This window comes from Symsagittifera roscoffensis, chromosome 1 (assembly GCF_963678635.1).
Source record: "Symsagittifera roscoffensis chromosome 1, txSymRosc1.1, whole genome shotgun sequence".
Classification (NCBI taxonomy): Eukaryota; Metazoa; Xenacoelomorpha; order Acoela; family Convolutidae; genus Symsagittifera; species Symsagittifera roscoffensis.
The window spans coordinates 11,590,943-11,660,779 of record NC_087062.1 but is presented as its reverse complement, the minus strand read 5'-3'; the positions used below and the strand labels follow the sequence as shown (position 1 = coordinate 11,660,779).

The window sequence follows — 69,837 nt, the reverse complement described above, 5'->3', positions numbered from 1 at the left end:
GATGAATTTGGACTAAAGGTAAAAATAAACGCTTAGTGCAGCATTAAATCTTCAATTGGCGGTGAAGCTCACTCGAATTGCAAGAACACAAAAATTCAAAAAAAGTTTATCGTTTTGTTTTCAAAGCCGTCATTATTTTACTGAGTTGTGAAGTGGTCCGTCGTTGCTTTTTAGCCTTGAAAATTGATTTTAAAAAAATTAATTATATATATATCTTATATTATTAAAGCGAAGTGTGTATAATGTAGCATTTTAATGTCATGCGTAGGTGTACAAATTCTTCAAGGAGCGAATCGAGGAGCAATACCCCCTCGAGGAAATAGAGATGGACCAGTACTCACACCAGAACGAGATGCACACCTCCTTCATGGAGAACAGGGCCGCCTCCATCATCGGCAGAGGAAACATCCTGAAGGCAGTGGACGACTTCATCACGGAGGGTACCGCAACAGCGCCCTTCGTCATTCTGGGAGGTCCTGGACTGGGGAAGTCGTCAGTGATGGCGAAGATAGCGGAGGTGTACCATGGGAAGTCAATGAGAGGAGAGCTCCCGAGGTTAGTAGTTAAGTCTCTTGATTAAGAGTAATGAACGTAGTGAAAATAATGATGCACTTAGGTATATATGCACTTTTTGAGTTCAATTAAAAGTCAGCTGCTGAAAGTGACGTAAATAGCACTCTCCAAATACGAACGTGGAATTGGCGCGAAAAAACGTGAACGATTTCTAGTTTCGAAAGTGGAATTTAATTTGTAGATTTCCAGCGGAATAAAAACATTACCTATTGATCCAGTTTTCTCTAGTTGTGTTCATGTTATCCAAAAAGCGCCAGTCATAGACTGTTCTAGATAATCAAAGAGCTTAAAGCGCATCTATTTTTTTTCTTTGAAAATCGAAAGTTGTTTTACAAGAAAGTCTTGCGGTTTTTTCAAGAAAGTCTTCAAGAAAAAAAGCGTTTTTTTTTAATGTTTTCTTGCGTACATCACTTTTTTCCAATCTTCGATTGGCTATGTTAGTGAATACATTTTAATTCACTTTTTAGTGTTTAAGTCTCTTGATATTGAAGACATTTTAATTCACTTTTGGGTGTTTAAGTCTCTTTTCATAAATAAACTTTCATTTTTTACGGGTACTTCAAATCGAAGAAAATTCTGATGAGACGAAAACTGTGATTACAAATTTCTTTCTTCAATGTTTTAGGCTAATGTGTATTTTAGTCACTTCGACCAGCCCTGCAACGTGTTCTATCACTTTGTGGGAGCAACTCCAGGATCCACAGATGCTCAGTTGATGTTGAAACGACTTCTTAAGGAGATGAAAGTGTGCAACGTAAGCGAATATATATATATATATATGCCATCCATGTTTCTCAATCATTCTATCAAAAATAAATCTGACTGCTGTAGTTGTGGCATGGAAACTGTTTTCTTAAGTCCGCGTTGTCAAGTCTTAGATACTGCTAATTACTGGTTAAAAGGGTGACTGAGATTTCATTTGTGGACTGTTGTTTTTTAGATCGAATCCCTGCGTGACGCGATACCACATGGCTTGTTTGCAAGTATTCGATATTGCCCATTTTAAAAAACAAAACTGGAATTATCTTGTGCATTAGAATGTTTTATCACGCAACAAGAGATCGGCAAATACACTGAAATTATTTTCTCATTTTTTGATATCATACAGTTTGTGCAAGAAAGTCTGCAACGTTTTTATTTGGGCTCTTTACCAATAAATTCTTGCCCCAAGCTACTTACGAACAACGTAGATCTCCCAAGCGGCAAGTTTTTAAGAGTCGAGGAATGTAATTCAGACTCTTATACAGGTCGCGATGATTTTTTTTCTCGTTTTTTTTTTCAGGAAAATTTGCTCAGGGTCAACTTTACTTTTTCGCGGTTTAACTCTTGATTTCTTTTCAAGTTGAGTTCATTTCCTTTCTCAAAAGGAAGACTATCTCCACTATCGAACAGCAAAAGTCACGAAAAACGTGATCGGCTTCTAGTTTCGAAAGCTGAATTTAGTTATCGATTTTCCCAGCGAAATAAAAATTTAATCTATTGATCCCGTTTAGTCAAACTGGGTTAGTTTTATCAAAAAAGTGGCAATCATAAATTGTTCCAGAACTTAAAAGAGCGTTAAGACCATCTATTTTTTCTAGGAAATTCGAAAGTTAAGATTATTTCAAAAAACAAGTCAGTATTTTTTTTCTGTTTACTTGCGTTCATTGACTCTTTTCCAAATGTCTGTCGGCTATGTTTTTATTTTCGGGGAAGTGTGTCTTTAATTCGCTCCGGGTTGTCTTCCGAAATGCGCTCATTTGCTGTACAATGGCTGATTTGCATTTAATTGAACAGGACGAGAATATGCCTGTCGGCTGGGACTTGATATCACAGACTGTGTTCTCTGCCTTCGACAACGAGAACACCGCACCCTGTATCTTAGTAATAGATGCAGTGAACCAGCTGGACAATGCAGACTCACAGTCGGTCCTCGCCTGGCTCCCGTTCCAACACAAACCCCAGATCAAGGTATGCCATTCCGCACAATTAGGGAAAACTGAAAAGTATGAAGTGAATGTACTTATGTAGGAGTTTACACTTGCGGACTTAAGCGAGCGTAGTCTAATAGGACGATTATTCTTTTTCAACCTAAGTAGCAAATATGGGACTGGAAATATTGTGATTTACGGTGATTAGTATTAAGTTATCACAGTTACTGCATTGGTAATTGATCAAATGAACCGAAAAAAGCTATTTGTTTCAAACCACAGTACAATAATAAAGATTTGATTCTGAGAAATTTTTGAGATCAATATATCTCGCAATTTTTTTGAAATGCATAATTTATTACCCTTGCTATAAGCAAAGGTATTGCAATTGGGTGCTAGGCTTTTTTCCCGTAAATAACTTTGTTCACAGGACTCATCTGGACTCGTGGTACCTTGGTTCATAATGAATCCAATTTTCTTAGTGTCTCCTGCACACTTAGCCTGCAGGTAACGAATACGCCTGGTACGGCAAAGTTCTTGGGTTCGAATGTTACTAGGGCCTGTTTTTTTTTCAAACGGTAAATATTCCGGTTCTAAAAAATTTCTCCCTATTATTTGTCTGCTCATGTTTTGTCAGCTTAGTTGCAACATGTAAGAATCGTTTTTTCCTGTAAACAGTTTTCCCTGTAGTTGCTTTAAGTGTTTTGGCATTTCAAAAAGCCGACCGAATCGAAATTTGTTTTTTTTTTACCTTGGCTGTAATTTTACAACTCAATTTTTCAAAATTTCTTTTTGTTTCTTTTGTCTTTGTTATCGGCTAAATAAGTTTCAGCCTAATTTAAATCGACTTAGTGGCCTTTTATTGCGTCGCTTGGGAAGCGAAAAAAGTTTTTGTGTGCGTACGTGTGCTCTGATGGCAAAAGAGACATGAAATTTTTTTATTAGCTTAGAAATTTTTTTGGCGTGAAAGGTTTCTGCTCAGGTATTTTTGCCTTTGTTCAACTATAAATTCAATCAATCATCCGGCGCATCTGGCCTAAAACTGCTTGAAACCCCTAAGGATTGCGGTTCGAATCCGGCCGGGACCTGTTTTTGTTGCAAATAGATTATTTTCGGCTAATTTAGATTCTTGTCGGTCTGTTTATTTTCGTCAGCTTAGTTCCGCAGAATTGATTTTTTTGAAAATTTGTTTTTTAAGCTCTTTGTCAAGTGTCTAATGAGTGTCTAATTTTGTTTCGGATACTTGGTCTTTATTTAAAATTTTTCGTTGACAAAAACGATTTTTTGATTTTTATTTCAATTTTTTTTGCGTTTGATTTTAATCAGAGTCATTCATATTTGTATCGCAAGTTTTGCCCAGCTTTGCCTATATGTGAATCATTTGATATAAAAAAGCTTAACATATGCACTTGTTTAAGCTTTTTTATAGTCAGAGCAAACTTTAGGTGATAATGTCGATGATCAACGAGAGTTCGCCTCACAAGGTGCTGCAGAAGCGAATGAACAATGTGACCGAGTACCCAGTGCCTCCTCTGGACAAGACTGTCAGGCGTCAGATAGTAACAGAACTGTTCGAGAAGTACAACAAGATTCTGGTGGATGAACACATGGAGATGTTGTTGGCAAAGGAGTCCAGCGAGAATCCTCTGTGGTTAAGTGTGGCTTGCGAGGAGTTGAGAGTGTTTGGTCAGTTCCAGAAGATCGCAGAGAAGATAAAGAGCATCGAAGACGATTTGCTAGGGTGAGAAAAGGATTTATTTAAAAGTTAAGCAGCCAGAGAGCCTAAGGAGGCTAACTATTAACTATGTAAGCTTATCTAAGAACCTTAAAAGAAGTCACCTTGCAAGTCGCAACTCACATGTGATTTCGAACACGCTATCATAAAATCACTAGTCAAGTATCACTTCCAATACACTAACATCGGCACCAAATTTTAAAAAATATTCATCGAATTAGTGATTACGAAAATCTTTCAATTTTGTTGGGTTTCAATGAAAATTAGTAGTTGACTATATATTCTCTGATGATTTTGATGCTTTTTATGAGTTTTAATTCATTATTTACTGGTCTTTGAAGTTTTTTGGATTCAAATCGATGCTTTCGAGCAGCATTGAAGAACTTCAATTGCTTTAAGTTCAGCGAAATCATTGACGCCAATAAACCCACATTATATGATGAACCTGGCTGAAAAAATAATCTGATCTTCTAATTGACTCGAATAAAAAAGATGGTTTGTCAGAACTGACTTGTCTATGTTTTGATTTGCAGCCTACTTGGCCAAGTTTTGAAGCGGTTCGAGGTTGAAATCGGAGGGAGGCTTCTAGTGGCCACTCTCTGTCTCATAGAGTGCTCCAGACACGGTCTGCTGGAGTCTGAGTTGTTGCAGCTGCTGGCCGATGAAGACAACCTGTTCCCTGAAGAGTATGCACAGAGGTTCAAAGATGACACTATTGATGACTACGTTGAAAGTGTAGGCAAGTTGATGTTCAGTTCAAAAAGTTTTAATGAATTTTTTAAATTATTTTAATGAACGAGCTAAGTTGCTCTTAAGTTTACTAAGTTTGCTAAATGAGCTGAAAGAAAAAATAAGTCTTGTCTATACAGAAGCCAAATGAAAAGGGAAGGCAACTGATTTTGTCAATATAATGAAAGGCAGATAAGCTTTTGATTATTTCGAGAGGGATAATTTAGTTGTGTGTAATTATTTAGAAGATGCAGACCCGGATGACCATGTGATCTCGTCTGAAGCAACGAAAGGGGGAGACAGACTGCCTTATATTAAGTGGTCCAAAGTGTACCACGCCCTCAGGACATATTTGAGGCCATTTGGGGAGTCGGGTGAGGGCAGATTGGACTTCTACCACAGGTCACTCAGCAAGACTGTGCGCAGAGCGTAAGTTATCTTGGCCTTGTTTGCGACAAAATGTTAAAGTTCGGATAAAAAACTGACATAAAGACTGATTTTTGATTTTTGCATTCATTCGAAATAAGACATTGTAATCAGAACACATAAAAATGTATTGGATAGTTCATAGAGCCAGAAATCATATTTATTCGTTGCCTGTTGAGAAATTGTGTCATAATGAAGATGTAAATAACTGAATGTTTCAGATACTTCAAAACTGAGACAGGCGAGGACAACACCAAAATGTACAACTGGTGGTACCTCAAACTTGCTAACTTCTTCGAAAAGTCTTCCAACATCGCCCGAAAGGTCGAAGAGTATCCGTATCAGCTACGTAACATCGAGGACAAAGAGCGGCTCAAAGAGGCTCTTCTGGACTGGGATGTCACCGACCGAATGTTCAACGAGGAGTACAGCAGTGAGTTGCTGTCCTATTGGAGATTCGCAGTGCCTTCTTTCGAAGAGATAAAAGACGCGTACAAGAAGAAACTCGAGAGTCTGATCAAGTCTTTAGATGATAGTCCGGAAGCTAGGGAGATCATTGCTCTCAGGAACGAGAACGTCGGTAGGATTCTGATTCAGGCAGGGAAATACGCAGACGCTTTGCAGCTAATAGAGACAGCCATGCATTATGAGAAAGAAGAGCTAGGTTCGAGACCCGAGCGAATGGCAGCGTTGCATGAATCGCTAGTTATGGTCTGGGATGGCATTACCAAACTGCATGGATACTACAATCGTGACCAAATTTACGAAGTACGCCCCTTGATCGAAAATGCCAGAGCTGCTATTAAGATTCGTAAAAAGCTCACTGGCAGAGCCAATCAGTATAAACTGGGTTTCGATTACATAACCTTGGCCTTTCACATGAAAGGCTGGACTTATTTGGGCGGAACTACATGGTTATCTCGAGGAGCTGCTGAACAAGAAGCGAAGGCACTGATCAAACAAGGCGTGCAAGTATTCAAAGATCTAAACGATGCTGGAAAGCTGGCCGAGGCTATAATGACTGACGCGGTGATTATGAACTCAGGTAATATGCAGATCGAGAGATACAAGGAAGCCGAACATCTCTGTGCACACGCTTTGGGCGAGAAGAGTTTCTTGATGACGAGGATCTGCAACAACATAGGAATTTCTTACGAAGAGTCAAGACAGACTGACAAGGCCTATGACTATTTCAGGAAGTGGTACTTCAACTGCGTCGATGTAAGTGAAATTTTCGAAGATCAATTAGTTTATGGATCTCTGTTATTAAGAGTTAATAAACGTAGTTCAGACTCATATATAGATCGCGGTGATTTTTTTGTTTTTTCAGAAAAAGTTTTCAGGCTCAAACATTTTTTCGCGGTTTGACTTTTGATCCCTTGTTAAAATGAAGGCAAACTCAGCTATCGAACACTGAAAGTGTTAAGGTCACGAAAAACGTGATCGACTTTTATTTTGAAAGTGGAATTTTCTTTTTAAGAGGAATAAACGTAGTGAGTACTCTTAAATAGGTCTTGGTGTTTTTTATGTTTCAGGAAAAAGTCTTTAAATTTTTAAATTTGTTCACGCACAATTTTGATTTTTCGCGGTTTTTTTTTGAAGTTCAGTGCATTTCCATTTTTAAAAGAAAGAAAAACTTCTTTATCGAACAGCAAAAGGTTAAAGGTCACGAAAAACGTGATCGACTTCTAATTTCGAAAATGGAAACTAATTATCAGATTTCCCAGCGAAATAAAATTTTTACCTATTGATCCAATTTTCTCAAGTTGGGTTAGTTTTAACAAAAAAGGGTATACCATAAATTGTTATACAAATTCTAAGAGTTTTAAGGCCATCTGTTTTTTTCTTTGAAATTCAAAAGTTGAAGGTTTTCGGAAAAACAAGTCAGTTGGCTATGATCAGATTTCCAGTTGAAAGAAAATTACCTTTTAATCCAGTTTTCTCTAATTGGGTTCGTTTTGTCAAAAAGGTGCCTATCATAAATTATTCAGGTAATTCAAAGAACTTAACGGCATCTTTTTTCTTTGGTTCGAAAGTGAGATTTTTTCTAAAAACAATTCAGTAATTGTTCTGTTGCTTGCTTTCATTGACTTTTTTCCTACTGTTGGCTAATTTCTGTTTTTTGTAATCATTGCGTTAAAACCTCTTCGATGATGTTATTTTGAACAACATTTTAATTTTACAGGTGTTTGGGGCGACACATCCAAAAACCAAGAAAGCGTATGATGTATTACATGAGCCGATGTATAAGCGAATTGCCTCTCAAAGAGGCGATGAAGTTCCAGAGTAAGTATACCTTAAGCGTGTGTGATTTTATGATCTTAAAATCTTTTTAATATTTTGCGATGCTTTGAGAAAATGTTCAGGGTGCGTTTTTACGTTACGTGCTTCGGTTGTAGGTATGCCTTTGAGAATGACGTGGACGAGATTCCGACTGTTAACAACAATCAGAATAACCAGCAGGTGACACAGCAGCCGGAGCCCGAGGAAGACTCGGACTCGGAAGATGACGAAAGTGAGTATTCAGACCAAGAGGAGGAGGAAGAGGAAGAAGCAGAACCTGATTACGAGGATGATGAAAACGGGGAACCTGAACCAGAAGAGGCAGAGGAGTCGGTAGCAATATCGCCTGGGACTGAACAAGAAAGTCCGTCGCCTAATGAGCAGGAACAGCAGAACATAACTGCTGCGATTGAGAATGTAATCCTGGAAGATGCTGAGGATCCCAATATCCAATTCAACTCTCAAATGGATTCAGAAGAGGCGGAGGATGCAAGTGATAACGTCGATGAAAACGAAGAGGAAGCGTAAAACGCAATTCGTTAAAGAACCCACAAAACATCTTGACACTTTCCTAGGCGCTAATTAAAGAATCCAATACCCCATATCATTCGATAATCAGTTGTTACTGAATACTGATTTTTTTTCTGTAACACGATTGCACTAATAGTTGAACTCTTCTGAACTTATGTCATTGACACGAGATTCTGATTTGCAGTTTGTCTTCTCGGTTTCTATTTCTCAGTGTGTAACACGACTGCCGCCAATTCCTCAAAGGTTCTGTAAATTTTTGTACCAAGTGCAAAATTTTCCGGATTTAATCGTCACATTTTTGCTATGAGTTTGAATTGTAAAAAGATAGTTTCTTGATCCCAATAGATACTAATTATCAGTTGAAATTTACTTAGTTTCATGCTACATGTACATATTTAGCCAAATCTAGAAGAATTCTGTGATTGCAATTTGCTGTTTTCCAAGATAGTGTCAGGCCTCATTGTAAAAGAAGTAGAAATATTCGGTAAAGTTTCCGCAGTGAAGGTAGAAAATGTCTGCTTGAAAGCGATTTGATTTTTGGTGAGCCATTGATCAACTGAAGCTTAGCAGCTTTTTTTTCCTGTAAGCTTGTCTAATAAAATCACTGAATCATTTGTTAGCTTGTCATTTAGAGAAAAGGTAATGTCTTTGCTTTGGACAGCAAATATCGGGGGTCGGATATGGTCAGGACCTTTTTTGCAAACTTACTTTTTCTTCTTCGAAAAAAGTTGAGAACTATTGCTTTCCTGCTTCGGTCGGATCGGTAGGGTTTTCTTTAAGATAATATACGATAGTTATCTATGATTACAAATAAACTTGTGTTAATGAACGATGTTTTTCTCACATATTAAGGACATGCTTTTCTTTCAGGAGAATTCCTAAAACTTGCTCACGCTCTTTGATATTTCCTGATTGATTGATTTTTGATTTCCTCAATTCAATGTGAATTCATTTGCGGATGGAAGCCTAATCAATTTGTTCAATAACGCGATTGACTTTTGGTTCGAAATGGATTTCAGTTTTTACACAAGCGAAGCGTAGTTTCATATTATGAAATCCTTTTTTTAAGCCAAACCGAAGATAAAAAAGCTCATTTGATAGACTTAAGCAGCAGAAGCTTTTTATCCAATTTAATTGTGCAGAATTAGCATTTATTTCAGCTGTTTTAATTTTGTTGCATTAGCATTATATATCTTTGTATCTTGCTTTTTAGTGGCTAGTGCTTGATACTTATCAAGCGCCCATGAAAAGTTGAATAAATGATGAATCTTCTTGAGCATCAGATGGTCAATTACGTTACGACGCACGTATATTAAGTTTCAAGTTTGATGTGCTGCATTTAAAAGTTTTTACAAGCGTGTAACGCACCTCCGGGACTCTTACAGAGTAATAAACGTGAAAACTGCTTTTGATTACACTAACAAGCAGCGTAGTGTATTAGTACGAACCTTCTTCTTTTCCTAACCTTACTCGCAAATGAAAGTGTTCTTTTTCATAAAATGACGATATGTAGCATTGGAATTTTTATAGCATCTGTTCTCTTCTTTATTTGTGGCTAGTGTTTCTGATTTATAAGGCGTCTTTGGTTAGTGCATGAGACTCATAATCTCTTGGTCGGAAATCGAATCCGAGACTTGGCCAATTTTTCAGTTCGAGGCTTATTTCTACTTTTTCTTGTTGTACTTTATAGAGCTGCTTTTTGTCGTGTTCTCGCTAGTGTTTGCGAAGAGAATTTCGCCTCTGTGTAAATTATGTGGAAAAACAATGCAAGATATGCAATTGTAACAATAGGCGGGGCATCCAATAACGCTTTTGAGTTCAAAAATTGAACGATAAACAAATTTAAAAATTAAAAGTTTTTCGTTTAAACTAAAATGGCCAAGTCTTCAAAAATAATGTGTTTCAGATCTTCGTATTTTGAACTTCGTAATGGCCATAAACAGCATACAGCTGCACTTTCTGTATATAACAATTTCATTGGCAAAACCACTGAGTTCATGAATGAAACTCTTGTTGAACCTAGTCCTTTTTTTTCATCACCCCGTACTTATATCATTTGCTTTCATCAATAGATAAGTCCGGCGTAGTTAATCTAAAGCTATCAGTTTTTCTTCTTGGGTTAATTTTTAACTGCTGGTTGTAAACTGCTGCAACTGCAGGTTGCAACCTGGGCTCAACCCAACAATGCGTCGGCAATTTCAAAATTTGCTTAATTTTTTTTTCTAAATATAACACTTTTGAAATGTTTTGATACATAAAAACGTCATATCTAGTTAAGTTAAGCACTCCTGAGAGTGCTTTCACAGCATACCACTATAGTGTTGAAAATTTCAAATTTTGTTTAGTTTATTAGATTAAGTTTTTTGAAGAGTTTCATGAAATAGTAAAAAATGGTTTATCTTGAAAACTAAGATGATCTGAGCAGTTAAAAAGGGACGATTAAATTGCGATGTCTGAGAGTATTCTGAGATCACCCCAAAAAGTGGTGGGAATTGAAGATTTCGTGTAGCTTTTTTAATGTTTTTTTTTGAAAAATTTCTACAAAATACTGCAGAAACCTCGTCTCGGAAATTAAAAGCATTTGAGCAGTCATATTTGGAGACAAGAATTGCAATCCTTGAGGGTAGCCTGGCAGCACCCAACCACGGGGGTGAGAATTTCCAGTTTTTGAAATTTTGAAAACCCAAGGTTTTTGAAATTTTTGGGAAAAACGTCACATATCGGAAACCAAAAGCATTTGGCCAGTCTCATTTGGACGCAAGATTTTCAGCCTGTGATATTACTCTCACAATACCCAATAACAATGATGGAAATAACAATTTAAAAAAATTTAATTTAATTTTTCTGAAAGTTTTGGAAAAAATCTTTATAAACGTCTTTTCTCGAAAACTACCACGATTTGGAGGCTAGATTCACAACCCGTGAGAGTAACTTGAAAGCGTCTCGCTATAGAGATGGGAATTTTGTGAAATTTTTTCTGAAGGATTTTTTATGTCTTAGTTCTTTGAAAAATATAAAAAAAGCCACATCCCGAAACTAAAAGCTTTTCAGCAGTTGCACTTGGACTTAAGATTATTTAGTTGAACATGCAAAAAAAATGCGTTGGAAAGGCTTAAACATGGCGAAACAGTGGAGCGGCATTTAAATATATAATAGAATATAAAGTAATAGAAACGAAGTAACGAAGTAAAGTGTCACTGATATAGATTGGCGGTTTTTTTTCAGGCAAAAAGTTTATGCAGACATTATATTTCAGCGGTTTCACTACTGATTTTTTGTCAAGTTCACTTGAAAATTAATGCGTTTAAATCACAACCGGTTATGCTCTACAATAACAAGAGTGCAGTTGACACAAAAATGTTGTTTTTGTTCCGACTTTCGAAGAAAGTGAGGAATATTTGCGCTCGTGATGGTTTTTCCTCCATACCTTTTTCGGTTTCTCAATTCACTTGGGATGGTGCGCAGGGAGAAGTTTCAACAATAATAAAGCATTATTCAATTTTTTCTTTTTTGCATTGAAAGTTTTCTCAATTGTTGTTTGAAGAAAGTGAGGAATATTTGTGCTCGTGGTGGTTTTTCGAAGAAAGTGAGGAATATTTGTGCTCGTGGTGGTTTTTCCTCCATACCTTTTTCGGTTTTTCAATTCACTTGGGATGGTGCGCAGGGAGAAGTTTCAACAATGATAAAGCATTATTCAATTTTTTCTTTTTTGCATTGAAAGTTTTCTCAATTGTTGTTTTGCGGGCTTCAGGGAGCGTAGTGTAATAGAATGATAATTCTTTTTTTTAAACCTAGTTCGCAATTATTGGTTTCACTTAGGTGGCACCTTTACGGCTTATTTTTGATAGCATGAGTTTGACATTCGATTAGTAATAAGTTAACACAGTTGAAGCATTTTTAATTAATCAAGTGAACCGAAAAAAGTCTATTTGTTTAAAGGATACTTGAAAAGTCTAAAGGATACTTAAAATTCAGAAGCTTCTGAGTTATAACAGTGAAGCTTGTGTTATAATGCCATCTTTTCCAAAAAAATGAACATATAATTGTAAAGTTTCTCGGTAATTGTAAGCATAATGTATTCGACTAATTGAAGTGCTCTCATGCTGCTTTTTATAAACGTTGTTCAGATTCTTATATAGCTCGTGATGATTTTTTTAGTTGGTTTTTTTAAAGAGGCCTATAAGTTAGTTTTTTAAAAAGGCCTAGCTTTAAAGAGGCCTATTTTTTCTTTGAAAATAGAAATTTGTGCTTTTTTATAAAAAGTCATTTTTTTTCTGTTTACTTGCGTTCATTGAATCTTTTTCAACTGTCTGTTGGCTATGTTTATGCACACTTATCTGCCTAGCTAGCGGTAGTTGTGGCCCAGTAAATATAGCAAGTGGTAGTTGAACGTTTATTTAAGTCATTCATTTCTCTTTTTTGCTGCATTTTGTTTACGCGGTTGGAGCGTGAGCGTCGAGCATCTGTTTAGTGGTTTGTGGTAATACGAAATTGAAACAGATATTGCGCTGTCTTGTCCAGAAGTGGACGCGCCTAAATTTTCATGCCCAATGCTTGAGTGTTAATGGACAAAGTGCGTTTCTATTTGCGTTGGTCTTATATTTTTGAATGAACTTTGATTGTTAGCGCAGTATCTCAAACATTTTAAAACCTTTAAGTTTGGTTTTTCATGATCAATATTCAAATCCAAAGTCCAAGCATAGCTCATCATGCTTTTAAATTTTCTAAATTTATATGAAAAAAAATCCGAAGTCGCATTGTAAAGTTATGTGCAGTAAGGGCATTTGAAGACGGATGACGGACTGATTGGTGTTAGTTAATTAAATTACACTTGCGAGAGCAAGTATATTGCAATCATATACTTGACTTTTTCGCGGTAACAAGTTCGTGGAGGCCTCGGTTTCGGCCTACGTTGCATCGGCTGAGTAGCCTCCTATTGCGTCATCTGTTGGGCAGAAAAAATATGTTAATTCTGTTAGGGCCGGACTTCTGAACTTCGAATATTATTTTTTTTGTGCTCAGGTAATTAGATTTTTGTTTTCGGCGCAACGGTTATCTACCATGGTATTATCGGCTAAGTATCCGCTTTGTTAATTTTCTGCTAATGCTAGCTAGCTTAAGTCCGACAGTTGTTCTGCCTGACATGTTTCTTCTAAATTGAATTTCCTTCACAACTTTTTGTTTTTTGTTTCAGCTAAGATCTTGATTTCTGCTTTCCTACAGCAAATATGTTAACGGAGCCAAAAGTGCTGTTTGACGCGATTTGTAATTGTGTAATAGGATTAGATCTTTCTGTTGTTTGTTCCAACCTAAATCCCAGTTTTGATGGCAGGACTATTTGCCCCCACGACTAATAACCCTATACTAGTTTGCCCTGCTTGATAAATTGTCCTTTGCCATTTTGCCTCACATGACAACTTGTCATATGCCAGTTTACCACTAATTATTTGGTAATTGAACGCAAATTGTTCACCATAATGCGGAGTTAGCGCCATTAACGGAACGAAGCACTGTAATAAATTTTCTTATGCGTCATTGCTTGAAAATTTTTGCGCAAACACTTGACATTAATTATTAGCATGAGTCAAATTACGTGGGGAATTTCAACAAAATTAACGAACGCATTTTATTGACGCACGCGATTTTACAAAAAAAAGCGAACTACAAAAGCTACCTATTATATGGAATTTCAAGTTCTTTGCAAATGTTATATTTAGTGTCGTGTTTGTGAATTGAAGTTTAGCCTCTTTGTTCAGTTTTCCAAATCTCCAGTCGTATAAAATAACAGATTTTGATCGGCTGAATCTCGAATGTGGTTTGATTTTTTTTTTCACTTTTTTTTTGTTGCGATGGTTAGCTTTTCCTTAATTTTTTAATGTATTTTTTAGTTCGTTTGCTAAAAGTGGGCCATTAACATTGGGTTGGTTTCGCTCTTATTATGCTATTTGTCACTTTCAGATTATGAGCTCTAGAAGATATTTCACTAGATCTCCAAATCAGTCGGAGCGACCCAGAGCCAGACCTCTGCCCTACTATCCCCCCAGTCCCAGCCGCAGTTCACACAGTAGCAGTCATAGATATTACAGCAGACATCGCAGTAGTGGAGCTGTGAATGGACACTCAAGCAGTCACTCTTCGTCACATAGTTCCAGGAGCTGGAGTAGCAGGTAGGTAGAAAAGTTAGAATAGACTCCAATTTTTCTTCAAAAAAATCTAGTCGATCAAAAAGTGTGGGAGAAATATACGCAACAAGAGAAGTGACTTGCTTTCATTTTGACAAAGTTAAATGGGAAATGTTTGATGTGTGAATTCAAATTAGTAATTAAAGCACGGTAAAAACAGAATGGAATAATGCAGCCAATGTTAACGAATTAAGTTTGCTTTTTGTAGGCCTCCGGAACCACTGGTTCAAGAAAGGCGAGAAGTGTCCAGTCTCCTATCTCTCAATGAGTTACCAGCAAGAGAAAAACTTTTGGTGCCTGAGGTTCTAGACGCAGAGGAAACTCAGGTTGTGGAGAAAACGATTGATGCGTTCAAGTCCAGAGGACACTTCGATGATTTTAGGAAGGAGTTTTTAGATGGAATCGAAAAATTAGTGAGTAAACATTGGACAAACGTTACTAGACTAGTTTTTGCAATTTGAAAAATTAGTTTGAAGAAAATAGTTTTTTTTCTGTATGATAACCCTTGCTATTAGCAAGGGTATTGTAACCGCATGGTATTTGACTTATTCCTAGAGGTAATGCTCATGTTTGCGAAGGTTCTGGGATTTCATTTTCAGACGTCTGCTTTTTTTCGTAGGCTTACTGTTTTGAATTTGTGAACATTCTTTGTTACTTACTTTCCAAAGATAGACTTTTTCTGATTTAAGCAGTCTTTAATTTTCCTATATTTGATTCATTTTGATTCATTCACGTGGTTTGTTAGTTTACCTCCTTTGATGAATCATTTTGATTCATTCACGTGGTTTGTTATTTACCTCCTATGATTTTGTATAATTTGTTTTTTATTTTTTCGCTTAGATCCTTTTGTCGGCTTAAATGGTTCCGCCTTGAGTTTTTTGAGGTTTAGTGGTCTCATAATACGTCGTTTGATCTAAAAATGTATCTTTTTTTTTAGCCCAGCTACAAGAGCTTGAGATACAAAGTGATGTCAACTGTTTCGAAATACATTGCGAGACAAGGTCCCTTCCACCCTGGAATGCGCAAGAACAAAATGCGCGATGGGCTCAAAGATGAACTCAATAGGGAGTAAGTATATCAGAGATTCGTTTTTGATCTCCCAAGTTTTCGTGTACTTATAAAAGCAAGAGAAGTGGCTCTGCCTGCCACAAAATACCTAAGTTGTTTGAACAGTTTCGATTTCTCAGATACAATGGACTGTCTTCATGGATCAATGACTTAGTCGACGACCTGATCGGACCGAACGTAGAGCGCCGCATACGATCAGTAGTCAAGGACACACTCGAAGATTATATACCCGATGAGAAAATAGAAGTGGCATCTTTCTTGAACCAAGACAACCAGGAGCACCTTGCTATGGGTATCCCGATGACGTCTGGAAATGCGAGTCACAGACCAGAAAGATTGCCAACGCCTCCGCCACTGGAAAAGTATTACTCAGAACAACTGACAATGGCTAAGCTTGAGAGGGAACGACAAGAAGCAGCTAGAGCTCCAGGTCTGATGATAAGTAGTTGAATTACCACAGACGGAAATGTCCATAAGCGCCATATGGTATTGAAATTGTGACTCGTACTTCAAATGGATTGTGATTGGTCCATTTCTAGGTCTAATGAGAGAGTATTTTGAATTTTCTGGGACATGTGAAATCTGCAGCAAAGTATTCGAAAACGTACCGAGATTTTTTTGCAAGAATGGTATGAAACACCTAATTCTCGATGTCACACGACAAACTGATGCTTTTTTCTTACTTTTTTAAGCCGAACTAAATTGTAAACGTACAATTTCACACAATGCTTGGAAAGTAAATTGTAGATTCTGGGTTTAAAATATATTTTTTGAGCGCCTAGGTATGCATGGCTGTTTAGAAATGGCTTTAACGAGTGGTGATGCTGGAAATTATGGACAGTTCGAAGATGGGGGTCCTGCGTCTCCGGTGGCGCCGGTTCCCGTCGACGAAGACACGGGAGATGAAAATGAAAACAAGACTTCTGCTGTGCTGCCGCAATTATTGTTCAACCAATTGGCTCATTTTTCCAGTTAGTTATATTTCATATCCTATAAAGGCTTTATTCACTGAAACCTCAAATTAAGGCTTTATTCACTGAATTTGATTTATATTTGATCTCGTTATATAATTGCTCTGTAATTCCTTTAACTCGGAAGATGAAACATTTTACTGATTTTTCCAGTTAGTTGTTTCATCTGGTATAACATAAACTGTAAGACTTTTCAAACGTTTTTCTAAATATTGATATGAATGTTTCTTGGCAATGAAATGACCAGACCGCACATAACGAAAACATATTGAAGCGGACGGGTTATAGGCAACGGGCATGTCTGTGGGCATGTTTTCAAAAAAAAATTCTTGCGCGATTTAAAGATAATTTTCGGTTTGACCTAATGCAACAGTATATTTATTAGATAATATATTATTTTCTTTTCTAGTGTACCCTCAAGATGCGCCACCTGAGCTGAGAGAAGCATTGCTGAACAGCCAGGCTGCCAATATGCCCCCTGTATCTTCAGCCCAGATTGGGGATATCTCGGTGATGGTGGATGAGTCCCCAACTGGCGTAGAGGACATTATATCGCCAGAAATGATGGATATTGAGGATGGTCATTCGCCAGATCCCACTGCAAACACTGAAATATGGTGAGCCTTTCATCTCAAAGATTTGAATTTTGAAATAAAAAATGTGGTTGGACGTTAATTCTTAAAAGACTACGATTCATATACGGCAATTATTTGTCATTATAATATTAAACTAGTCTTTTATTTATATTTTGCCTTTTCTCCGTTTGCTAAGTAGACAGCAAAAATTTGTTCCGCCATTTTTGGCGTAATTGATGCTCATTTCGAATCGTCGATCATTACGAATTCTCCACCTTAGAAAAGTTAAGCCTGCCACGAAATGCGTTTCACGATGACTCCCTAAATATGATCTCCTGACGAGCAAAATTTATTTTTGTTTTCCCGGGTACGGCTAAAAAATTTGTAAGAGCAATTTCATGGTGCTAAGCTCCTTTTTGCTTGCAAGAGTTTATTCAAGTCATTATGCTATCCATATGTCATAGGTCTGCCGATGAAAGTGTGACTACGGCAGATTCAGTTGACAACGATAACCGAGTCAGCACTGATCTAGCATCGTTGACTCCATCTCGCTCTAGTTCAAATCAAGCTAACCCTTCTGACGATGCGAATCAATTAGTCCCTGGAAGCGCAAAGAACCCTTCCCAAGGCAGGTCAACTCTGGGGTCTCTTCTGCTTGAAAAGAGGAAACTTAAGATGAGGTCAGCAGTTGTCAGCAAGCCAACACCAATCAGAAAGCAATCGAACTCAGACATCGAATCGGTAGGCATCATGACTTGCTCGTAATTTTTAAACTGAGACTTGTGGAGTATTCTTATGGGCAAACTTAATAAAATGAATGATGATTTTTGGTTTCTGTGGTTAACCTATTTAGACTTGGTTTTAGATTTCGTCAGAGAGCGACTTCGACTCAACGAGTAGTAGTAGCAGTGGAAGTAGCAGCAGCGATGAAGAAAGATTAATTCCAAACATGGACACAATTACTAGGCACCAGAAGCTCAGTAGCAGTGCGGCAGTCTCTCCAAATAAACTCCGGACACCGGGATCAATTGGGGATTCCTTCGGTTCCTCCCGAGAGTCGAGAAGAGACAGTCGAGGGAGTCCGCATCATTCGAGAGAATCAGATCGAGAACATGTGTCGAGGTATGGTAGAAAAGGAAGACAACCGAGCCGATACTCTCCAGATTCCGAGAAAAAGAAGTCCACTCCAATGTCGGAATCTCCCTCAAAACGAGACCGATCCACACCAAAAAAGCATTCCAAGTCCACTCCAAAGCGTTTCTATCCCGGAAACTCACCAAGTATGCTATTGAAGAGAAAACGAAGTCCTTCGCCGCCGAAAGAAGATGTAGTTTCCCCGAAAAAGAAGGAGAAAGCGCCACCCATAGAAGGTAATTTTTGCTTCAATGTCAAATATTTGATGTGTTATATTTGATCATAATCATATCAGTTTTATTCATGATGGTTTTAGACGAGAGACCCGAAAGCAGGCAAATGACTCCCCCCGTAGAAAAAACTCGCGATGAAGTATCATCGACTATTGAACGGGTTAGGGTTTCTTCTTCGAGAAGTGAGGCGAAGTCGAGAACGACCGAAGAACGATCTAGAAAGAAAGATATGCCACAAGTCCATTTGTCCAGTAGACGAAGTCGAAGAGAAACTACTCCCTCGGTTGACACGAATAGAAGCGATGCAGAATCAAGTGGATCTCGATCAAGAGTAGAAAGAGATTCTCAATCGGAAAAACGAAGTGCTTCTCGGAATTTTAGTGATCATTCCGACCGGGACAATGATCGAAAAAGTTCGAGAAAATACGAAAGGCGACAAGAAAAGGAAGATGTATCTCGCAACATGGACGAAAGAGACAAAGAAACAAAACTCAAACCTATCAGCGTCGCAGAAAGCTCAAAGGGCTCCTCACCTATTGATAAGAAACAATCGAGTTCTGATGAACGTCCTGTAGATAAAGAGGCTAAAGAAACCACAGAGGAGATGAAAGAGTCCGCTGAAATTACAGTGAGTGTTACAAAGGAAGAACTCGAAGTAAAAGACGAACCTACTGCGAGTCCTAAAAAGGAGAAAGTTCGAACGGAAAACGAGGAAGTAGAAGAAGGTGAAATAACCGACGATGAAGAAGATGAACAAACTGAGAACCCCAACGATCAAGAAATTGCTCCATCAGTTGTGCAATCAAAGTCTTTCGATAGAGAGACATCGCCTCCATTAAGAGCTACTAAACTTCATCCACATATATCGGCCAGTCGATCCGATAAATTGATTGAGTTCCCACCGGCACCTCCGCCTTTACCACCGCTCAGAAAAAAGAAGTCGAAGCGAAAACGAAATGTATCGACCAGCTCTGAATCGGATGAAAGTAGTGACGATAGTCTAATGGAACGCTTGGCTAAGAAGGACATCAAAAATAGGACGAATAGAGTCGTCCCTCCGACCATGCCGCCGTTTCAGACTGAGTTCGTTGTCGGAGATCAGTTTGCCCGAACACCCTTCAGAGGCCCGGGACCGGTTGAGGATCCCTATATCCCGAAGAGTTTTGTGGTTGACGAGTCGTTGAGAGAGGACAGAAAAAGAGCAGCTCCAATGTCGAGTAAAATTGTGGTCGAGAAAGATTTGACTAAGCAGCGGTTGCCACATACATCAGTTCGCAATAAAGACTCATGGGTAAGTGCGTTTATGAATATATTATTTGACTGTTTATACAAGAATTTCCTCCTTTCTTATTATTTAGCAAATAACTTTTAATTTATTTTTAAATCACAATTTTTGTTGCGTTTAAATAAAATACTGTGAGTTTGTTCCAATTTATATATGATTTGAGACATAATTGAACTGTTTCGTATTTGAGTATTCAAAAAAAAAATGATTTTGGTGAAAATGATAAAAATGAACTTCATAATGGGTATTGATGATGCTGATTTATTAGTTTGCCTCGTCCAGACACGCTAGTAGCGTTGGTAAGAGAGAAGCGCAGAGATGTCACTTGTCTCTAGCCAGCAGGTATAGATCCGGCTCGCGATCTCCCACGCGGCAAAAACGCCGGCGAAACAGCCGAAGTCGAAGCAGCAGTAGTCGGCTGGATAAAAAAGGAACCGATAAGGTTCCTCGACAATATAAAGATGATGAGAAAGTAAGGTTCCAGATGGAGTTAATGATTGATGCGATATTTACGCATCGTAATAGCGAGCGTTTGAGTACATCGGTCACTTAGCAGGCATTACAGACGGCCGAATTGAGCTTAAGGGACAAGCTTCTTACCGTATTATGCATGCACATGAATCGTGCAGTTTTGTGAAAATCATTGTTAAGAAAATCAACACGCTGCTAAAGTTTCCGACATACTGAAAGCTATGCTTTGAGTTTTACTCTATTTGATATTCTCGCTTTCTTGTGGTTTACGAAGCAAAAGTTTCAATTCGAAGAATGAACGATCAGGTTTTTTTACGATGACTGGAAAAGTATTGAGAGGTTGAAGCTTTTATCTCGCAATTTAATTTCGAAGAATTTATGATTTATTACAAGAAAGCGAGAAACGAAAGTAAAACAGTTTTGATCTATCCAAAAAATCGTTCTATCATGTCTTCTATTTTTCTGTGTAAAATTTGACCCCTTAAAATACCCCTGGCACCTTGATAGAGTTCATTTCTCGGTCAAAGAGTGGCTTCTCGCGGCCTCGTTCCAATTTAGAGGCTCGCAAGTTTCAACGTCAGCACAAAAACATATAGAAAAGAACTAGCTTTTTGGAGATTTCCAAAGGTTCGTCAATGTAAATAATCGCTGCAATTCTTCAGCTTGACTTTTCAATTTCGAAAGCTGTGTAACACCAAACAATGTGAGAAATCCCTTTTTTGAATGTCTTTTTGCTGATACGCCTCTCCTTCTTTGCTATCTTTATGTAATTTTAATTAGAAAAAAAGTGTTTATTGTTCCGACCACTAAAAGTGTTGAGATTTTTTGTGTTCGGGTGTGTTTGATTTTTCAAGTTTTTTTTTTCCACCAAAATCACACGAATAAATATCAGATGGTGTGGAGTGATATATCATTATTACATTAGCCGCCAGCGTAGTGAATTATTACGAACCTTTTTTTTCTAGCCTACATCGCAAATAAGTGTTCATCAAAAGTTTTTTATTAAGAGAACGTAGTGAAGACTCTTATATAGGTCTTGCTGATTTTTTTTTGTTCAGGATAAAATGCTCTAACAACTACAGATGTGCATTAAAACATATTGATGCATTTATGAATGCACTTAGGTGTATATGCACTTTTTGAGTTCAATTGAAATTCATCTGCTGAAAGTGACGTAAATAGCAATCTCCAAATACAAACGTGGAAATGGCGCAAAAAATCGTGAATGATTTCTAGTTTCGAAAGTGGAATTAAATTTTTATAAAAACTTTACCTAGTGATCTGGTTTTCTCAAGTTGGGTTAATATTAGCAAAAAAGCGCCAATCATAAATTGTTCTTGAAATTCAAAGAGCTTAAAGGGCAGCAATTTTTTTCTTTGAAGTTCGAAAGTTGATATTTTTTCAACAAAGTTGGCGTTTTTTTCTGTTTGCTTGCTCTCATTACTCTTTTCCAATCTTCGATTGGCTATTTTTATTTGGTGATACTGTTGCTGTAATCACGAGCTGTAGCATTGGAAATTTCATTGCATCTGTTCTCTGCTTTATTTGTGTCTGGTGTTTGTGATTAATTAAGCGTCCGTGGCTGAGGGGTTAGTCTAAGACTTATAATCTCTAGGTCGCAGAAGGGTCCTAGGTCTAGGTTCGGTTCCGAAACATCCAATTTTTTACTAGTACGAAGTTCATTTCTACTTTTTCCTTTTGGACTTTATACAGCTGCTTTTTATCGTATTCTCGCTAGTGTTTGCGAAGGAGAGCGTCGCTTCTGTGTTTATACCTTTCTATCGTGATTTCATTGATTGTAAAAAAAAGGTTGAGATGTTAAAAAAAGATTTAGTTTAAGCCGTGAAAAATTTAGCTTATTCCAGGAAATCAAGCTTCGAAGCTTTTTTAGCGCTTCCTTCACTTAGCATTTTTTAATGACTTAGCTTGGTTGCCTCTTATTGCGTAGTTTTCCGGGGGAAAATAATCTTCTTGGCAAAAATTCAAACATTTTATGACAAGATTTGTTTCAGCTCAAAGAGCGTTCGTTCATTCTAATTTTGTTGGCAAATTTACCGTTAAATGGTTTTTTGCCGTGATACTTTTACGCTGGTAGTTTTTTTGACATGCTTTCCTCGAAATAAACTTCATTCGAGACAAATAATGATTTTAAGAGACTAATTTTTGTGCGATATTTTTACAATTCGTCATTTTTTGTTAACTAGCTTGCCATGCTATGTTTTCGTTGTATCGCAAGTAGCGCGAAGCTCCTTTTTGCCTCTTTATGTATTTTGCTATAATAAATGTAGTCAATTGAAGCCATTATCAACTTTTCCAAGCTTAGTTTTTGTCCTTCCCCTTTTGCCATGCGCACAAAAAACGACAGTAATCAGAAAAAAAAACATTTTTTGTTATGTATTTTGCTACGATAAGTTTAGACATTTGAATTCAATATCAACGTTTCCAATTTTAGTTTTTGTCGCTTCCCTTGTCCGTAAAAGAACATAAGAACTGCACAAATTAAAAAAAGAAAAATAATTTTTTCTTTTTAAGTACTGTGGTCGGAACCTTCTAAGCTATTTGCCCCGGAACTGGCTACATTTGTTTCTATAACATTTATATTTTAGAGAGCTTTATCGCCTGAATTCCACGAAAAAGGAACTTTGTCGCCACCGCCGATGTTGTATGACAAAACGTTGCCGAAGGTCAGACTTTTGTCGGGCAATGAGAAGAAAAAGTCGCCACGTCACTCGAAGTCGAAACAACATCACGAATTACCTCCGCCTCCCCCTCTGACTAGAAAAGTCCCGTATCCTCCTCCGCCGATGGCCTCATTAGCCGACGATGCTTCAACAGACAGTGCCGCATCAAGCAGAAGTGGAAGCTCAGATGAGTCTTCTAGTAGCTCTAGCTCGGCTGAAAAGAAACTAAGAGCCAAGAAGCTGAAATCGAGGCACCAGAATAAAGTGGCCAAAGCAACGGCAGTATCGAATGAACGTCATCGTAAAATTTCATATCATCTGGGATCGGAGTCGAAGTCTTCGCGGTCTCATGGGAGTAGAAGTTACCCTGCCTCTAGAAAAATAGAAGATCAGAATTGGTCAGGCAATGATTATAAGTCAAGTTATGGTGACAGATCAGACGAAGAACAATCGTCTCAAGCATCGAGCGACGATGTCTTGATAAGTAACAGTCACACACCTCCAAGATGCAGATAGGAAGGATTACATTTCAAAATTACACTTTAGATTATAGACCTATAAACTATTATTGAGTAAATGTTGACCTCTTAAATCAGAATATATTATTTAGTCTTTGTTCCTTCTTGATTTTTCCAAGCAGTTGGCAAAATAAATATGAACATCACGTTGTCAAGGATCAGTCAGTACTAGTTATGCAATCAAAGCATTGAAAGTGATTGTACAAGGACATCGAACCTTTGAATTTTCTGAAGTATTTCGAACTAGATTACTTGAACTTCAGATAAATCTAGTTGAGATAAGTCATTGTAAGTTCTTAAAACACTGCTTTGTAATAAACGCGATTGATCAATGGCAAAACCAATTATTATGCATCCAAAGCGTTCTGTATAATTTTTTAACTTTTTGCGAAACGTCTTGTTGCATTAGAAGTTACTAAATCCGTAAGTTTTTTTGATGTGTCAACATGTGCCTTTACATCTAAATTCTTTGGTAAAACCTTCACAAAGCATTGTGGAATATCTCGCTACGCGTGCTACAATCGAATATTGGCCACATGTGATGCATAATAGATCCTAAGTTATTCCTGGTGTAATTTCAGTTCTTTTCTGTAATTTTTTACTTGGTTGTGCTATCTGTTGCGTTTAATTGACAATCTATATTTTGTGCGTATATTTCAGGGAGTTCATGATGAGGTACTATTCCACCCAGACCCTTAGAGGGTTTGACTCCTACAAGTACCGTGCCTTAGACACCAGTCCTCTCTCCATCTATGTCATGCACCCTTTTTGGGACAGAGTCGTTACTCTAGCGCCACCTTGGCTGGCCCCAAATACTCTAACATTCCTCGGATTCATATTGGCTGCCAGTAACTTTCTAATTACGTGCTATTATGACTGGTACTTCTATGCTAGCTCGCCCACTCATCCGGAAGTGGCGCCTATTTCGAAGTGGGTGTGGCTTGTGATGCTAGTGTTTCATTTTGGATCTCACACTTTGGACGGGATAGATGGCAAACAAGCTAAAAGGACGAAATCTTCATCCCCTCTAGGTATGTGAAATATGTTTGAAATGATTTATTTTTGGCTAGAACTTGTAAGTAAGCATGCAGCAGAACGACCTTTGGATTATCTTGAAAATTTTTCAATGGTTTGAATGTTTGTTTTGAAGTCAAACGGCACTCTCATCAATTCTTTTCTAGTTGTTTATTGTCTGTTGAATGATCAAACTTAGCTGTTTTTTGACTGTTGAATGAATTGCTTGTTCTGCGCTCAGGTTGTTCTGCGCTCAGAATTGCTTAAGATAAATTCCAGATTTCAATTAATAGCATGTTTTTTGAAGTTCTCTGCGTAAGAGGGCGTTTTTCTTCTAAATTTTAACAAAAACTTTTTTCTGAGCGAAAAGTACAATGGCAGTCAGAGCAACTCATCTTTTCAATGTATTGAAGTTAATCGTAGTTAACCAGATAATCTTATATTTAATTGTAAAACGTTCTTACACTTGCGAAGCGAGTGTATTAGTACGAACCTTCTTTTTTTCCAACCTGCGTCGCAAATATTGGTACCACTTTTAGTGCATTTTTACAGCTTTTTCATAGCATTAGCTCTGACATTCCAATAGTAATTAGTTAACACATTTGACGCATTTTTAATTCATCAAATGAACAGAAAAAAGTGATTTGTTTCAAACAACAGAACAATAATGAAAACTCGATTTCAGAAATTTTCTAACTCAATATATCTGGCAATTTTTTGAAATTCATAGTTTGTACATAATGTGGTTTTATGCTTTGCAATTTGTTTCATGCAAAATGTGTGTGGATGCCTTCAGTTTCTTATATTCCAAATTTTTAATTTCAAAATTGAGTATCAATGTATTCGCCAGTTTTAACATTTAAGAAGTCGATGAATTAAAACATTAAAATTTCCAGATAAAATGAGTTGGAGAGGTCAATGTCAAATGTCTAGACAGATCATCTTGAAGTTTTGAGCGCAGGGTAGGGTAGCGCAAGGCAACTACGGTTTGGACGGCAGCGTAAGACAAATGTAAGGCAGCGCAAGACAAGAAGGGAAAGGTCAGCATAAGGAGGGGCAGGTCAGCGTAATAGGGCAAGGAGGGTCATGGCCGCGCAGCGCAAAGCAAGGCAGCGCAAAGAAGGGCAGGGCAGCGGAAGGAGAGCCAAGTCAGGGCAAGGAGGATGGCAGAGCAGCGGGTAGCGCACGCAGGGCTGCGCAAGGCAGGGCAGTGCAAGACAGGGCAGCGAAAGTCAAGGCAACACAACGCAGGCAGGGTAGAGCAAAGCAGCGCAGAAGGAGGTGCAACGCAAGGCAGCGAAAGGCAATGCCGAATAAATTTCAACTTGGGATCTTTATTAAGGTCAAAACCAACTGTCGAGACAGATTGTCTTGACGTTTTGTGATCGATTTTCAGTTTCTAGATATGTATCTTGCCTCGATTTGAAACGGTTTTCAAAATTTTCTTGAACTTGTTACCAGCGTTTTCATATTATAGCACCCATTTTTCAATCAAACTGATATTTTAAACACAGCGTGTCGATGTACAGTTTTTGTGATATTTGGTGGCGGGCGGTACATATGCGATAGTGGGGTGCCAATAAATGTGCGTTGTCCGCGATCTAGAAAGTGTCTCAAAGTCGTTCTTTTTTATTGCCTGAGTGATATCAATTTTACTAGTAAACAAGTTAAAGCAAATGAATCGTGTTGAAAGGTACAGAAAAGTGTTGAAAACGACCGACCGATTCTATTGACTAACCGAATCATACTTAGTTAACATTATTAGTAATATGCGGGACTCCTCTCATACTTGCGCCGTCTATCATACTTCAAGGTACGTAGGGAGGCTGAAATTGGATGGAGCCCTTTCCGTGAGGAGCCTTGAGAGTTATCACAACAGTTTAAAATAGTTCAACTTTGTCGTTGAAAGCTTGCCTTGAGTTTTTTCGACTTCACGACTGAATTCAAGCTTTTTGAATAACTGTAAACGGTTGAATTTTCAATCCGTTGATAGCTTGCGACAGCTTGAATATGGTGAGATAAGTATCAGACTCTTTTAAAAAAAAGTTGACTTCATTGAATCAATTTGTGGATCAACAAAAAAGAATATTTCTTTTAATATCTTTAATAGCTTGCAACAACCAGCCAAAGTTTTGCTAATCAATGCTGGCCATTAAAAAGTTTTTGGAAAAGTTACAAAGTTTCATTCAATTAAAAGTTTTGGTTTTTTGCTAAGCAGTTCAAACTACCAAAAGAAATCGAAATTTTTTAAAATTTCCACTGCCCAGTTTCTCAGCAGGATACCTTGCTTTCAACGTTTCAATTGATTTCGTTGTTATAAACTGAATTCGGTCGAAGATTCGTGTGTTAATAGTTTGAATCCAAAAATCTCCAAATTTGCGAACCAAGAAAGGTAGAATAAATTGAATTTTTTTCAAGTTTTCAGTAATTGAATTGCTTGCTTGAAAAAATTTTACTCCGGCAGTCAAAATAACTTCAAAGTGCTCAAATATGAAAAGCTCACCTCCAGAACTTTTAACTAATTGCAAACCAATGTTAGCTCCTGATGTAAGCTTAAATAAAATTTACAGCCTTACAAAAAAAAGTTTTTTGATTTGTTCCCACCAATTCAATCTTTTCAAGCCAGCAAATAACTTGAGAGCTTACTTTGGTAATTTTAAAGTTGAAGCACGCAATATAGGACGCTGAGATCAAATTGAGTTTTGAAGTTTCATCGCTTCGGCTGCCTTCATAGATTTTAGCACAGATTTTCTCGCCATCATAACAATTTGAAAAGTTGCGATGTTTCTTGGCGTGATAGATTGCTTCAAAAAGCTTAGCTTTTTGTAAGCCATTGCAGACTATGCGAACAGCTTTGCATGTTCAAATTTTCTTGCTTGCTTCTTTAGCTTGCTTGAAAAATCATTTATTGTGCTATTTTTTTTTAGTCATCAACCTAAATTGAAATACTCAAAGCAGTGTTGGTTTTGTTGTTATTAAAAAATCGAAATTTTTAATTAGGTAAATATATCTGGCTTAAACGAAAAATAGGTGTTTACAATAAAATAAAAGCTATCTTACCTCCTCAGTTGCGGAGAAATAGCTAATAATATATATGTTCACTACTCAAAATTTTTTCAAAAAAAAAACGTTTAAAATATCTGAGTGCTTGGAAACTTCTCTCGAAAACTTCCTTATTCATTTTAATCGCAATAAATAAAATGAAGAAAGATTTTAATCGAATAGACATCTGCCCTACAGTCTGAACGGGAAAAACTGTTCTGATCTTGATGTAGAAATACCTTCACGGACGCGGATGTAATGTTTTCTTTCATGCTGGGGGGGGGGGGGGGGGGGGGTCGGGGTCTTTTGGTCGATCAAATTGATTTTCCGAGCTGTCGCAAAACACTATAAGGACTAATTTGTTCTACACTACATGCCAGTTTTAGAAAACCGTTTCAAGGCTTTTTTGGAGATTTTGAATTTAAAAATAGGGTTTTTTCGGCACGCTCTTCCATCCTCAAAAAAAGTAATTATTGGCACCTAAGGCGTCTGTAGAAAAATTTTTGGTTTGTTCAGGCAAAAGTGGATGTCGCAATAAATTATTTGTTCACTTCAACAAACTTTACGTCAAGCTTGAATTGGTCAATCTTAGGTTGAATGCTCCTAAAGAAACTGAATGCCTTAATATAATAAGAAACAAATGCAAAAATGATAATTTTATTGATGTTTTGTTGTATTTTCTTTGAAGAAATCTGTCACGACTATGAAGAATTGACTAGTGGTATAAGCTTTAGTTTTTTTCCTCTGGAACATCATGCACAAATATGACACAAATTTGGGAAAATGATTTTTTTAAAGTTTTTGTCTGTGTGGTGGGAATTTGATTTGCTAGTTGCACAGTAACCGTCTGCTCTTTTTTGAGATACGTGTAGATTCGCATTTATTTTCAATCATATGTCAGATTTCGGTCTAAGGCCAACCGCAAAGAATCAGGAAGGGTTTCTTAGACTCTATGAGACTCTTGCATCTTGAGTGAATGTATGATTTGCAGGAGAGCTGTTTGACCATGGAGTGGACAGTTTGTCCACAGTGTTCATGCCTGTAGCCATCTTCTCCGCCTTCGGAAGGGACCATGCTCACGGAGGAGGCACAATAGAGATGCACGTGATCACTTGGTGCATATTCTTCACATTTGCACTGTCCCATTGGGAGAAGTACAACACACAGGTGCGTTAGGAATCAATTTATAGTAAATATTTTACAATTTTGACTGTAATTTTTTGAGTAAGTAACCCCCAAGCTACAAAAGACAGTAATTTAATTATGTTTTACGAACACAGCCAATTATGCCAAAAAATCCTTCGAGGAATCATTTTTGTGGTGCCTTAGCTATGCACTGAAAAAGCCTGAAATGTTTTTTTTTGTAGTATACTTACTCGTGTGTTTGAGGACGAAGCAGCATTCCTCTCCCTAGAAAAACAACTTACATTTTTCCCATGGGTACACAGCGATTCTTCGCTTAGGGCTGAACAGCCCGTCCTGTTCAAACGATCTTCAGTCTAATTAGACCCTGGGGTTGTATAAAAACAATTATGATTTCAGGAATTGTACCTTCCCTGGGGCTATGACCTTGCTCTTTTGGGCATAGCTTTAGTCTACTTACTCAGCGGCTCAATTGGAGTTCACCTTTGGCAGCGGGATGTGATCCCTGGATATTCAGTCGTGTCATGTCTAACAATCATAGTAGTGTTCGCGAACTTCGTCTTATCTTTTCCAGTATCTCTCAATAATATATACGCCAAGTACTCACCAGTCAATCAATTGAAGTATGGATTTCTAGACGGCATGGCGCCTTTGTTGTCAGTGGCGTTGCTCGCTCTGTTTTCTACCAGTTGGCTCTTCTTTTCACAGAATAACATCGCAAAAATGGTTAGTCAAGAATTCCACGTACTTAAATAATCAGCACGACCAGTTTTTATCAGTGCGTTTTTTTTCTACAAAACTAGCCACTGCGTTGAAGAAAAACTGATTTTTTTAATGAGGACATTGAGCTATGAAGGTACTTCACATCTGCTTCGGTCTGATTTTTATTGTATCTTCTTCAAAGCCAACCCTATTTGCTTTTACAATATTTTATGGCAATAAATTAACAAAAAGATTTTTTCTTCAAATTGAGATTTGTTTTAGGAGCCCCGTCTGTTTCTCTGGCACCAAGGGGTTCTCTTCTCCAGTCACCTCTGCAGGGTAATCATTGCCCAGATGACCTCCACCAAAGTACAGCTACTCAACTGGATGATGTACCCCTATATACTTATGGTTTCCTGCCTCCTCTTTCTTCCTCCGCAAATTGTGACGTCATCACTAGAGCTGAACACATTGTACATTTTTTCTACTCTTGTAACGATGGCTCATCTTCATTTTGGAATCTGTGTCGTGAGGGAAATTGCAGAGTCTCTGAACGTGTCTGTATTCTCAATCCGAAAGTCAAGAGTTAGCTAGATTTTGTAGCTCGCAGAAATAGCTAAAGCTCATCAATCATGAAGCTTTTAGCAGTAAATTATAAATGCAACAATGCTTGTGCTTTATGCTTGAAATGAATGCTAGCCTAAATCGTTGTAACTTGTTTGCCACAATCATTTTAATGAATTATGTATTTTGGAATACATTTATGAATTTTTCTTTGTAATGTTTTGTCATTGCGTTTCGATATTTTGTCGAAAATAAAAATTTCAGTAAGATTGTTTTTAGAGTCGATATACGTAGTTTAGACTCTTATATTGGTCGCGATGATTTTTTTTCGTTTTTCAGGAAAAGTTTCAAATTCCGGTTTGACTTTTTCGCGGTTTGATTTGATTTATTTTTAAGATCAGTTCATTTCCTTTCTCAAAAGGACGGCAAGCTCCACTATCGAACAGCGAAAATTTTTTAGGTCACGAGAAACGTGATCGACTTCTAGCTTCGAAAGTGGAATTTAATTATCGAATTTCCCAGCGAATTAAAAATTTTAACGTATTGATACAGTTTTCTCAAGTTGGGTTAATTTTATCAAAAAAGTGTCAGCTTTGAATTGTTCCAGAAATTCTAAGAGCTTTTAGGCCATTTTTAAGACTAATGAATGTATTGAGTACTTTTATATAGGTGTTGCTCATTTTGATTTTTTTTAAGAAAAAGTTCTTAAAATTTGTTCATGATCAATTTTGATTCTTCGCGGTTTGACTTAAGATTTCTCTTTAAGTTCAGTGCATTTCTATTGTTAAAAGGCAAACTCCGCTATCGAACAGCGAAATTGTAAAGGTCACGAAAAACGTGATCGACTTCTAATTTCGAAAATGGAAAACAATTATCAGATTTACCATCGAGATAAAAGTTATACTTATTGATCCAGTTTTCTCAAATTGGGGTAGTTTTTTTTATCAAAAAAGTGTCCATGATAAGTTTTTCTACAAATTCAAAGAGCTTTAAGGCCATCTATTTTTTCTTCGAAATTCAAAGGTTGAAGATTTTTGAAAAAACAATTCGGTTTTTTTTTCAGTTTCCTTGCGTTCATTGACTTTTTTCCAACTGTCTGTTGGCCATGTTAATTAAGTGTCAATGAAGGTAGTGAAGACACTTATTTTGTTCGCGTTGTTTTTTTTTGTCCAAGAAAAAGCCTCAAAATTCGTAGACGCAAACGCCAAAGTGCATCTTTTTGATTTGAAATTTGTTTTTTCTTTACCTTTGCGATCAGCAAGGGTATTGCAATCGGGTACTAGATTTTTCCCCGTAAATCGCTTGGTCCAAAAGACATTCATCTCCTGGTCATCTTTGTTGGAAATACTCCAACAACCGACATAAATTGAGAGATTTAGCATTTCATGTTGGTTATAATTTTACCAACTCGATTTGATAAAATTTCTCTTTTTTAGTTTAAGATGCATTTTTCGGCTTAATAGGTTTCGGCCTAGTTTTGTATCGGCTTAGTGGCATCATATTACGCCATTTGATGAACGATTTTTTATGCGTGTGTCTTTTGAAGGAATGGGATTTAGTCTTTTTTATTAGTTTCAAACCTTTGAATTTTTTTAATCGGCTTGATGGGCTTTTGCTCAAGTTTTTTCTTTCTGTTTTGATACCGCTTATTTTCTTCCCACGCTAATTTTGCAATCTATTCAAGAGGCGTGATTTTTCCTCAAGATCAGCACCATTCTTAATAATATTGTTGAAGGTTCGCTGATGGTTTTTCGGTTTATGGTTGTCGATTAATCTCACGGTTTAGATTTTGAATTGTGTGTACCACTTTGCCGTTAGTGCATATATGGCAATCGTAGACACTATTCTGTTGTGCTGGTTTTCAGCTTATTGGCTGTCGGCTTCAATTCTGTCGGCTTATTTGACTTATTTGTTGTTCCTACAATTTCTGATCTTATTAATTATACTTGCGAAAGCAAGTGTCTTGTAATCGGGAAGTGGACTTTTTTTCCTTTAAGCATTTCTTCTCACAAATCTTAATCAATTTTCTTAGTTGAATTTTTTTATTGATGACTTAGAACTTTCATATCCGTTTGCACTTGGCCCAAAGTTGACGCCGTCGCCTTTGTAAACCTAAGGTCAGGAGTTGAGTTCCGGTCGAATCTTGTTTTTTTTTCCAGAAATTTGAAATTGTTTTCCGGTAAGAATTGAATTGTCGGACTTTCGTTTGTCTGCTCAGTTTTGTCGGGCGAATAAAGCAAGCGAGCAGTCTTTTTTGATTTCCTCGCAAAATCATCGGACTGGGTTGAGTGATATATCATATTAAAGCTTTTTCACTTGTGATTCGAACGACATCAAAAAATTTCAAAATTTTTTTTCCCGGTGTCGAGAAAAACCGGTTTGAAATTTTTGATTTTTCGTCTAATTTCGAGCGAGTGAGCAGGCTTACATTAGCTTATTTATGCTTAACATAAGCCTTAAAAATTTAGTTTAACTCTGATGAAGTTAGTTTTTGAGTTTTTAGCTTCATCTTAAGAATCAATAACTTCAAAAATTTGGGAACAATTTTTGGAAAATTAATTTTTTTTTTTGTATTTCTATTTTGTTTTTCTTGCTAGTTGTCTTCAAAATTTGTTTTCCAATTTGCATATTTTACATAATTGACAAAATTGCTTAAGCTCTACTTTTTCGCTCAGATTCCTTTATCACACCAAGCCGAAAAAACGACAACAATTGGAAAACTAATTTTTGTTGTAATTTTTTAAAACTGGTCGGAACATTCTTTGCTACTTGCACAGAAACCGGTTATCCTGGTGTAAGGTAGTTTCAGGGGACCTCAAATTTTTTAATTAACCTCTAAGGTTTTTTCGGCACGACTGGTGTCTTCTGTAAGATTGTCGGCTTTATTGCCATATTGAGGACTTTGCTTGTGCTGTAAACAACTTTTCTGTGCAATTGCAATCGCAAGTGTTGTTCAAGGTTATTTCAGTGGGTGACTTGAAAAGTTATAAACGTGTGTTTTTTTTGGCTCAAGGTGTGTCTAAGATTGTTGACTTATTCAACTTATCACGGATTTTTCTTGTTTTGTAAGCAACTTTCATTGAAGTTGTAAGTGCAAGTGTTTTTCAATGTAGTTTCTGGCTTTTATATAATTAAAATAAATTGTTTTTTTTTCGGCTCCACTTGTGGCTGCTTAAAGATTGTCGGCTTTGATTACTTTTCGTCAGTTTTGTTCAGATGTTAATTCAATATTCGATTGTCTGATATCTTTGCCTAAATGAACTATTACCGAGGCTTACAAAATTACTTTTTTTTACGATATGCGAAGCTCCGATACGATGCTCCAAAATGAACCCCAAGTCAACCTTTTGCTAGAAATTAATGAGTTAAAACAGATTTTTTTGAGCTTTTACTTTTTTAGTTTTCTAGTTCTTTCTTCAATCATACCATCGTGTGAAGTCATCTTTACTGGTTCTTCAGCTTCTTGTTGTTTTAACTCTATACTGTGTGTATATAAAGAGGTCCTTAGCTCATATTCGCCTCTGCTTGCAATCGGTCACTATATCTTTGTTCAGGGGACTCATGGCTTGATGCCATCTATTGGATATACTGCAACAGACTTATTACCCTTGAAAGCAAGTGTCTTGTAATCGGGAACTAGACCCTTTTCCCGCAAACAGCCTTTATTTTCAAATTGCTTTGTTATTGAGTCTTGAGAAATTCCCGATTCCTTGGCACTTGGCTTAGTGGTAATACTGTGGCCTTTGCACCCTCAGCTGGAAGTCCTTCAAAAAATTCCGAAATAGCAAAAAAAAATAGCACTCTTCTCACTAATTTTAGTGGAGAAACAACAAAGATTTTGAGCAAAGTCCAAATTTTGAAATTACCCATTTTTTCATATAACAAAATCAAAAAATAACATACACAAACTTCCGCTTTAGCGGGGCCCCTAGTTGCCTTTTATCGAGACAGAAAATTTGTTAGTTCATCTGGTTTTTTTCAACATTTTTCATTTTTTTTCGACATATGGTTTGTGTTGTGTTATGATTGTGTTGTATCGCAATTGGTGCGAAGCTACGTTTCGCTTCCGTGCTTTAAGTATGCTGCATTTTGAGTTTTGGCAGTACCCGAAGCTTGTTTTTATATTGGTTGTAATGTTACCAACTAACTTCTTTTAAAATTTTCTTGTTATGTCCTTTTTTGTCTAATTGATAGGTTTCGGCCTTTTTTATGAAGGACTTCAATAAGTTTCGACCTATTTTTGGCTTTTTAGCTCATATTTTGCCGCTGTTTGAATACAAAAAACTTTTTTTGTGTGCGCGTCTTTTGAGGGGAGAAGGCCTTGAATTTTTTTGTACTTATCAAATCGGAACATAGATATTTTCCGGGTTAACAACTTTTTTTTAGCAGAATCACTTGGTATCTCGGTTCATAATGAAATCAAATTTTTAAGCGTCTCCGGCGCAATTATTTTGGAGGCAACGAATGCGTCTGGGACGGCGAAGATCTTGGGTTCGAATTCGACTAGGATTTAATTTTTTACAAACGGGAATTTCTCGGTTTCAAAAAAGTTTTCGCTTCTTATTTGTCTGCTTATATTTTGTCGGCTTAGTTGCCTCATCTTAGAACTTTTTGCCATATGCAGTTTTCATCGTATTTTTCTTTTTTCGCTGAAAATTTTTTTCGACCTTAATGATTTCGTCTTGTATTGGCTTGCTAACCTAATTTTGGGTCGCTCGTGGGAGTCATAATACGTTTGCTTTCCTCCGGTTTGCACAAAACGTGAAAAATCTCAGAATAGAGTTTATAGTTCAAATGACTACACTTTTGTTTCGCTCAATGATTGTTTTCGAATTTTCATTAAACGTCGTCGATTGTGTTTTCAGACGTGTTTTCCGTAAATAGAACATCATTCCAGTCAACATTTTTAATTGTGGTTTCTTCGAAAGTGTTTCAGTGTTCTTTGGACTTAGTGGCTCTCGTTTTCTTTCCTGTCTACTAGCTTGCAATGCTAATTTTATGGTATCGCTAGTGAAATTTATATCAGCTATGTATTTTTTCATTTATGAAGGTATTTTTTCATGAAGGTATTTTTAGGCCATTTCTTTTGCTACAAAAGCTGCATTTAAGAGCTTCATTGTAATGACTTAAAATATTTTTATCAACTTTATACGTTTATTTTAGGTTCTGTTAAATTGTTCTGGCTTTCAAAATAAATGTAAATATAATCGATTTCTTGAGACAATTTTTCTGGTAAACATTTTTGTCTTTTTTCAAGCCGGTCTTGGTTTTTTCTGCCGGTCTTTAGCTTTGTCTTCATTCTTCTCTTAATTTCCTTAGTCTCAATGGATCTAGGAAAACATTGGTAAAGCGAATTTAGTTCGAGATTGACTTTATTTCAATCAGTCAGTAACGCGGTCTGATCAGATAAATTGATGCGTTTTGTTTTTATTTAGGGTTTACTTATGGATCATGATTGGTTAGTATTGAAAAATTTCAAAATCTAATGAAAACTTACAAGCTGAACAAGATTAGGTTGAACTTATTTAGGCAGTTTCAGTTTTCTCTTTTATTGCTATCAGGATTTTTGTTCAAGTGTTTGTTCAAGGAGTTTTGTTTGATTTAAGACGATCAATTTTAAATATAATTTTCAATGTGTTTCTGAAGTTTTTTTACTCTCAAATACGCAACACTCATATTGCCGAAAAAGGATTATACTCTAAAATGGCGCCAGTGCTGTTTCCTTGGAAATTATTTTAAAAATCATGCGCAAAAGCTCACAGATTTTTCGGGATAACTTTTTCACCACAGTCCACTACTTGCCTGCAATTAAATGGTGTGGAAAATTCTAAAAAGCCTATTTGAGAACACAAATTGAACGAAGGAAAAATGAGCTGGCTTTCACTCTTTTTGACCACCAAATTGAGCTCTCCGATAACATACTGTACAATGAATCAACATTAATTTTTTAGAATCACCAATAGAATGATAAATGTCTAGGGATCGATGTTTCCCAAATTGAGCTATTTTAACAAAAGTATTCATCGTAATATTTTCTAATTTAAACGATTTGTTGTTTTTTTCCCAAAAAACAGAATTTTGTCTTGGTGCTGTTTCTGTTCAGTGTTGTTCTCGGGGAGTTTGAGTTATAATACGAGGTCACTTGAATATAATTACACATTTCAGCGAAATTGGAACCGCATGCTGAAGTCATACTCATTCTTGCTTCTATGATTTATGCAAGATTCAATTGTGCGATGAGACAGTCGTTGGTGGTGGGTCACTGAATGTGTCAGATATTATTACTGACTTTCAAGGAAAGTGACGAAATGTTTTTTCTTGGCGTGGTTGATGGCTTGAGCTCAAAAACAAACATGTTTCAGAGTCCTTTTTTGCGAAGTTGCGGAGGCTTGAAAATTGCCAATTTGACTAAATTTGGTTAATTAAAGGACAATAAATTTCCATTTATCAAAGTGTAAGTGGCTAATCAAATAATTTCGAAATGAATTGGAGCAGGCAATATGACAATTTTTGTTCCGACTTTTGAAGAAAGTGAGGAATATATATGCCCGGGGTGGTTTTTTTATTCAGACCGATTTTAGAAAAGTTGGCTGCGTATGGGCATCGATCCTGAAATCTGCACTCATAATTGTTCCAAATTGAATTGAGGTACGGTATGTTTGGTCTTATCAGTTCCATAAATGACATAAAATTTTAACTCTTTGATATGGTCAGTCTAAAACTCGTACTTTGTCGGTATTAATGGGCAGTCGGAGCATTCAAGGCTTTGCCCTGATACGAGTAGTCTTGTAATAATACGTTACCGGACGCAACATTTATCACGTTGTAGCTAAAGTAGCATGTAGGGAGTAGAATTGAGTAAGAAAATTTAAAAAAAGAAGATATTTTTGAGCTTTTTAAATTGCGCTTGCAATTAGCAAGCGTTATCTAATTGAAATACATTTTTTGGATAGCAATTTGTTTATAAAATCAATTAAATTATTTGATAGCCTGATCGATAATAAATTCAAATGTCTTGGTTTCTTCAGAACACATGGCTTAAAGATGACGACTAAGCCTGGTATCGCAAGTCAGGACCTGTTTTTTTTTCAACTGAAAAAATTCAGTTTCAAAAAAATTGTCGGCCTATTGTTTATTTGATTACGTTATCTCAACTTAGTTGCCACTTCATGGAATTTTTTGTGATGTAAGCAATTTTTAATGTAGTTGCAAGTGTTGTTTTCTACTTCAAAACTTTATCCACCCTGGCTTTGTGTATTTTCCTTTTGTTTTTTTTTTGCCTCAAAGCTTTATTCGGCCTAAAGGGTGTCGGCGTATGTTTCATTGGTTTAGTGATTTAATTTTGCGTCGTTGGAAGTGAATCAATTATTACACCCTCTATGGAAACACGTAAAAGGGAAGAAATTTTAGAATAACAGAACTTAATAGACAACCATTTTTCATGACAACAATTTTGTTTTCGGCTCAAAGGGATTTGACCCAGGTTTTGTCGACTTAGTTGCTGATCGGTGAATGTTTCTTGATACTTATTTCATACCGGCGAATATATTGTTGGACATCGGACATCATACGAGACAAAATTATTGTAAAGTGGAAAGGACGTTAAAGTGCTGTCAGATTTTTTAGGGCCCCTATACAAGTAGCCGTTTGTTTACAGTTGACGTTTGTTTGGTTAAAATATTTGGTTTTCACTTGTTTTCGAAGTAAAATTTTCTCAGTTTTATGTTATACTATTGTAGTTTTTTTTTCAATTTTGATTCTTTTTGTGAAAAAAAGTATTGAGAAAAATTGTAAGGATTTTGCTTTGCAGGGTGCATGAAAATTATAACCTCAATGAGCATTATAAATCTCAATGGAATATGTTACCATATGAAATGTTAAATCCTGTTTTAGATTTTTGAGTTTGTTTCGCAACATTATCATAGAAGAAAAGCAGCACCCATTTGAATGTTGGGCGACGGTAGCAGCAGCAGTCGAGGTAAAAAGAGAAGAAAGGAGAAGAGACCAGTTGATGATGGATTTAGACCGGAAGAAGAGGAAGACGTGAATGAATTGCTACTCGCAGCACTCTTGACGAAGGGCACCAACTACAGGAAAAAGGTATACTAACCTGTCCTATTTTTTTATTCAAGATTTTTCAAAAATCTGATGTATTTATAATAATAATAAAAATGTATTTTCCTTTCAATCTCCACAAAAATACATGAGAAATAGTTCAATTTACAAATCATTGAAAGATTCGGTTCGGATATTTTTCTTTTTCAGGCAGTGGACGATTCCAAGCCCTTCCAGCAGAGTGGAAATCTTATATCAATCAATACATTTGAAGCCAAAAACGAACGAAAGAAAAATCCTCCAAAAGACACTTTGTTATTAAATCTAGACTCGGTCAACAAGGATTTGAAGTCAAACGAAAACTCGGGAAACAGCACGCCAGTTCAAGACGAACCACGTGATCAGTTTGAGGCAAAGATGAGCAAAAATACGGAAGAATACACGAAAGAATTGAATGTGAAACAAAGTAAAGCGATTGATGATGATGATCGTTTAGATGCAATATCAGATTTTGATGATGATAATTCAGAACCGGATATAGAAGTTGAATTGAGAAATGAGTCAATGTTCCGAAGTAGCAGTCTCCACTCTGATGAGCTCATTTTAAGTGTTTCTGAAAATCGGACAAGACTCGATTCGCGAAATCAAAATCCAGCCGAAATGTATGACGAGAAAGTATCACCTGATTGCTTAGACATCAGCTCGGAGAAAGAAAAATTACAAACATCACTTGAAAAAGACGTCGATATTGAGTTCAATGCAGTTTTTTCGAAATCAAAGGAAGCCGAGGCTGAACTTGTTCTTGAGACGTCGCACCCTCCGCATCCAAAATCTTCGCTAAGTTTTGATGGAGACGATATTCTCAATTTTGATCTGGACGACTTGAATGATTTAGACAGTTTCCTTGACAAACATACTTCAGTCGAAAAGATAGACGCGAAAGAAATTTTGAAGCCTGAAAATAAGAGTTCTGAGCAACCAGCAAAGGATGTTGAAAATAAACCTATAAATAGTGAAAAATTGGAAGTTGTTAATAAAAACATCCAATCGAACGAGCCAAAATCTGGTGAACTTAAACTTCAAGACGAATTAAAATCTAAAAAGGAAATTCTTGTGAAGACGGATAAATCTGACGAAAAGAAAAATGCAATTCAAGAGAACGGAGATGAGAAAAAATCGATAGCTAAAAACGTTGCCAAACATGATAAAATTGTGTTTTCAGCGCCTGGTTCGCCCAGTTGTCATAGTCAAGATAACATCAAAGAAAAGAAAGATATTTCACAAAGTTCGTTTTCATCACCAGAAAAACCCGCCAGAAAAATTAATATCAAAGATTCCCCTCAAAGGAAAACTGTACCGACTAAGCGAGAATCTAAGTTAATGGAAAATTTGGACAAGGAGCTTGAAGCTTTCAAAGCTGGTCTTGATAAAATCGAAGTTCATAGAAAACCAGATAAAAATGCGAAGCGAAAACCGGTTCAGTACACGAATTTAGACTTTGGCCCATCGGGTAAAATTGATAAAGACTTGTTTAAAAAGCAGTCACGTGATGATGATTGTGAACGAAAAAAGAAACGTGAACGTAAAAGGTCAGCTTCTCGTGAAAAGAAACGAAAGCACAGAAAACGAAGAAGAAGCTCAACCCCTCCTACTTCGGAAAGTTCCGAGAGTTTTGTCTCATCTGACGAATTGGAAAAGGACTCGCAAGATAGCTCCACTAACCCGAAGTACAGTGATTTAGAAGCGATGTCGAGCGAGTCTTCTGATGACTCTTTTTTGAGCGATGATCGAAAAAAGAAAAAGCGAAAATCAAAAAACGATCGTGAAAGAAGAAAAAAATTGAAAGCTGAGTTGAAGAGAAAAATAAGTAAGGATAGCAAGAAATCTAAAAAGAGAGTCAAACGTGAATTAAACCGAGACGAGGGAAAACGCACCAAGCGACCAAAGGATTTCAGTGAAAACGGCGAAGATGAGGATGAAGAAACTCTGCCGACATTTAGAAAGACGATAAAACTATCGCATAATTACGAAGATTTTTCAGACGACGGAGATCCTTACTCACATTTAAAGCCTTCTAGCGACCTTGATTCGGGTTCAACTTCGACTAAATTGACTGCAAATTTCAGAATTGCGGCAGATGAAATTGAAAACGACGATGATGTTATCGATTTTGAAGAGGATGATGATATATTTAAGATCGCCGACATTGAGAAAACGGGAAAAGCTGGTATCAAATCTGGTTCCAAAAAGTTAACTCAATTAGAAAGGTTAAAATTAAAGCACAATCAAGTTTCGTATTCTGATGATGATTGCATAAATAATGAAGGGGAGGTGGAAACATTATTTGGGCGACCGAAAGTAATGATGTCGAAAAATTCATTGGAAGTAGGTTCGAATCTGGCAGCTTCCAGTCTAGGCAGACGAGTTATGGTTCAAAAGTCACCGAAATCGAAGGCTCGAAGAATTGGTGAGTTATCGAAAGAAACGAAACCTACCGAGTCAACGAGTGACCCGGAGAGCATATCAACTTCGAAAGCGAGCCGAGCAATTAGCGGTCTAAATGTCAAAGACAGATTGACTTTAACAACTAAATTGCAAAAGAGTATATCAAGTAATGCGTTGAAAGGATCGAGTGGTCGTGTAGCAGAATTACAAACTAGCCGATCGGTGCATTCGAGACTAGGAAGTGGGACCGCAGGATCACGGGGAAGCAAAAGTTCAGCTGGACATAATAACAACAACGCGCTCTCTCGATTCCTGTAACTCCCAATTGACTGCATTATATCATACGAAATAGACAGTTGGTTGAAGGACTGTAAACTTTAGCGATTACCTAAGAAAAAACCATCAATCAAGATGATAGAGTACAAATTGTGGACGCGGCTGAAGGCAAAATGATGTTAATTTATTGAAACCAGAACTCAATGATTGATGGTTTTTTATATATACATGCTAACACTCCTCAGTTTCTTCTCATTATTCAGAGTTTAGTTCAGAATTTGTTTTCAACCTTCACTTTTTGATCCCTTTTAAATAGAAGCTGAGGGTAATCTGATGTGTTTCGGGGGTAAAGCTAAAGCTCCAAGCTTGTTTGAGGATGAGACAGGAGGTATAAACACAGAAAGTTTAGTTTTAAAAAACAGATTTATTGACCTAATCGTACTTCTTGGAACCTAAATGTATTCACTATTTGAGAAGTGAAGACAAAATTTTTTTATGTACATTGAAATTGCTTCAATCGCAAGTCCTTGCAGTGGCAACTAAGTCGGACCAGGTTCGACCAAACTCTCACCAGATTCAAGGTACTGACCAGATTCGAACCAATGACCTTCATCGTTGTATGGACGTTACCATGGTCAAACTCAGCGCCATCAAATTTGAATTTATTACAAGCCAAGCTATCAAATGGTTCAGTGATTCTATAAGTCAAGTATAGGTAACCCGGAAAAAGTCGACGTTCAGATTTGAAAATGCTTGCTAGTCGCAAGAGATAGAGACAACACGAAGTCATAAGAAAACAAGGAACTTAGTTGTCTTTGACTGGACTTGCGATGTAAGTAGTTTTCTTAATTGTTGCTCTTGCGATAAGCAAGGGCATTTAAAGTGTTTTTTTTCCTTAAAGAACTTTGGATATAGGACGAAATGGAAATGAGTGTATTATATAATATCAACTGCTGAGGTAAAAGCATGGCTAGTGTAGTGGTTGCATATGTGCCTTGAGTGCACTTTGAAAAAAATTGCTAAGTTTTTTTAAGTCGAAGTTTAGCTGTAAACTGTGATAGGTCGGTCAGCTTCGATTCTGTCGGCTTATTTTCTAATGTTTATAGTCGATTAGTTTTCGATTATTTTATATGAGAATGATATTGTTCCTACAAGAAAGTTTTTTTGAAAAGTTTGCATCACGGATAAGAGGATGGTATTTTTTGGCTTTTCTATCGTTTAAAAAACTTTATTTCTCATGTGACCTGCTGTAGTGTTCATGTGTTTGGTGCAGGTAATTGAGTTCCAAGTTTTTTATGCCTATTTTGTACAGTGTTGCTGAGCAACTGGTTTTAACTTTTATCTAATGGCTTTCTAGCCTTTATTGCTTGGGAAGGTAGCCGCTTTATTTGATATGCGTTGGATGAAGATAGCCTCAAATGCTATCAAATCCAAAAGTAATTTCTTTCCGAACTTTTTGTTTATTTTATTCTAAGAGAGTATATCGTTTGTAGATGGGATCTTGAGTTAGTTTTTTTTCAGTTTTTTTTCGAATTCATTTGGTTTTTATCTGGTTTGTATAGGTCAGAGGTTTGAAATAGTATAGCCATCTAATTTTCTATAGATTTTTTTTTGAAATTGCTTATTGTTTTCTCATTCGTTCGTAGGTTTTGAATTACTTTTGAGTTTCTAAGAAATTTTTACACTGATTTTATTTGTCCTGCGTGAACTACACTTGCATCATGTTATTGCTTATCATTTTGCAATTAAAATTTTCATTTTTTTTTTCAAATTTGTTGGATTCAGGTAGAATTTGAGGGTAATGTGATTTTCGGGGGTAAAACTAAAGCTCCAAGCTTGTTTGAGGATGAGACAGGAGGTATAAACACAGAAAATTTAGTTTTAAAAAACAGATTTATTGACCTAATCGTACTTCTTTGAACCTAAATGCATTCACTATTTGAGAAGTGAAGACAATTTTTTTTTATTTACATTGAAATTGCTTCAATCGCAAGTCCTTGCAGTGGCAACTAAGTCGGACCAGGTTCGACCAAACTCTCACCAGATTCAAGGTACTGACCAGATTCGAACCAATGACCTTCATCGTTGTATGGACGTTACCGTGGTCAAACTCAGCGCCATCAAATTTGAATTTATTATAAGCCAAGCTATCAAATGGTTCAGTGATTCTATAAGTCAAGTATAGGTAACCCGGAAAAGGTCGACGTTCAGATTTGCAAATGCTTGCTAGTCGCAAGAGATAAAGACAACACGAAGTCATAAGAAAACAAGGAACTTAGTTGTCTTTGACTGGACTTGCGATGTAAGTAGTTTTCTTAATTGTTGCTCTTGCGATAAGCAAGGGCATTTGAAGTGTTTTTTTCCCTTAAAGAACTTTGGATATAGGTCGAAATGGAATTGAGTGTATTATATAATATCAACTGCTGAGGTAAAAGCATGGCTAGTGTAGTGGTTGCATATGTGTCTTGAGTGCACTTTGAAAAAAATTACCAAGTTTTTTTTAAGTCTAAGAGTTTATTTTATTCTAAGAGAGTATATCGTTTGTAGATGGGATCTTGAGTTAGTTTTTTTCAGTTTTTTTTCGAATTCATTTGGTTTTTATCTGGTTTGTATAGGTCAGAGGTTTGAAATAGTATAGCCATCTAATTTTCTATAGATTTTTTTTTGAAATTGCTTATTGTTTTCTCATTCGTTCGTAGGTTTTGAATTACTTTTGAGTTTCTAAGAAATTTTTACACTGATTTTATTTGTCCTGCGTGAACTACACTTGCATCATGTTATTGCTTATCATTTTGCAATTAAAATTTTCATTTTTTTTTTCAAATTTGTTGGATTCAGGTAGAATTTGAGGTGGAATTTGAGTTTTTAAGAAATTTTTACACTGATTTTATTTGTCCTGCGTGAACTACACTTGCATCAGGTTATTGCTTATCATTTTGCAATTAAAATTTTCATTTTTTTTTTCAAATTTGTTGGATTCAGGTAGAATTTGAGGGTAATGTGATGTTCGGGGGTAAAACTAAAGCTCCAAGCTTGTTTGAGGATGAGACAGGAGGTATAAACACAGAAAATTTAGTTTTAAAAAACAGATTTATTGACCTAATCGTACTTCTTTGAACCTAAATGCATTCACTATTTGAGAAGTGAAGACAATTTTTTTTTATTTACATTGAAATTGCTTCAATCGCAAGTCCTTGCAGTGGCAACTAAGTCGGACCAGGTTCGACCAAACTCTCATCAGATTCAAGGTACTGACCAGATTCGAACCAATGACCTTCATCGTTGTATGGACGTTACCATGGTCAAACTCAGCGCCATCAAATTTGAATTTATTATAAGCCAAGCTATCAAATGGTTCAGTGATTCTATAAGTCAAGTATAGGTAACCCGGAAAAGGTCGACGTTCAGATTTGCAAATGCTTGCTAGTCGCAAGAGATAAAGACAACACGAAGTCATAAGAAAACAAGGAACTTAGTTGTCTTTGACTGGACTTGCGATGTAAGTAGTTTTCTTAATTGTTGCTCTTGCGATAAGCAAGGGCATTTGAAGTGTTTTTTTCCCTTAAAGAACTTTGGATATAGGTCGAAATGGAATTGAGTGTATTATATAATATCAACTGCTGAGGTAAAAGCATGGCTAGTGTAGTGGTTGCATATGTGTCTTGAGTGCACTTTGAAAAAAATTACCAAGTTTTTTTTAAGTCTAAGAGTTTATTTTATTCTAAGAGAGTATATCGTTTGTAGATGGGATCTTGAGTTAGTTTTTTTCAGTTTTTTTTCGAATTCATTTGGTTTTTATCTGGTTTGTATAGGTCAGAGGTTTGAAATAGTATAGCCATCTAATTTTCTATAGATTTTTTTTTGAAATTGCTTATTGTTTTCTCATTCGTTCGTAGGTTTTGAATTACTTTTGAGTTTCTAAGAAATTTTTACACTGATTTTATTTGTCCTGCGTGAACTACACTTGCATCATGTTATTGCTTATCATTTTGCAATTAAAATTTTCATTTTTTTTTTCAAATTTGTTGGATTCAGGTAGAATTTGAGGGTAATGTGATTTTCGGGGGTAAAACTAAAGCTCCAAGCTTGTTTGAGGATGAGACAGGAGGTATAAACACAGAAAATTTAGTTTTAAAAAACAGATTTATTGACCTAATCGTACTTCTTTGAACCTAAATGCATTCACTATTTGAGAAGTGAAGACAATTTTTTTTTATTTACATTGAAATTGCTTCAATCGCAAGTCCTTGCAGTGGCAACTAAGTCGGACCAGGTTCGACCAAACTCTCACCAGATTCAAGGTACTGACCAGATTCGAACCAATGACCTTCATCGTTGTATGGACGTTACCGTGGTCAAACTCAGCGCCATCAAATTTGAATTTATTATAAGCCAAGCTATCAAATGGTTCAGTGATTCTATAAGTCAAGTATAGGTAACCCGGAAAAGGTCGACGTTCAGATTTGCAAATGCTTGCTAGTCACAAGAGATAAAGACAACACGAAGTCATAAGAAAACAAGGAACTTAGTTGTCTTTGACTGGACTTGCGATGTAAGTAGTTTTCTTAATTGTTGCTCTTGCGATAAGCAAGGGCATTTAAAGTGTTTTTTCCCTTAAAGAACTTTGGATATAGGTCGAAATGGAATTGAGTGTATTATATAATATCAACTGCTGAGGTAAAAGCATGGCTAGTGTAGTGGTTGCATATGTGTCTTGAGTGCACTTTGAAAAAAATTGTCAAGTTTTTTTTAAGTCTAAGAGTTTATTTTATTCTAAGAGAGTATATCGTTTGTAGATGGGATCTTGAGTTAGTTTTTTTCAGTATTTTTTTCGAATTCATTTGGTTTTTATCTGGTTTGTATAGGTCAGAGGTTTGAAATAATATAGCAATCTAATTTTCTATTTAATTTTTTTTGAAATTGCTTATTGTTTTCTCGTTCGTTCGTAGGTTTTGAATTAATTTTGAGTTTTCAAGAAATTTTTACACTTATTTTATTTGTCCTGTAAAAGGCTGTCAAAGTCTAATTTGAATAATGAATCAGAAATTAGTGGTTCTTGAATTATTTCGTAATTAGGCGATTTACAAATGGTTTTCATGTTTGTCCTCTGGGCATTTTAATGCAAGACTGCCCAGTTTTTCTGTCTACGTTTAACTTCCAATATGAAGTTAAAAGTATATTGAGAAAATTACAATCATTTTATCTATTTTCAGTGAAGATCCCTCTATAGCAACCTATGGAAAAACAGCGTGGAAACAATTTAAATTTATTTGAAGACAAAAATTATTATTGTTACATTATTATTCTGTAAATATTTATTACACTAGACAAAATTTGCATGAACTACACTTGCATCATGTTATTGCTTATCATTTTGCAATTAAAATTTTAATTTTTTTTTTCAAATTTGTTGGATTCAGGTAGAATTTTTTGCCTGTTCAATTTCTTAGAATATTTAATTTTTCAGCTTATGATTTAAACTCGATTCCTCAATTTTTCGATTCTCGCATTTTTCTTGAATTAATTTTCTGCATCTCAAGCGGGGTGAAGGTCTGCTCTGCCTCTGTGCTTAAAATCTTTTTTTTTCAAGAAATATAGCTCAATTTATAAAAAATTTATATACGATCTTAGTTTTTATTTTGTTTTCTTTCTATTCGTAGTGGAAGGAAGGCAATGAAATTAGCTGCATTAGCACGGACTTGCGGTTTAAGCAGTTTCTGGTATATTTTAGTTTCTTTTAATTTTGTTTCTGTAATGTTGAAGTATTTGAGTTTAAATATTTTAGCTGAAAAAAAAAATAGAATAAATTGATATTCAGTTTTTTGTAATTTTCATTTTGCTTTTTCATCTCCCGCTTAGTCTCAACTAAGCAATGAACTTAGTTGCTATTACACGGGATGTGATTTAAACAATTTTTACTGTAAATGAAAATCCTTTCGATTTATTCCTGTAATGGTGCGGGCATTTGACTTCCAGGAAAATCGTTCATAGTCAAAATAAGAATTCAGCATGAAGAGTAAAAAATTCAGACTAGTTTTTCTCGCTCGGCGACTCTTTGTTGATTTTTTGATACACAACTTCAAGGACTTTAAGTTGGTCAAAATTAGTAGCTCCTGAGATAGTCAAAATCGGTCGAAAAATCCACCATACTCCATAATTCCCTCCAGTCACTTTCAGTGACGTTGTCGGATCAATAACTGACCGGCAACAGCAAAATGGATGACACATTCCCCTCCCTTACGGTTGATCCTGCATTGAGTAGGATCTGGGTTTTAAAAAACTTACTGAGTTTGTTGAGACTTTTTCAGAAAATTTGATTTGTCATGCCTCTAGTTGAAGTAGACATGGACGAGTTCCTGGTTCCCCAATCGAGGAGACAGATGCGAGAGAGTGCAGTCTCCTTTGCTCCTCAGACCACAGCTGATCCAATGCCAATTTATGACCTGAACAGACCCATTTCCTGTGGAACCACCACCATTTGCATGGAGTTCGAAGGAGGCGTCGTGTTAGGTGAATTCCAACTAAATCTAGTTCTTATGTTTTTTTGTTACTGTGGCCATTAAATGTTAAGATTTATACTTTGTTTACTACCTCGTGTGGTTTCTAGTTTTTGTTTACTGTAGCACAAGTCATGAGGTCCATTCACATTGTTAGTGTTTTTCTTGAAATTAGAATCCATTTTTTAAAATCAGAGCTTGAAGTGCTCCTGGGGCTTAATATAGTTTTATCGAAGTTTATCAAAATGAATTGGTTTCAATACGTTTTCAAAAGAATTCCTAAATTAATTATTCACAATGTTTAGAATAATTTTTCATCTCGTGAAACGTACTCGTTGCAGGCGCTGACAGCCGAACCTCTTCTGGGCCCTTCATCGTGAGTCGTGTCACTGACAAACTCACCAAAGTAGTCGACAACGTCTACGTCTGCAGAGCAGGAAACGCAGCGCACACCCAAGCACTCACAGATGTAGTTGCCTATCACATGGATTTCTACAAAATGAACAATAAAGGCAAGCATCCCCCGGTTGAGCTAGCAGCCAACACGTTCCAGGATCTGGGCTATAATTACAGAGATCAACTGTTGTGCAGTTTTGTAGTCGCAGGTTGGGATGATATCAAAGGAGGCCAGGTGTATCAGGTCCCGATAGGAGGTCTTATCTCTCGCTTGCCCTGGTCAATGGGGGGATCGGGCAGTATCTACGTGTACGGGTACATGGATGCCATGTTCAAAGAGGGAATGAAAAGAGACGAAGCTATTAACTTTATGAAGACATTATTGGGTATGGCGATCAGTCGCGACGGAGGCAGCGGAGGAATAGCGAGGGTGGCGCTGATTACCAAAGATGGAGTCGAAAGGATGACCTTTTCAGAAGACCAAGGAAATCTGCCCCTGTTTAGAAAGTGAAGTTTTCATATGATACACCACTGAACTTGGGATAAAATGCAATGAATGAGTAGAAAAGTGCTGTATGGTTTGAAGTTTGTTCGCTGATTGGATGGATAAATATAGTTTAATTGGACGGTCGTCAAAGTTCCTGTTATTTGTTTAATATTAATTTGACCCCAGTAATTTGGTCGCATTAAGATTTCGAAAGCCGTTAAAAATTGTGGGTTAATTTACATTTAAATGGTTGTGTAATTTGAAGATTTATTTTCAGAATAGCACATGGGTTCGACCTGTAAATAAATTAGTTGTAATTATTGTAAATTTCTTGTATTATATGTAACTGCACAACAGAAGCTATAAAAGACAACCATTCATTTTTTCTCTATTTTTTATTTTATTGTTCGTTGGCGGTTCTCATTGTTGTATCCGATATCATTGCAACTTACAATCAATTATCAGTTAAATGAGGCTTTGATGCAAAGTGAATTTTTCACTTCACTTTCTATCACGAACATTTATCAAGAGAAAGAGAAAAGTATCAAAAGATTACTTAAACAAAAAGTAACTTGATCGAGCGCTCCAACCAACTACCAGTAGGCAAGCGAATAGCAATATTTGATCCCGATAAAAAAGGCACCGTTGTTTGAGTCTAATTCAGAAGCAGTGAAGTATTTTTTCACGAAGTTGCTTCTATACAGTGCAAATCTGTGAATTCCGTGTGGTCTGCAGCGTGCTTTTGTATGAATCGACTTTCCGCTTGACCGTTGACAATCAAGAACTTTATTAAAACAAAGACGAAAAAGTCTAGAAAGACTGAGATCTCATAAAAAAATCGAAAACTCTCAATCGTTTCGAGTGGCTAGCAGTTCATTAGAAAGATCTTCTGCACAACACAAACAAAAGAAGGTCAGTTGAGCCCAAGTAAAGAAGCAAGGTCAAGGTCATTGGAGATCTATTAAGAAGCATTGACGTGCGTGCTCTCGCTGTGTATCCCTGTGATTTGTATGGTTGGCCATAGTAAGTATGGACTTGGAGCAGAAGAAGCAGCAGTGTGGAGTGTGGGCTAAAAAAGTGGAGAGTGCGTGTGAGGAAGACAAGTGGGGCCACGTATTGGACGCTTCCGATCAATACCAACAGGCAAGTCAATCAAATACACTTTTTACGAGGTGTTCACTACACCTTAAAAAACAGGTAGTCGCTTGACTGGCTGTGAGAATAGGGTCGAGCGTAGAGATTCGTTCCTATGGATAACCAGATAGTGAAACACCAGTTTGCCAAGTGTTTTGTGCTGCAGATAGTTCATGATAATAATTGTTAAATTTTAGAGTTCTGGCCAACAAGCTCTGATTTTTCATTTTACACTAAATTGTCCATGTAATTCAAGTAATAATAATAAAAAAAAGTGCTTCAAATGTTCAAATTTCAATTGTTTGGGGCTGATTTGTGTTACTGTGATCAGGTGCTGAAGTCTATTGCGAACTCTGTTCACATCCGTGAAGATGGTCAGCTGGGGGACAACAACAATGAAGGGGAGATCAAGTGGACGGGACAGGAGACTGAGTTCCTGCAGAATGTGGCCATGTGTCTCAAGGTGTGTACTATATAAATAAACATATGCCAAGAGTTCTCTTTTGAAAAAAGAAAGTTATTAAGAGTAATGAACGTAGTGAAGACTCTTATATAATAGGTCTTGCTGATTTTTTTTTTTTCAGGAATAAGTCTTAATATTTGTTCACGCTCAATTTTGATTTTTTGCGGTCTGATTGTGATTTCTTTATAAGTTCAGTACATTTCTATTGTTAAAAGGAAGGCAAACTCCGCTATCGAAAAGCAAAATTGTAAAGGTCACGATCGACTTCAAATTTCGAAAATGGAAATAAGTTATCAGATTTCCCAGTGAGATAAAAGCTATACCTATTGATCCAGTTTTCTCAAATTGGGTTAATTCTAACATAAAAAGTGTCCATAATTAATTGTTCTACAAATTGAAACAGCTTTAAGGCCGTCTAATTTTTTATTCGAAATTCAAAAGTTGAAAAATTTTGAAAAAAAACATGTCGTTTTTTTTTCAGTTTCCTTGCGTTCATTACTCTTTTGCAACTGTCAGGTGGTGAAGTGGTTACGTCTCCGCGTCTCAGTCGAAAGGTCGGATGTTCGAGGCCCACCATGATCCGTGCTCGTTGCTTGAGGGTGAAGCAACATTACCCAGCCCAGAAAAAAAACCAAAAAATAGCATGTAGTTCTTAAACAGGGGCACAACAGCGGTTCGCCGTGATGAGCAGCTGTACAGCTCTTGTGTTGGTCCTTTCCCCCGTGGATAAATGGTCTTAATCGTTGTCAGTTGGCTTTGTTACTAACCTGTTGCTTGAGTTATACTAACCCGTTGTTTTAGTTATACTGACCGGCCAGCAAGATCATGAAACTGATATCTGATTGATCGATTTATTAATTATTCTGACCACTCCTTTTTCCGCCCGATTAAAGATACCCCTAACCTAGACTGGAAAGATTTTTTTCCTCTATGGGCCTCACCTACAGAAAACTCCGTAGTTCACTTGGCGTCGAAAAAGCAGGCAAAATGTCTTTTCTGTTTAGACAGTGGAACAAATGAAGTTTTGCCTTGAAACGTGTTTTTTCGTGAGTTTTCAATTTAACAGCTGAATGTGTTAATTAACGTGTTATTTTGGGTTTTTAACAATTTAACAGTTAAAAAAAGGATAATTTACACCTATTTTGACAGCCTTGCCCCTAGGAAAGCTCCATAAATCACTTCAAAATATTCCGTAAGACATTGTCAAAAAATCCACTTATCGAGAATTCAGACCAAACTGAGCGAAGAGCAGAAAAAATTGCGTCATCATGTTTCTCACTATTCCTTATATTCATGGTCATTTAATTTTAAGAAGCATATAATATGCGAGTTGTCAAACATTTTTTAAAAATAAATTAATTTTTTTAAAAAAAGAACCATTTTGCAATTTTTCTGTGATAAAGAAGTTTCTGTGCCATTTTAAAAGCTACCTTTGTTTTATCTGAAGCTAGGTTTTTTGAATTCCGCTCGAAAATTGAAGATTTCAGCCTCTAAAATATCAGAAAAATTATGGAAAAATAATACTTCAAACAGATTTTCTTCTTGAACTTAATTTTTTTTTGTTTTTAGCAACGTGTAGACGTTTTGATCCAGTCTCCGATCTCAAAAGACAAGCAATTCTCGCGCGACAAGGTAGCAGAAGTTATTCCTCCATTGCGCAACTTCTCACTTCGTCTCCCTAACTCACCGACCAATCAGAATAATACGTCTGAAGGAGATCCTGAGCAAGCGAGTAATAGCAGACAGAGACAAAGGAAACAGTCGCAGCAGATGTTGGCCAAGTGGAAGGTTAGACTAAAATGTCAATAGGGAGCTGTAAAAAATTCTTTTCAAGTGTCCTTTCCCTCAATGTATGATCGCATTTTTTTAGATTGTCTTTTTTAACGTGATTGTTTTTTTTTAACCTGATTGTAAGATTGTTTTTTTTTCAAATATCCATGAACGTAGTGGAGACACTTGTATGGTGTAGCGCCAATTGGTCGCACGTGAGAATTGGTCGAAATTAGAAAACTGAGAATTTGTCGCAAGGAAATTTATCAGGATTCTTTGCTTAGTAGTTCGTGAAATATTTGATATCGAATCCCACACCCGCTAAGGCTGGCCGTTTGGCAAATCAAAGAAATTTGCTTGAATTTGGTAAGTTTTATGGCAAATTATTCCGCGAAGAATTGTCGTTTCTTAAAATGCTACCATTATCCCCCTGCAAGCAGTAGTTGCTTGCGACGAATTGTCGCCTCGCACACTTCACTTGGTTTTTTTCCTTTATTTTTTTTAAAGAAGAGTCTTAAAAGTAGAGGCTGGAACTTTGTTTATTTTAAATTTGATTTCAAATTCATTTGCAAAAAGAAAGAAAATTACGGTCTTTGTTAAACGAAAGTTTAAAATAACACTGAAAAACACATTAACTTCTAGTGTCAGAGATGGATTTTAATTTTCAGAGTTCCCAGCGGAAAAAAAATGTCATTGGAAAAAACTGATCAATTGAATTATCATTGGAAAAATTGATCCTAGCGGAAGAAATTGATTGATTGGCCCAGTTTCCTCTGGTTTAAAAAAAGGTGGGCGTTTTTCGGTCTCCTTGAGTTCTGAGATCATTGAAACTTCACTGTTTGTGGACTATGTTTTCGTTTATCTGATTTTAGTGATACTTTTTCAAGTGTATATCGGCTGTATTTAGTTAACTTGTTTCTCGATTTTTTTGTGATCTTTTATCTGACTAATTGGAAAGAAGAAGATTTTATATCTCATTGTTAATGGTAAACATACAAACGAAAATTATATCATGAAACAACAGAAACAGTGAGTGGACAGCTAACAAACCCATGTGGGTTACAAAGCTCTGCCCGTTTTATCGAATGAAATAGTAATTGGAGATCTTCATAGAAAGTTATAAGTATTTCCGAAAACATTGAAGAAAATTTAAGAAAAGAAAAAACCTCAAAGATTGAGTAAACATAAAACAGCAGAAATATGACATTGTCTTGAGGTTAATTCGATAAGGTCCGAGCTCTGCGTCAGTATTTAAAATGATTGTTCAATCATAGTTTTTTTGAAATCAAATTAAACAAGAAAAAAGTTCAAAAATACAAGTGCATCTGCACAAATTTCTGAAACTTGCTAGTCGTAGGCACCCCTATTCGATTTCATAAATAAAACTTGAACTTGTTGGTCTAATTCAGCTCTGCTGCAGTTGCAATTTTTTAACAAGCTGACTTTAATTTAGGAAGGAAGAGTAGTTGAGCTAGATGCGAGTGCGGAGCATCTGGAGAACAATCTAGCATCCAGTCGGAAAGAGTCACTGGTCGACTCCACATTGAAGAAGAAGAAAGGAGTCGAAGATGACGATGGGCCTCTCTCTGTGGATCCCTACGAAATGACTGTGAATACTGTAGTCGCTGTATCTAAACCAGGCAATTTGCTACAGCTACCTAAGAAAAAGGTAACCAACGTGCTCAAAACTTCTTGGTATTTATTGTGGTAAAATTGTGGTATTTTTTTTTTGCTAAAATGCTTTTTCAAAAAGATCAGTTTTAAGAATTTCACCGAAAGCTTAATTATCTGATGGTGTATTATTACGTATCTTCTTTTTTTTCTGACCTCACTCAAAAATAAAAATGTGTATAAAAGTGTTCTCTTATTTGGAAGTTTCACTGTAACATTGAAAATTGACTATCATCTGTTCCCTGCTTTATTGGTGGCTAGTGTTTGGTAACCGTTAAGCGTCTATGGCTCATTGGTTAGTATGTGAGACTCTTAGTCTCTAGGTCGCGGGTTGAAATCCCAGACATAGTTGAATTTTTAAGAGTAATGAACGTAGTCAAGACTCATATATAGGTCTTGCTGATTTTTTTAAGGAAAAGTCTTATAAGTGTCTCTAATAACTACAGATGTGCATTCATACATATTGATGCATTAATGAATGCACTTAGGTATATATGCATTTTTAAAGTTCCATTGAAATTCATCTGCTGAAAGTGACGTAAATAGCACTCTCCGAAAAACGAACGTAGAAATGGCGCAAAAAAACGTGAATGATTTCTAGTTTCGAAAGTGGAATTTAATTTTCAGATTTCCAGCGTAATAAAAATTTTACCTAATGATCGAGTTTTCTCTAGTTGGGATCATGTTATCAAAAAAGCGCCAATCATAAATCGTTCTGGAAACTCAAAGAGCTCAAAGGACATCTATTTTTTTCTTTAAAATTCGAAAGTTGATATTTTCTCTAGAAAGTCAGTGTTTTTTAATGTTCATTGCGTTCATTACTCTTTTCCAATCTTTGATTGGCTATGTTTACTAATTCAAGGCTTATTTCTAGTTTTTTTATTGCAGTTTATAGAGCTGCTTTTTGTATTCTCGCAAGTGTTTGAAAAGCGAAGCTTCGCCTCTGCGTAATTGATTATAAAAGCTCTGCATTTTAATTAGATTTTCCATTTCTTGGTTTTAATATTAATTTTAAAGATTCTGCTTGATGTTTTGTTTTGACCATGATCTTCCCATTTCCCATGTATTCCTTACTCTTGCAATCTAGACTTTTTCCGTAAATAACTTCGTTCACCGAATGATCAATTTAGTAGGAATGGTAAAAATTGTTTCTAACATGCTCAATTCTTTGAAAGTTCAAATAAAACTACCATCATTTATATAGCAATTAGGTTAAGCCCGTTTCAGGTTGTTTTTTTTTCTTCAAAAAAAGAGCTACTGAGTTTCGTCCTAATTTTTGTTGGTTCATTTTCCGTTTTTTCAAAGCCATTTTGATCTGATTCGATTGTTATTGGGTTAATTTCTAAAACATGGTATTTGTTCAATTTGAATAGTTTTTTTTCTACTATAATGAAAGTTCAGTAATTTGTAACTTACCAATTCTGATTTCGGGTAATTTTTTTTGTTTTTCACTGGATAGGCGCACAGTTTGGTGTGTATGTTTCTGGATTCCAGAGAGGTTTTTAAATATGCTCCAGAAAGTAAGTGGATTCCACTCACATTTTCCGTGGATTCCGCGTGCAAATACCTGTAACGTAAATCTTGTAGACATATTTTTTTTGTCGCGGATTTCGCAACAAACGAATACAGCTAGTTGTTTTAGATTCCGCAACTGTCAGCGGACTCCGCTAAATGGAAGTGGATTCCGCAATTTTGTTTATTACTGAACTAAACTAGTTGTTGCATATGAGCAATTAACAGCTAGAGCTGGAAGGAAGGCTAGAGCTGCGGAATTGAAAAGCAAGGACTTAACCATTGTCAGCGGAATCCAGGACACAAATCATAAAACATTTATCGAAGTTGGGTGTAAGTTGGCAGGAATTGAGATCGAAGCCTGGGTATTTCAGCTAGTAGCTCAGCTGTTAGCAATAATTGAGATTGAACTCGCTGGTGGCCACCTTTAAATATAAGTTTTAATTTAATATGATACTATATGCACTATATATTATAAAATGCGGAATCTGCTTACAATTTGCGTATTACGCCCACAGTTCTGGATTCCGCACAGCTCAATTTAACTATACCTATATTTAATAATTGTTTGTGGGTTCCGCAAATTCGCCTATTTTTGGGGCAATTTCGAGCGGTACAGTGTCTTAGTTATATATTTGTGGAATAAAAAACAGCAAAGAAGATAAGGGAAAAATAGCAAATTTGCGGGTTCCGCGCAAAATTTGATATGCCTACAATTCACAAAAAAGCACAGTTTGGCCTTGGATTAATTTCTAAATAATTTAGCAGTTTTAGTTTATTTTATGTCGGCTTAGTCAACTTACATTGCCTAATTTTGAGGGCAAAAATATTCGCATGCGATTGTGATTCTAAATGGATGGGTCGTAAAAACTTCTAAACCTATTGAAATATTTTATGAAAACAGTTTTGTTGTCGGCTCAACAGGTTTCGAGCCAAAATTTGTTGCCGCTCGGTTTTTTACTTGCTATTTTTTCAAGTAATTTTTTCAACTTAATCTCAGATTTTCTTTTACTTTTTGTTTGCAGCCTGGTGAAACCTTGTTGAGTGTGAGCATATTGAAAGTGGGTTTGAAAGATGCCCACAAGACTCTGGAAACTTTCTGGACTGTGAGTGTGAAGGACACTGAAGGCAAAGATGTGACTGAGATCCAGGAGACACCCTCTTGTGGTGTAACTGAGCAAAACTATATCACATTTGACACTGTTGTACACATACAGGTTCGAAACAAAATAATAAAATGCGAAATATTATTTGTTAGGAGACCAGCTTTGCACTGTTATTCAAAACCTGGGATGATTTTTGTAATTATTCTAACGAGGAAAATGAAATCATCAGTTTGCAGTATGTAATGGTTTGAATGAATAATATGGTAACTCATAGCTTCAAATTAGCTGCTAAGATCAATTACTTATTTGATATGTCTTTTTTCGGGAAAGAATATCTTTTTTTAGAAACCATTGGAATCTTTGCCTGAGAAATGGGCCATCTTCTTCGAACTCAAACACTACAGAGTGGAGAAGAATGCCTGCGGTGTTAAGTGTTGGGCCATGTTGGAAAGTGATGAAGTCAAAAATCATGAGGGCAAAAAAGGAACCCATAAGCAGGACGTGATTTTGGAACTGTACAAGAAACCGACAGATTTCAAACGCAAGAAAATGTCTCTCTTAACGAAAAAAGAACTCTATCTTCACTTGCAGCTCACTACCGTTGCGTAACAGTGACTTAACTTCCGAATCATTTTAGTTGATTATTTACAGCGCATCATCAATCATCAAACAATTTTTTGAAAATCATGGGTGCTGGTAATTCATTTTGATTATAAATTGTGCTTTCTAGTAACATTGGGTTCTAGTAGTATCAAATAGTAATTGTAATGTTACAATCAGTTGTTTTCCAGTTGCATGATGATAACATATCAGGCTCAAGGCATAGAAGAAGCTTACAATGCACAGTTTTCATAAAGTTGTCATGAATGAAATTATTTCAGTATTTAGATATTTTTTTATTCAGAAAATTAGCGAAGAGTCATCCTTTTTTTGGCTCATCACATGCAAGCTTTAGCGAGTGTAGTGTAATAACAAGGAGTACTCTTTTCTCCAACCTAAGTAGCATATATTGGTACCGCTTTTGGAGGCACCGTTACGGCTTTTTGATGGAATGTGCGCTGACATTCAATTACTAATAAGTTAACACAAATGATGTGTTTTTGACTCATCAAATGAACCGGTAAAAAGCTACTTCTTTCAAACAACAGCTCAATAACTAGAACTGCATTTCAAAATTTTCCATCTCAATTTATCTCGCAATCTATTATCTATCTATTATCACGACATTATTTTTCACTATCTCGCCACGCTTAAGCTTTTTCAACGTAATATTGCATGTTTAGCGAAAGAATTTTTTCACGTTTAGGCCATTTCGTATATTGCAATGGTTAAGATTTTTTTTCGGTTTTCCAGTTTGGGTTGAGTGTTTAATTAACCGAGTTTAAATTTAGCAGCCTAATTGTGGAATGTTGTCAGGCTTCACCAGGGGTTGACCTCCAACTATGAACGCCCAATTTCTTTTAGTGTACGAGATATGATGATTTATGTGCTTTTTTCATAGATTTTCAGAAAACTAAAATTACAAAAAAAAAACCTCAAAATTTGAAATTCCCAGCCCTGCAATTGGGTGCTGTCAGAGTACTCTTAAGGATTGCGAATTTTGCCTTCAACTTTTATTGCTCAAAATTGTGTAGTTTTCGAGATATGACGTGTCTTATGACTTCAAAAAAATTTCAGAAAAGAAGTTTGAAACTTTTTTTTTCAGAAGTTGAATATCGTAACTCTGTAGTTGGTGGTGACAAAGTACTCTCAGGGTTTGCAAATCTTGCCTCCAGATATGATTGCTCGAATATTTGTAGTTTTCCAGATTGAAGTTTTTTCTGATTTTTTTTGAAAAATTTTCAGAAAACTTTAGTTTAATTTTTTTTCTTAAATTTGCTTTCTTAACCCTGTAATTGGGGCTGTTGCAGTAGTCTCAGAGTTGCGAATCTTGTTCGCCCCTAAGATGACTGCTCAAATTTTTGGTATTTTTGAGATATCACGTTTTTAATGGTTTTTGAAAATAACATTTTACGCTTACGATTTGCAAGCGTTATCAACCTGGAAAATAGATTTTTTTCTATTTAAACAACTAGTTTAACAAAAGCAGTTGAATCATTTGCTCACTATTGCAGCTGACTTCTTTTCTTTTTTATTCTTCTCTTAACGTCGGCCAGGTTGCTTCCCCTTGGCCTGGAGGTAAAGCAATTGCCTTTGTACACTAAGGCCTGGGGTATGAGTCGTGTCCGGACCTTTTTTTTCAGTATCAAAAAAATGGAAAAAAAATTTCGAGAAAAATGAATTGCTGGTGTTTTGTTAGTTCGCTCAATTTTTGTTGGCTAAATCGCTACAACGGATTTTGTTTGTGCTGTAGACAATTATCATTGTAGTTGCAAGTGCAAGTGTTGTTCATTCTAATTTCAGAGTGGAACTTGAAAGATTTTTTAAAAAATCAAAGAATCTTTCGGTTCAAGTGGTTTCAGCTAAAAGATTGTTGACATATGCCACGTTAATGACCTTTCTGGTATTGTAAATATTTTTTATTGTAGTTGCAGGTGCAAGTGTTGTCCATTGTTGTTTACGGTGGTACTTGAAACTTTTTTTATAAAATTATTTTCGTCGGCTTTGTTTCCTTTTTGTAAATTTTGTTCCGATGTTATTGCTTCAAAATTCAGTTGTCTAGCGTGTTTGCCTGGAATGAACTTCCATGGAGACATAAGAAATTTAATAAAACCTAGTTTTTTTCAAAAGTTTTTATTTTCGGCTTTTCATGTTTTTTTAATGTTTGTGTTGTATTGAGAATGGTGGGAAGCTCTGCTTCGCTTTTGTATTCTAGTAAGTATTAAGGAATTAAGCGAGGTTTCGTTTATTTAATTGTGACGTTTTTCTATGGAAAAATCTTTAAAATCGTTCTTGAAAGTTTTTGTAGTTTTTTTTTAAATTCCATTTTCTTGCTCACTCATTTTTTTTGGAAGAAACACAAATCAAGTTTCAAAAGCAAAAGTACAAAACGTGCACCAGTTTAGTTTTTAAGGTAGATGTTTTTGCGCAGAACATAAAAAGGTCATCTATTGATATAATTTCATCAAATGGAAAGTGTGCTTCAATTGAATACTAGAATTTTCTTACCTGTAAACAAATTTCATGATTGATGAGTTTGAAAGTAATGGCAAATTTATTTAAGTGGATGAAAGTCATTCAATTAATGTTATGAAACACGTATATATTCACCGACTAAAAAGGAATAGTTAGAAACTTTAGATGGTTTTCAGCTTATTAGGCATCGGATTAAATTCTGTCGGCGCAGAATCTTGTCTGAGAAGCTTTGAGTCTTGTAACCATGAGCTAGAATTTTTTTCTGTAAACATTTTTTTCATACGAATCGTACTTCCTTTTCGTACTCGTTTTTTGATTGAACCTTCGCAAATTCCTAGTTCGCTGCTACTTGGCTTTGAGGCAAGGTGGTCGCCTTTGCAACCTAAGGTTTAGGGTTTGAGTCCCGGCCGGACCTTTTTTAAGTATGTATGAATTAAAAATGGCTTGCGGAAACAATTGAATAGTCAAAGTTTCGTTTGTCTGCTCAATTATTGTCGGCTTAGTTACGATATCACTGATTTTGTTTGTGCTGTAAGCGATTTTAATGTTGGAAGTGTTGTTTACCCCTGCAATAAGCAAGGGTATTGCAGTCGGGTAATAGACTTTTTTCACCAAAATTAACTTTGGTCACAGTACCCATCGAATCCTAGTGGTACCTTGGTTCCTTACGAGTTCAAATTTCTTTGTGTCTGTGACACACTTAGCCTATAGTAAAGAATAAGCCTGGGGCGGCAACGGTACTGGGTTCGAATCTGACCAGCACCTGCTTTTTTCATACAGTAAATACTCCGGTTCAAAATTTTTTTGCCTATTTGTCTGCATATATTTTGTCGGCTTAGTTGCCAGATCTAAAAAAATAGTTTTTTTCCTGTAATTAATTTTCACTGTAGTTGAGTTGCGTTAAGTGTTTCAGCATTTTAAAAGTCTGGCCGAATCGAAATTTTTTAAAAATTGGTTGTAATTTTACGAATTCGATTTATTAAAATTTCGTTTTTCTATTTTTCTTTGAATTTATTCAGTTTTGTCGGTTTTGCGACCGAAAATGTTTTTGTGTGTGTGTGCGTGATCTAATGGTAAGTGAGACTCAATTTTTTAAAATAATTTTTGAATTGAGGTAATTTCTGTTTTGCTACAATTTGGTAAGTTTTCTTCCGATGCTATTTTCGTATTCTGTTGTCTGAGCATGTTGTTTTCAAGATAATTTTTTGTATGATAGATCTAGTTGTTTGCATAGTAATAAAAGATTGATATTACGCTTTATTATCGATAGTATGATTTTTAGCTTTCGATTCGGCTTTCGTGGCTACTATTTGGGCAGTACGTTTTTTTCCAATAAGATTTTGCCGAACAGTTTTGGTTGATTTTCAGCAACTTTAAATTTTTGAATGCTCAAATCCAACGCAATTTGGAACTCTTTTAAAGTTTTTCATATGTTTAAACATAAAGAAAATTTGATTTTCGTTTTTTATGATTTTTTAGTTGTTTCTTCAACGATAACAATGTTCGAAGTCTTCTTGGGTAGTTCTTGAGTGTTTTGCTGCTTCAAATTGCAAACCTTCAAATAGCTGAGCTATCGCAAGTGGCGCGAAGCTCAGCTTGGTGTAGAAAGCTTAAATTTGATTTTTCTGGAAATTTAAAAGAGGAGTTTCAAATCTTTTGTCTAGTTGCGACTGCTCAATTGATATTAGTTTCCGAGTTGTCACGTTTTTCGTGTCATTTTAATGCAAATGTTATTTCCAATATATACTGTTTTTATGAGTTGTCGAAATTTCGAAGCACTAAAAGTGCATTCCACGCTAGCGGTTTTGAAATGCATAAATTATTTTCTTGCGATAGCAAAGGTATCGCAATCGGGAACTAGTTTTTTTCCCACAAACAACTTGGTCCACAGATGTCGACCTGCATGCAGTACACGCGTATATTTGTGCTCACTTCTTATTGTGCCTTCACTGTGCATTCTTATTGGTGTCCTTAAATGCATGCAGTATATGCATCCATATATGCAAGCAGCACTGTGCATCCTTACTAGTGTTTTTCCATTAAATTCGCAGTTCAAGTTGGTTTTTCTTTATGATTTTTTTTTGAATTTTCGATTTCGTCGCTTTCGATTTACGTTTTGTCCTCTTAGTTTCCGCTTTGTTTTTACCATCCCACTAAATCGGCTCTTTGATAACTTTAACATTATAGTTGTTTTTCGTGTTCTGATTTACCTCTGCTGTTGCTTGTATTTCTTAAACCTTGAGATCGTTTATCTCTTTTTTCGATTAAAAGCTTTATTCTGCCCAAATGATTGCAGCCTATATTTCATTGGCTTAGTGGCCTAATTTTGAGTCGTTTCAATTGAAACATTTTCAACGCTCACCTCGGGATTGCTCAAAATGCTAAACATCCTAAAAGAAATTCTTTTTTTTCTTTTTTTTTCTTTTGTTTCGGCTTGATACGTTTCGGCTGATGTTATATCGGCTTAATCGGCCTCATATTGCGTCCTTTGACGAACGAAAAAAGTGTGTGTGTGTGTGTGTGTGTGTGTGTGTGTGTGTGTGTGCGTGCGTGCGTGCGCGTGTCTGCGTTCTGAGAGCGCGGGGGCTTAATAACTTGTTATAGGCTTCGGGCTATATTATATCGGCTTAGTTGTCTCGTACTGTTTTATTTGACGAGCAAATAATGTTTTTGATTGTTTTGAGGGCGAGTGGGACTTTTTATGAATTCTAAATTTGGTTGATTTTTTTTCGGCTCAAAAGATTTCTGCCAAAGTATTTTTTACCACTTGGTAAACTATGTTCCGACTCATCTATTGATTTGGCATATTTTTGTTTCAAAACTAGACTTATTCATTATGATAGATCTAGTTTTTTCAACATTTTCGATTTTTTTTTCGATTTTCTTGTGTTGTATTGCAAGTGGTGCGTAGCTCAGTTTTTCCTCTGTGTTCATAATTTGGCTTTATGTTTTCCAATTTATTACTTGAAAAGTTTTTGTGGATGCCGTTAGTTTTTATTATGCCAAATTCTTACATGCAAAGTTTGTGTCCACTTATGTTTGGTGCGACTTTTGCTGCATAGCGTTGGTAACTTAATAACATATGTAGCTGCTGTATTGTTAGCTAGTGTTAGTTATTTTTCAGCGTCCCGTGAGATAGATGCGAGGACTAAAATCTTCTAGTCGTAAAAATTTTAATTTTCATATCTGAGCAAAAGTTTTAATTTTGAAGACTTCATTTTACGTTTTCTTATAACAATTTTTCGGCTAGTTTTCGTGTTTTTTGCCTGCGTTTGCGAAGTGCAGCTTTGCTTCAGTGCCAAACCAATCGTGGGGGAAGGAGATGTCATCCATTTCGCTGCAGCCGGTCCCACTTTGAGGAGACGGATGACACTGGGACCCCTTCAACAGTATCCGAAGTGAGAATCGAATGCATGACCTTCGTTTTGAGAGACGTGTGCGCAACCCACTCGGCTACGGCTGCTCTCTATCTTTACGTCTGTCCTTAATCCGGTTTGGCAAGTAGCTAATGCACTAACATTCGACTCGAGTGCGAGCGGTATAATGCGCTGAGTCATTATGGAGTAAGTTGATATTTTTTTGCCACACTTTGGACACCTCAAAAAAGACCGTCGTGATTCGGATACCAAAATTAAATAAAAAAATTGGTGTTCCAGTGTAGAGAAAAGTTGGTGGATCTAATTAACAATAGCCCCCTATGGTATCTACTAAAGAACCCCCCCTATAAAAAGCTGTAAATAAGCACTAGAGTGGTCTATTTAAAATTCAAATTTTGCTGCAGCCTGTTAGGTCGAAAATTCGACCAAATTAATCTTCTTAACATTTGCGCCCCTTTCTTGTTTTACACCCCCCTTCTACTTAACAATTACTCCCCCTATTTTTGTGATTATGATCATACCTTTTGCAACTTGCACAGCAACAGGTTAGCCGTCTTTCTTTCTTACCTTGTATTTTCGCGAGATTATATAAGGCAACAGACATTAAAAGTTATACAAATTATTTTTCTGGATACAAAAAGTGTAATCAGTGACCTCAAAAAAAATGGAAAGTTTTTTTCATTCTTTCTGGAATTTCCTGACTAGCATTTGCTTGAGTATTTTTCCGCTGCCATTTTTTGGAATGTCAGCAATGAAATAAACACGATGGATCCTCTTGAATTCGGCCAACGACTCTGCCACAAATGCGATCAGCTCTTTTTCGACTTCGTTTGTGCCAGCTGTATCCGGAAACTTCAGTACGACAAAAGCAACTGTTATTATTCTAGCGAGGAAATTGAAATCATCAGTTTGCAGTATGTAATGGTTTGAATGAATAATATGGTAACTCATAGCTTCAAATTAGCTGCTAAGATCAATTACTTATTTGATATGTCTTTTTTCGGGAAAGAATATCTTTTTTTAGAAACCATTGGAATCTTTGCCTGAGAAATGGGCCATCTTCTTCGAACTCAAACACTACAGAGTGGAGAAGAATGCCTGCGGTGTTAAGTGTTGGGCCATGTTGGAAAGTGATGAAGTCAAAAATCATGGGGGCAAAAAAGGAACCCATAAGCAGGACGTGATTTTGGAACTGTACAAGAAACCGACAGATTTCAAACGCAAGAAAATGTCTCTCTTAACGAAAAAAGAACTCTATCTTCACTTGCAGCTCACTACCGTTGCGTAACAGTGACTTAACTTCCGAATCATTTTAGTTGATTATTTACAGCGCATCATCAATCATCAAACAATTTTTTGAAAATCATGGGTGCTGGTAATTCATTTTGATTATAAATTGTGCTTTCTAGTAACATTGGGTTCTAGTAGTATCAAATAGTAATTGTAATGTTACAATCAGTTGTTTTCCAGTTGCATGATGATAACATATCAGGCTCAAGGCATAGAAGAAGCTTACAATGCACAGTTTTCATAAAGTTGTCATGAATGAAATTATTTCAGTATTTAGATATTTTTTTATTCAGAAAATTAGCGAAGAGTCATCCTTTTTTTGGCTCATCACATGCAAGCTTTAGCGAGTGTAGTGTAATAACAAGGAGTACTCTTTTCTCCAACCTAAGTAGCATATATTGGTACCGCTTTTGGAGGCACCGTTACGGCTTTTTGATGGAATGTGCGCTGACATTCAATTACTAATAAGTTAACACAAATTATGTGTTTTTGACTCATCAAATGAACCGGTAAAAAGCTACTTCTTTCAAACAACAGCTCAATAACTAGAACTGCATTTCAAAATTTTCCATCTCAATTTATCTCGCAATCTATTATCTATCTATTATCACGACATTATTTTTCACTATCTCGCCACGCTTAAGCTTTTTCAACGTAATATTGCATGTTTAGCGAAAGAATTTTTTCACGTTTAGGCCATTTCGTATATTGCAATGGTTAAGATTTTTTTTCGGTTTTCCAGTTTGGGTTGAGTGTTTAATTAACCGAGTTTAAATTTAGCAGCCTAATTGTGGAATGTTGTCAGGCTTCACCAGGGGTTGACCTCCAACTATGAACGCCCAATTTCTTTTAGTGTACGAGATATGATGATTTATGTGCTTTTTTCATAGATTTTCAGAAAACTAAAATTACAAAAAAAAAACCTCAAAATTTGAAATTCCCAGCCCTGCAATTGGGTGCTGTCAGAGTACTCTTAAGGAATGCGAATTTTGCCTTCAACTTTTATTGCTCAAAATTGTGTAGTTTTCGAGATATGACGTGTCTTATGACTTCAAAAAAATTTCAGAAAAGAAGTTTGAAACTTTTTTTTTCAGAAGTTGAATATCGTAACTCTGTAGTTGGTGGTGACAAAGTACTCTCAGGGTTTGCAAATCTTGCCTCCAGATATGATTGCTCGAATATTTGTAGTTTTCCAGATTGAAGTTTTTTCTGATTTTTTTTGAAAAATTTTCAGAAAACTTTAGTTTAATTTTTTTTCTTAAATTTGCTTTCTTAACCCTGTAATTGGGGCTGTTGCAGTAGTCTCAGAGTTGCGAATCTTGTTCGCCCCTAAGATGACTGCTCAAATTTTTGGTATTTTTGAGATATCACGTTTTTAATGGTTTTTGAAAATAACATTTTACGCTTACGATTTGCAAGCGTTATCAACCTGGAAAATAGATTTTTTTCTATTTAAACAACTAGTTTAACAAAAGCAGTTGAATCATTTGCTCACTATTGCAGCTGACTTCTTTTCTTTTTTATTCTTCTCTTAACATCGGCCAGGTTGCTTCCCCTTGGCCTGGAGGTAAAGCAGTTGCCTTCGTACACTAAGGCCTGGGGTATGAGTCGTGTCCGGACCTTCTTTTTCAGTATCAAAAAAATGGAAAAAAAAATTTGAGAAAAATGAATTGCTGGTGTTTTGTTAGTTCACTCAATTTTTGTTGGCTAAATCGCTACAACGGATTTTGTTTGTGCTGTAGACAATTATTATTGTAGTTGCAAGTGCAAGTGTTGTTCATTCTAATTTCAGAGTGGAACTTGAAAGATTTTTTAAAAAATCAAAGAATCTTTCGGTTCAAGTGGTTTCAGCTAAAAGATTGTTGACATATGCCACGTTAATGACCTTTCTGGTATTGTAAACATTTTTTATTGTAGTTGCAGGTGCAAGTGTTGTCCATTGTTGTTTACGGTGGTACTTGAAACTTTTTTTATAAAATTATTTTCGTCGGCTTTGTTTCCTTTTTGTAAATTTTGTTCCGATGTTATTGCTTCAAAATTCAGTTGTCTAGCGTGTTTGCCTGGAATGAACTTCCATGGAGACATAAGAAATTTAATAAAACCTAGTTTTTTTCAAAAGTTTTTATTTTCGGCTTTTCATGTTTTTTTAATGTTTGTGTTGTATTGAGAATGGTGGGAAGCTCTGCTTCGCTTTTGTATTCTAGTAAGTATTAAGGAATTAAGCGAGGTTTCGTTTATTTAATTGTGACGTTTTTCTATGTAAAAATCTTTAAAATCGTTCTTGAAAGTTTTTGTAGTTTTTTTTTAAATTCCATTTTCTTGCTCACTCATTTTTTTTGGAAGAAACACAAATCAAGTTTCAAAAGCAAAAGTACAAAAGGTGCACCAGTTTAGTTTTTAAGGTAGATGTTTTTGCGCAGAACATAAAAAGGTCATCTATTGATATAATTTCATCAAATGGAAAGTGTGCTTCAATTGAATACTAGAATTTTCTTACCTGTAAACAAATTTCATGATTGATGAGTTTGAAAGTAATGGCAAATTTATTTAAGTGGATGAAAGTCATTCAATTAATGTTATGAAACACGTATATATTCACCGACTAAAAAGGAATAGTTAGAAACTTTAGATGGTTTTCAGCTTATTAGGCATCGGATTAAATTCTGTCGGCGCAGAATCTTGTCTGAGAAGCTTTGAGTCTTGTAACCATGAGCTAGAATTTTTTTCTGTAAACATTTTTTTCATACGAATCGTACTTCCTTTTCGTACTCGTTTTTTGATTGAACCTTCGCAAATTCCTAGTTCGCTGCTACTTGGCTTTGAGGCAAGGTGGTCGCCTTTGCAACCTAAGGTTTAGGGTTTGAGTCCCGGCCGGACCTTTTTTAAGTATGTATGAATTAAAAATGGCTTGCGGAAACAATTGAATAGTCAAAGTTTCGTTTGTCTGCTCAATTATTGTCGGCTTAGTTACGATATCACTGATTTTGTTTGTGCTGTAAGCGATTTTAATGTTGGAAGTGTTGTTTACCCCTGCAATAAGCAAGGGTATTGCAGTCGGGTAATAGACTTTTTTCACCAAAATTAACTTTGGTCACAGTACCCATCGAATCCTAGTGGTACCTTGGTTCCTTACGAGTTCAAATTTCTTTGTGTCTGTGACACACTTAGCCTATAGTAAAGAATAAGCCTGGGGCGGCAACGGTACTGGGTTCGAATCTGACCAGCACCTGCTTTTTTCATACAGTAAATACTCCGGTTCAAAATTTTTTTGCCTATTTGTCTGCATATATTTTGTCGGCTTAGTTGCCAGATCTAAAAAAATATTTTTTTTCCTGTAATTAATTTTCACTGTAGTTGAGTTGCGTTAAGTGTTTCAGCATTTTAAAAGTCTGGCCGAATCGAAATTTTTTAAAAATTGGTTGTAATTTTACGAATTCGATTTATTAAAATTTCGTTTTTCTATTTTTCTTTGAATTTATTCAGTTTTGTCGGTTTTGTGACCGAAAATGTTTTTGTGTGTGTGTGCGTGATCTAATGGTAAGTGAGACTCAATTTTTTAAAATAATTTTTGAATTGAGGTAATTTCTGTTTTGCTACAATTTGGTAAGTTTTCTTCCGATGCTATTTTCGTATTCTGTTGTCTGAGCATGTTGTTTTCAATATAATTTTTTGTATGATAGATCTAGTTGTTTGCATAGTAATGAAAGATTGATATTACGCTTTATTATCGATAGTATGATTTTTAGCTTTCGATTCGGCTTTCGTGGCTACTATTTGGGCAGTACGTTTTTTTCCAATAAGATTTTGCCGAACAGTTTTGGTTGATTTTCAGCAACTTTAAATTTTTGAATGCTCAAATCCAACGCAATTTGGAACTCTTTTAAAGTTTTTCATATGTTTAAACATAAAGAAAATTTGATTTTCGTTTTTTATGATTTTTTAGTTGTTTCTTCAACGATAACAATGTTCGAAGTCTTTTTGGGTAGTTCTTGAGTGTTTTGCTGCTTCAAATTGCAAACCTTCAAATAGCTGAGCTATCGCAAGTGGCGCGAAGCTCAGCTTGGTGTAGAAAGCTTAAATTTGAATTTTCTGGAAATTTAAAAGAGGAGTTTCAAATCTTTCGTCTAGTTGCGACTGCTCAATTGATATTAGTTTCCGAGTTGTCACGTTTTTCGTGTCATTTTAATGCAAATGTTATTTCCAATGTATACTGTTTTTATGAGTTGTCGAAATTTCGAAGCACTAAAAGTGCATTCCACGCTAGCGGTTTTGAAATGCATAAATTATTTTCTTGCGATAGCAAAGGTATCGCAATCGGGAACTAGTTTTTTTCCCACAAACAACTTGGTCCACAGATGTCGACCTGCATGCAGTACACGCGTATATTTGTGCTCACTTCTTATTGTGCCTTCACTGTGCATTCTTGTTGGTGTCCTTAAATGCATGCAGTATATGCATCCATATATGCATGCAGCACTGTGCATCCTTACTAGTGTTTTTCCATTAAATTCGCAGTTCAAGTTGGTTTTTCTTTATGATTTTTTTTTGAATTTTCGACTTCGTCGCTTTCGATTTACGTTTTGTCCTCTTAGTTTCCGCTTTGTTTTTACCATCCCACTAAATCGGCTCTTTGATAACTTTAACATTATAGTTGTTTTTCGTGTTCTGATTTAAATCTGCTGTTGCTTGTATTTCTTAAACCTTGAGATCGTTTTCTCTTTTTTCGATTAAACGCTTTATTCTGCCCAAATGATTGCAGCCTATATTTCATTGGCTTAGTGGCCTCATTTTGAGTCGTTTCAATTGAAACATTTTCAACGCTCACCTCGGGATTGATCAAAATGCTAAACATCCTAGAAGAAATTCTTTTTTTTTCTTTTTTTTTCTTTTGTTTCGGCTTGATACGTTTCGGCTGATGTTATATCGGCTTAATCGGCCTCATATCGCGTCCTTTGACGAACGAAAAAAGTGTGTGTGTGTGTGTGTGTGTGTGCGTGCGCGTGTCTGCGTTCTGAGAGCGCGGGGGCTTAATAACTTGTTATAGGCTTCGGGCTATATTATATCGGCTTAGTTGTCTCGTACTGTTTTATTTGACGAGCAAAAAATGTTTTTGATTGTTTTGAGGGCGAGTGGGACTTTTTATGAATTCTAAATTTGGTTGATTTTTTTTCGGCTCAAAAGATTTCTGCCAAAGTATTTTTTACCACTTGGTAAACTATGTTCCGACTCACCTATTGATTTGGCATATTTTTGTTTCAAAACTAGACTTATTCATTATGATAGATCTAGTTTTTTCAACATTTTCGATTTTTTTTCGATTTTCTTGTGTTGTATCGCAAGTGGTGCGTAGCTCAGTTTTTCCTCTGTGTTCATAATTTGGCTTTATGTTTTCCAATTTATTACTTGAAAAGTTTTTGTGGATGCCGTTAGTTTTTATTATGCCAAATTCTTACATGCAAAGTTTGTGTCCACTTATGTTTGGTGCGACTTTTGCTGCATAGCGTTGGTAACTTAATAACATATGTAGCTGCTGTATTGTTAGCTAGTGTTAGTTATTTTTCAGCGTCCCGTGAGACAGATGCGAGGACTAAAATCTTCTAGTCGTAAAAATTTTAATTTTCATATCTGAGCAAAAGTTTTAATTTTGAAGACTTCATTTTACGTTTTCTTATAACAATTTTTTGGCTAGTTTTCGTGTTTTTTACCTGCGTTTGCGAAGTGCAGCTTTGCTTCAGTGCCAAACCAATCGTGGGGGAAGGAGATGTCATCCATTTCGCTGCAGCCGGTCCCACTTTGAGGAGACGGATGACACTGGGACCCCTTCAACAGTATCCGAAGTGAGAATCGAATGCATGACCTTCGTTTTGAGAGACGTGTGCGCAACCCACTCGGCTACGGCTGCTCTCTATCTTTACGTCTGTCCTTAATCCGGTTTGGCAAGATTTTCCAATAAGATTTTGCCGAACAGTTTTGGTTGATTTTCAGCAACTTTAAATTTTTGAATGCTCAAATCCAACGCAATTTGGAACTCTTTTAAAGTTTTTCATATGTTTAAACATAAAGAAAATTTGATTTTCGTTTTTTATGATTTTTTAGTTGTTTCTTCAACGATAACAATGTTCGAAGTCTTTTTGGGTAGTTCTTGAGTGTTTTGCTGCTTCAAATTGCAAACCTTCAAATAGCTGAGCTATCGCAAGTGGCGCGAAGCTCAGCTTGGTGTAGAAAGCTTAAATTTGAATTTTCTGGAAATTTAAAAGAGGAGTTTCAAATCTTTCGTCTAGTTGCGACTGCTCAATTGATATTAGTTTCCGAGTTGTCACGTTTTTCGTGTCATTTTAATGCAAATGTTATTTCCAATGTATACTGTTTTTATGAGTTGTCGAAATTTCGAAGCACTAAAAGTGCATTCCACGCTAGCGGTTTTGAAATGCATAAATTATTTTCTTGCGATAGCAAAGGTATCGCAATCGGGAACTAGTTTTTTTCCCACAAACAACTTGGTCCACAGATGTC

General features: G+C 36.1%; 6 protein-coding genes across 7 annotated transcripts in view; all 6 read left to right on the top strand.

The window, feature by feature from the left end:
• LOC134846134 (uncharacterized) overlaps positions 1-8,615 on the top strand; it is a 10,615-nt gene extending 2,000 nt beyond the window's left edge. Inside the window, exons 5-14 of the mRNA XM_063863398.1 lie at positions 1-18; positions 269-555; positions 1,216-1,327; positions 2,350-2,523; positions 3,929-4,224; positions 4,752-4,981; positions 5,145-5,376; positions 5,595-6,594; positions 7,559-7,659; positions 7,773-8,615. The exon at positions 1-18 is cut by the window's left edge and continues 212 nt beyond it. Of these exons, the coding sequence (XP_063719468.1) occupies positions 1-18; positions 269-555; positions 1,216-1,327; positions 2,350-2,523; positions 3,929-4,224; positions 4,752-4,981; positions 5,145-5,376; positions 5,595-6,594; positions 7,559-7,659; positions 7,773-8,184 (2,862 nt within the window). The 3' untranslated portion in view covers positions 8,185-8,615. The remainder of the gene's footprint in view (positions 19-268; positions 556-1,215; positions 1,328-2,349; positions 2,524-3,928; positions 4,225-4,751; positions 4,982-5,144; positions 5,377-5,594; positions 6,595-7,558; positions 7,660-7,772) is intronic.
• Positions 8,616-14,148: 5,533 nt separating this feature from the next.
• On the top strand, positions 14,149-23,409 carry LOC134857281 (serine/arginine repetitive matrix protein 1-like). Its single transcript, XM_063873662.1, has 10 exons — positions 14,149-14,354; positions 14,578-14,782; positions 15,307-15,437; positions 15,557-15,867; positions 16,238-16,408; positions 16,818-17,025; positions 17,448-17,724; positions 17,849-18,353; positions 18,434-19,641; positions 22,713-23,409. Exons 1-10 carry the CDS (start codon positions 14,149-14,151, stop codon positions 23,301-23,303), a joined length of 3,813 nt encoding a protein of 1,270 aa, XP_063729732.1. The 3' UTR covers positions 23,304-23,409.
• A 139-nt stretch (positions 23,410-23,548) lies between these two features.
• Positions 23,549-30,037, top strand: LOC134854562 (ethanolaminephosphotransferase 1-like). Of its 2 annotated transcripts, none has more exons than XM_063870872.1 (5): positions 23,549-23,593; positions 23,966-24,336; positions 28,353-28,528; positions 28,904-29,230; positions 29,489-30,037. In XM_063870872.1, the coding sequence occupies exons 2-5, from the start codon at positions 23,973-23,975 to the stop codon at positions 29,798-29,800; spliced, it is 1,179 nt and encodes a 392-aa protein (XP_063726942.1). In that variant the 5' UTR covers positions 23,549-23,593; positions 23,966-23,972; the 3' UTR covers positions 29,801-30,037. The 2 variants fall into 2 exon arrangements, with proteins under 2 accessions (XP_063726942.1, XP_063726949.1); XM_063870879.1 differs by lacking the exon at positions 23,549-23,593 and adding an exon at positions 23,615-23,728.
• A 7,629-nt stretch (positions 30,038-37,666) lies between these two features.
• LOC134857279 (DNA ligase 1-like) lies at positions 37,667-40,929 on the top strand. The gene is made up of 2 exons (XM_063873660.1): positions 37,667-37,870; positions 38,036-40,929. The coding sequence occupies exons 1-2, from the start codon at positions 37,718-37,720 to the stop codon at positions 40,586-40,588; spliced, it is 2,706 nt and encodes a 901-aa protein (XP_063729730.1). The 5' UTR covers positions 37,667-37,717; the 3' UTR covers positions 40,589-40,929.
• Positions 40,930-46,857: 5,928 nt separating this feature from the next.
• Positions 46,858-48,115, top strand: LOC134857277 (uncharacterized). Its single transcript, XM_063873659.1, has 2 exons — positions 46,858-47,056; positions 47,385-48,115. Exons 1-2 carry the CDS (start codon positions 46,870-46,872, stop codon positions 47,948-47,950), a joined length of 753 nt encoding a protein of 250 aa, XP_063729729.1. The 5' UTR covers positions 46,858-46,869; the 3' UTR covers positions 47,951-48,115.
• An 83-nt stretch (positions 48,116-48,198) lies between these two features.
• Positions 48,199-56,334, top strand: LOC134857276 (axin interactor, dorsalization-associated protein-like). Its single transcript, XM_063873658.1, has 6 exons — positions 48,199-49,069; positions 49,392-49,523; positions 51,093-51,311; positions 52,747-52,962; positions 55,502-55,693; positions 55,928-56,334. Exons 1-6 carry the CDS (start codon positions 48,956-48,958, stop codon positions 56,189-56,191), a joined length of 1,137 nt encoding a protein of 378 aa, XP_063729728.1. The 5' UTR covers positions 48,199-48,955; the 3' UTR covers positions 56,192-56,334.
• Positions 56,335-69,837: the final 13,503 nt, after the last annotated feature.

Coding starts and splice junctions, on each gene's coding strand:
- LOC134857281 (XM_063873662.1), top strand. CDS start 14,149: ATGAGCTCTAGAAGATATTTCACTAGATCTCCAAATCAGTCGGAGCGA. Junction 14,783..15,306: donor TAGATGGAATCGAAAAATTA/GTGAGTAAACAT, acceptor CTTTTTTTTTAG/CCCAGCTACAAGAGCTTGAG. Junction 18,354..18,433: donor GAAAGCGCCACCCATAGAAG/GTAATTTTTGCT, acceptor TGATGGTTTTAG/ACGAGAGACCCGAAAGCAGG.
- LOC134854562 (XM_063870872.1), top strand. CDS start 23,973: ATGATGAGGTACTATTCCACCCAGACCCTTAGAGGGTTTGACTCCTAC. Junction 28,529..28,903: donor GGGAGAAGTACAACACACAG/GTGCGTTAGGAA, acceptor TTATGATTTCAG/GAATTGTACCTTCCCTGGGG. Junction 29,231..29,488: donor AGAATAACATCGCAAAAATG/GTTAGTCAAGAA, acceptor GATTTGTTTTAG/GAGCCCCGTCTGTTTCTCTG.
- LOC134857279 (XM_063873660.1), top strand. CDS start 37,718: ATGTTGGGCGACGGTAGCAGCAGCAGTCGAGGTAAAAAGAGAAGAAAG. Junction 37,871..38,035: donor GCACCAACTACAGGAAAAAG/GTATACTAACCT, acceptor TTTCTTTTTCAG/GCAGTGGACGATTCCAAGCC.
- LOC134857277 (XM_063873659.1), top strand. CDS start 46,870: ATGCCTCTAGTTGAAGTAGACATGGACGAGTTCCTGGTTCCCCAATCG. Junction 47,057..47,384: donor CGAAGGAGGCGTCGTGTTAG/GTGAATTCCAAC, acceptor TACTCGTTGCAG/GCGCTGACAGCCGAACCTCT.
- LOC134857276 (XM_063873658.1), top strand. CDS start 48,956: ATGGACTTGGAGCAGAAGAAGCAGCAGTGTGGAGTGTGGGCTAAAAAA. Junction 52,963..55,501: donor TACAGCTACCTAAGAAAAAG/GTAACCAACGTG, acceptor TTTTGTTTGCAG/CCTGGTGAAACCTTGTTGAG. Junction 55,694..55,927: donor ACACTGTTGTACACATACAG/GTTCGAAACAAA, acceptor ATCTTTTTTTAG/AAACCATTGGAATCTTTGCC.